The 72,089-nt window shown below is 37.1% G+C and overlaps 4 protein-coding genes, 1 long non-coding RNA gene and 1 other non-coding gene across 7 annotated transcripts; 4 read left to right on the forward strand and 2 right to left on the reverse strand.

Annotated features, from left to right (window-relative positions):
- The first annotated feature begins 18,071 nt into the window (after window positions 1-18,071).
- Window positions 18,072-23,456, forward strand: LOC113314242 (protein DETOXIFICATION 44, chloroplastic-like). Of its 2 annotated transcripts, none has more exons than XM_026563024.1 (14): window positions 18,072-18,488; window positions 18,584-18,705; window positions 19,137-19,295; window positions 19,434-19,603; window positions 20,146-20,281; window positions 20,695-20,791; window positions 20,894-20,994; window positions 21,122-21,285; window positions 21,414-21,485; window positions 21,601-21,717; window positions 22,281-22,376; window positions 22,471-22,592; window positions 22,755-22,819; window positions 22,917-23,456. In XM_026563024.1, the coding sequence occupies exons 1-13, from the start codon at window positions 18,202-18,204 to the stop codon at window positions 22,816-22,818; spliced, it is 1,707 nt and encodes a 568-aa protein (XP_026418809.1). In that variant the 5' UTR covers window positions 18,072-18,201; the 3' UTR covers window position 22,819; window positions 22,917-23,456. The 2 variants fall into 2 exon arrangements, with proteins under 2 accessions (XP_026418809.1, XP_026418808.1); XM_026563023.1 differs by having other exon boundaries at window positions 18,073-18,488; window positions 22,914-23,456.
- Window positions 23,251-24,858, reverse strand: LOC113314245 (probable phosphopantothenoylcysteine decarboxylase). The gene is made up of 2 exons (XM_026563026.1): window positions 23,760-24,858; window positions 23,251-23,393 (listed from the first exon to the last, which is right to left on the reverse strand). The coding sequence occupies exons 1-2, from the start codon at window positions 24,382-24,384 to the stop codon at window positions 23,350-23,352; spliced, it is 669 nt and encodes a 222-aa protein (XP_026418811.1). The 5' UTR covers window positions 24,385-24,858; the 3' UTR covers window positions 23,251-23,349.
- An 88-nt stretch (window positions 24,859-24,946) lies between these two features.
- LOC113314243 (putative uncharacterized protein DDB_G0271982) lies at window positions 24,947-29,862 on the forward strand. The gene is made up of 2 exons (XM_026563025.1): window positions 24,947-25,825; window positions 29,517-29,862. The coding sequence occupies exon 1, from the start codon at window positions 25,055-25,057 to the stop codon at window positions 25,817-25,819; it is 765 nt and encodes a 254-aa protein (XP_026418810.1). The 5' UTR covers window positions 24,947-25,054; the 3' UTR covers window positions 25,820-25,825; window positions 29,517-29,862.
- LOC113314623 lies at window positions 28,482-28,574 on the forward strand. The gene has a single exon (XR_003342502.1). It is a non-coding gene; the product is annotated as a small nucleolar RNA U54 (small nucleolar RNA).
- Window positions 29,863-30,886: 1,024 nt separating the features above from the next.
- On the reverse strand, window positions 30,887-32,911 carry LOC113314196 (dehydration-responsive element-binding protein 2E-like). The gene is made up of 2 exons (XM_026562969.1): window positions 32,665-32,911; window positions 30,887-32,467 (listed from the first exon to the last, which is right to left on the reverse strand). The coding sequence occupies exons 1-2, from the start codon at window positions 32,682-32,684 to the stop codon at window positions 31,198-31,200; spliced, it is 1,290 nt and encodes a 429-aa protein (XP_026418754.1). The 5' UTR covers window positions 32,685-32,911; the 3' UTR covers window positions 30,887-31,197.
- A 468-nt stretch (window positions 32,912-33,379) lies between these two features.
- Window positions 33,380-34,360, forward strand: LOC113309153. The gene is made up of 2 exons (XR_003340370.1): window positions 33,380-33,924; window positions 34,049-34,360. It is a non-coding gene; the product is annotated as an uncharacterized LOC113309153 (long non-coding RNA).
- Window positions 34,361-72,089: the final 37,729 nt, after the last annotated feature.

Raw genomic sequence — 72,089 nt, forward strand, 5'->3', positions numbered from 1 at the left:
TAGGGTTTTGAAAGTGAGTTACGAGAGGTTGAGCACGAAGAGTCTTCGCGTAAACCACGCACAAATTCTGTTCAAATGCTACTTCAATCACAAGAGAGATTAGGGCCGATTTTAGGGAGGGAAACATAGATGAAGTGAGAGATCGGAGAATAAGTAATTGCTCTCAGAGTTAATGAGAAAGTTGTATGTTAGCTTGGAAAAATAGAGGGACTATTTATAGCTAAATTATTTAATCTCAGGTTGGTGATGATAGGGATTACTTGCTGTACGGAGCACTTTTCTCGTCTCTCCGGAAATAGATAGAGATAAACTAAGTTGAGTTTATCCATTCATTCCACCGCCTTTACTCTATTATGCAATAAGAATTATGTCGGGTATTTCTCGTACACGTGTTGTAGACTACAAAACCCTAATTGATATCCCCCATTTGTGTGTAGGTGAGTCATCCTTTGATGTGTTGAGAAAGAGAAATATTTTATATAAACGATGTTGGCTATGATAGAGAGGTATTCTATGACTTGTGATATTGACTAGGACAAGTCACGTGAAAGGGAATGCCTCAGAAATAATGTGTAGAGTGTGAGAGGAGCTGAGATTGGGCTTTATATCTATGTTGTCGGTCACATGTGTCATGTGAAGGCCGAATTATTGCATGTGGAACCCTTTATTGAGCATGAGGATCTCAAGGGAGTTTATTTTACGTATCTTGATAAGCACGTGCAGTTCATGCTCAATTTACTAATCGTAAATGTATTTGTGACCCTGAGAAAGAATCTTGTACCCTAGGAGAGGCATGTGCCTGAGTCTTATGTTTGTATAAGACTCTTTAAATGAGCTGGTTTAGCTGGGACTATCATGAGGTCGGTTGAGGCTTGGCTCATACAATTGAGTCTCCCCGTAATCAGTAAGCTGGGACATGTTTGAGACAAAAGAGAGGTTTGCATGCCTAATAATGTATGTGCGAGATCTTGACTCACTTGTCTTTGACCAGCGCATCCTGCGAAGATGTCCTATGAGTCAGTTGTATCCATATAATGGGTCCGAAAGAATGTTCTAGGAGTCTGCCGAAAGGGAATGGAAGCAAAATAATCAGTGTATCTCGCGGGGATGGCCTAGGAATTATCCGGAAACCTCAGTAAGTCGAGTCAGGGCCTAGAGTAGACGTGATAATTATATCTCGCAATGATGTACAGAGAATTAGTCCTTGATATAAAATAGGGGTGAGTCGTGCTTACCAGATACATGAATGTCTTTGTTGTGAGTCATAAGTCCGTCGGGGATGTTTTTACCCATCTACAGAGCATATATGACCAGCATTATCCCGTCGAGGATGTATACTGTGAATCATGGTATCACAACTGATGGGATATTTTAATTGTACCGCAAGAGCACGGTTTTCTATTGGACAGTATGCAAGTACGGTTCGTTCCACAGGGACTAAAACTGTTACCTTCAATTTCTAATTAAATATAATGATAAGAAGAATAATTAAAGATAATAAAAACAGAAAATAAATAAAGATACTAGGGCTTCCGACTCTACCACAATTGTGCACACCAGATAATTTAACCAATTTTGTAAAATTCTTTTAATTACTTCAAGATGACTTAGGACATGTTTGACTCCTCGGAAGATATAACGTTTAAACCAACTATTTCATTTTCAAAATACTAACAATTTTCTTCATTTTAAGATGATGGTCTCTACACAAGAATATTAAAATCATTTATCAAAGCACAAGGACATATGAAGAAAAGTTGTTATCATGACAAAACGAAAATATGGGACCAAAATAATTATTATAGAAAATCAAATTAAATTCTCTTGTATACATCATCGGGTTTCATCGTGAAACCTAGTAGAGAGATTATTCAGCCATTACAAAAGAAGAAGAACGTCTAAGAAAAAGAAAGAAAAATACACTAATGCTCGCGGAACCGGCCTCCCTCTCCTTGATTGAATATCACGGTATATATAGGTCCAGAAGAATCTTACCTTCCATTTTAATTCTCATTATTACATCATCAACCCAGTAGAATTTTTCCATGTGGAAAGTAGCAACAAAATCACCAATAAGAATATGCCACGTCATCTATGCCAGACATAATATATTTGATTTTACTCCACAAAATATTCTCACTTATTTTGTTTATATGGCTCATAATGTCACATGCATTGATCTCCAAAGGAAAGAAATGATATTTCCGCGGGACCCACGAAAATTATGTTTTATTCTCTTTATGTTTAATTAATCTTCTTTCCATAATTCTCTGACGCATGTGCATGTGTCCCACTCGAGCATCTTTGTGAATGAAGTTCGCATTTAACATTCTTCCACTTTCATTTTTAATAAGAAATATTACGAGCAAATGATGTCGACATTCAAGGTTGGGTCCATTTTCTTCAAGGTATCCAACAACTCATATTCTCTGCATGTAAGCCCAGTTTTAGCTGTTTTTCTCGTCAGATCCCATTTTATTCATTTACCACACTCCCATATCCACACAATTGGACTTAATAAAATGATTATCCATGTAATTCCTTTCGGGCTTAACCCATTTAATCATAAAATCACTTCATTTCCTCCATTTTTCCCGCAGATTTCCGTATTTTAGTCCATCGAGCTTTATTTTCTTCAAAATACTTAAAAAAAGTTTATTAGCGATAAAATGAGTCCTACCTAATGTAATTATGGGTGAAAAGCGTCGCACTTACGTGCTTATCAAATTCCCCCACACTTACATTTTGCTAGTCCACGAGCAAAAGAAAAACAAAGAAAATAAATATCCGTTAAACAGCTGGATAAAGGACTGTATGCTAAACAACGATGTGAATCCATTAAACAGTGTATAGAGATGTCTGCTAAACATCTAGACAGATCCTCTAAACAGCAAGACCAAGATATGTCTGCTAAACAGCGAGACAGATCTGCTAAACAGCTAGATCGATAGATGTCTGCTAAACAGCTAGACAGAAAGACCCGCTAAACAGCTGGTCACCATATTTTTTTTTTGAGACAAGAAAATACAATAGACCCGCTCAACAGTTGGTCATAATATGCAAGGAAATACCAAAAAGTTAACCGCTCCCCCACACTTAAATCTTACATTGTCCTCAATGTTTCTAATAAAAGCACAATACCAAAAGTAAAGTAACACGAGGCATCAATAAAGAGATTGGAAAGATACCTGGATGAAGCGTCCTTCCATTGGGAACAAGAAATAAAATTCAACTAATGTACAACAAGAGTATGGGTTACTTCCCATTAAGTGCTAAATTTAGTGTCTTCAGCCAGACGTTGGTAGAATTAGTCACCAAATAAAATCATATAGCAATAGTCGAAACCTATGTGGGTCATCAAAACCGAATAAATCTACCACAAATAAAAGGAATGCCAAGAAAATAAACAAATAAAGCACACCCTTATCTAGTTTTCTGTTTAATACAACTACATCTAGTTGTGATTCGGGCTCAGGCTCTATGAAAGGGTCAAGATAAAATATTTTCGTTGGGTTATTTTCCTCATAATCTGGATCCGGAGGATCAAGTTGTAGAGTCTGGAAAAACTCAAATAAAAACATAGAAGCACATAATAACCTGAACAATTATGGATCCTCAAAGTCAACTAGATTTGACTTACAAATTTGACCATAATGGTGGTCATTCTTAAGAAGATGTGTCGACAATTTTAATTTCCTTAAATAATTAGGTTTAGTTCTAAAAACTATATAATGACACATTTCGAAATGAGATACTCCCACATTTGGTAAATAAAATCTTGGCGGGACAACAAAATCAATTATGGTATATTGGACCGGATTAACCACATCAACCAGAGGATGGGTTTCTATCAACTGAATTTCTTTTTGGACATAACTAGGTTCCGGGAAACGTGCATGAAGATAGTCTCTTAAGATGGTCGAGGCACATATGTCAAGTCCCAAATTAGGGACCTTTGTAAGAGTCAAAGGTAAACCACGGGGAGAATGATATTTACCCCCAAACCTAGAGTTGTCAATATCCTTGGATAAACTAGTCACAATTTCCTTAATTTCTAAATTATCAGATTTAGGAAAATGGTCTTTTATTTCTTCTAGGTTGTAATCATGTGGTTCTGCAGTGCTATAATCCTCAGGAGAGACTATTGTTTGCGAATTGTTAGACTCTAAAACCCTAGTCTCAGGATAAACTCTTTCCTCTAAGCCATCCTCGGCTTCATAATCACAATAATATACTACACCATCTAAAACTATGGTGTCTCTAGTCATATCCCCATCCTTTTGAATAGGTGAATAATTATCAACATTATTAGTATTTGAACTAGAAACAACATTATAATCATAAGGATCAATTGGTGCAACAATTTCCTCATCATTATGACTACACATTTCAAATTCTTCATCGACACTGTCCTCATCATCATAACAATACGAGGATGGTTGAACCTTATCAAAACATATAGTGTATTCAGATCTAACCTCTTCCTTTAAATTAGGTGAATAATTATAAGTATTATCAGGGGTAAGATTGGAAACACTATTTTGGAATTCAAGTTCATTATGAGCAATAGTCTTAGGTGCATTTTGGTCCTCCTGCTTATTAAGATTATCACACAGTTTATCCATGATTACTTCATATTCACATATAGATTTATTGAATTTCTTACGTGATTCCTGTAAAGAAAGACTTGTCAATTGAAACAGTTTGAGTGCATCTTCTATGGAATGAGTTTTATATTCATCAGGAACTTGTGGCAATTGTTTGATTAAATCCTCTAAAGATGGAGAGTTCTCATTTTTTTCATTATAATATTGTTCATTCGCCCGTTCGTATGATTGGTGAACGTGCGAATAGTAATTGGGATCACCATGGTATGAACCATAACCTTCAGAAGGTCGGTAGTGGTCCCAAGTACTATCCACACTACGGGCATAGTACGGATATTGTCCAATTTGAAATTCAGGTCGATATTCATTGTATTGATCTTCATAATACCAGTTCGACATTATTTTTTATTTTTTATTTTTGCACGTGCAAATGCAAGGTCGACTAAAATTGGTAGGCTCAGGTTACCTTAAGCAAAATATACCTACAGTCAAAGACTGGTCAACGGTACTGGCTAAGGTTTGTGGAATTTCGGCTGGTAACTCCCATAAGGCCCAAGGCACGGGTTCAGCGTACTTTTCCACGAGTTTTCCTAAAATCAGTAGTCTGACGATACAATTGGCGTGTGCAGGTGTATATTTTTTTAAAATAAAGCAAATAAAAGGAAAGAATAAAAATATTTACAAAATTAAAAAGAATCCTAAACTAATTATGTGCAAATAGAATAAAATCTAAAGAATCGAAATACTTCCTAAAATAATTATTTACAAAAACAAAATAAAATAAAAATCTGGATACTTACCTGTTTAGTGCGCAAACTTTATTTTCACTTTAAATCTCCAATTATCCTGCACACCATAATTAAAACATACCCAAGTAAAATCTAGAAATAAACAGAATAATAACAAATAAAAGGGAAAAAAATCTAAATTATCCTAATATTTATAAATTTACAAAAATTAAAAATAACAACTTTTAGTCCCCGGCAGCGGCACCAAAAACTTGATGGGATATTTTAATTGTACCCCAAGAGCACGGTTGTCTATTGGACAGTATGCAAGTACGGTTCGTTCCACAGGGACTAAAACTGTTACCTTCAATTTCTAATTAAATATAATGATAAGAAGAATAATTAAAGATAATAAAAACAGAAAATAAATAAAGATACTAGGGCTTCCGACTCTACCACAATTTTGCACACCAGATAATTTAACCAATCTCTATAAAATTCTTTTAATTACTTCAAGACGACTTAGGACATATTTGACGCATCGGAAGATATAACGTTTAAACCAACTATTGCATTTTCAAAATACTAAAAATTCTCTTCATTTTAAGATGCTGGTCTCTACACAAGAATATTAAAATCATTTATCAAAGCACAAGGACATATGAATAAAAGTTGCTATCATGACAAAACGAAAATATGGGACCAAAAGAATTATTATAGAAAATCAAATTAAATTCTCTTGTATACATCATCGGGTTTCATCGTGAACCCTAGTAGAGAGATTATTCAGCCATTACAAAAGAAGAAGAAAGTCTAAGAAAAAGAAAGAAAAATACACTAATGCTCGCGGAACCAGCCTCCCTCTCCTTGATTGAATATCACGGTATATATAGGTCCAGAAGAATCCTACCTTCCATTTTAATTCTCATTATTACATCAACAACCCAATAGAATTTTTCCATGTGGCAAGTAGCAACAAAATCACCAATAAGAATATGTCACGTCATCTATGCCGCACATAATATATTTGATTTTACTCCACAAAATATTCTCACTTATTTTTTTTATATGTCTCATAATGTCACATGCATTGATCTCCAAAGGAAAGAAATGATATTTCCGCGGGACCCACGAAAATTCTGTTTTATTCTCTTTATGTTTAATTAATCTTCTTTCCATAATTCTCTGACGCATGTGCATGTGTCCCACTCGAGCATCTTTGTGAATGAAGTTCGCATTTAACATTCTTCCACTTTCATTTTTAGTAAGAAATATTACGAGCAAATGATGTCGACATTCAAGTTTGGGTCTATTTTCTTCAAGGTATCCAACAACTCATATTCTCTGCATGTAAGCCCAGTTTTAGCTGTTTTTCTCGCCAGATCCCACTTTATTCATTTACCACACTCCCATATCCACACAATTGGACTTAATAAAATGATTCTCCATGTAATTCCTTTCGGGCTTAGCCCATTTAATCATAAATCACTTCATTTCCTCCATTTTTCCCGCAGATTTCCGTATTTTAGTCCATCGAGCTTTATTTCCTTCAAAATACTTAAAGCAAGTTTATTAGCGATAAAATGAGTCCTAGCTAATGTAATTATGGGTGAAAAGCGTCGCACCTACGTGCTTATCAACAACCGGCTACGTCTCGCGAACACATACTGAAATTAGGAAGCAGTCCTTGATCTCAAATTGGGGTGAGTCGTGCTTACGGGATACATGAATGTCTTTGTACTGAGTCATAAGTCCGTCGGAAAATTACGCCCTTGGCGCGTTGCCCCGCAGGCCGTAACTCCCCGGATGCGCCATAATGATGTTACGACCCGGACCTTCAAGTTAGGAAAATGCACGTCCATTCGCCCTTGCAAGCATGTTCGTGGAGCATGATGCATCCAACTTAGCTTCCACACCGTTCCAACTCACCCTTGATCCGCAAAGGATTTATTAAAAAAACAAAAACTTTCCCAAAGCGGCAAAAACGGCCTTTTGAGGCCCTAAACGATGGAATTTGGCTAAATTCTGGTGACCATGTGGACCTATAGATCAACATGTCTTGATATTTGAGCCGTTTCCCATCAAAATGGACTCCTCATGAGCTAAATTACGACACTCGGATTTTTAGCCTATGTCGAACGCCTTGATAGGAAGTATGAGCATCCACTGGCTGGCATGCAACTTGCCTCATCAAGTCTGACCGTAATCATCTCTTGCATCGATCTACCGAGCTTATATGATATGATGGGCCAAAGTGCCTCAATCATCTCTAAATTAGATGATATGAGCGACAACGTGCTGGACCGGCAATGCTGCAACTGATTGCGGCTGCCTACGTACCCTTCCCTACTCTAAAGGGATCAAGCACAGACCTAGTTCATCCTCGAAGGGACAGAAACTTAAACCAACTTGATTGCAAGGCCGTGGCCTAACATAATGGTAATGGCCTGGTCCGTATAGGCCATTCCGTCAAAATGCACAATGATTATGCATCATCGGGTCCGGGATATGGCATAGTGATGTCTAAGCATCAAATGCCCTATTCGAAAGGCTACGCAACTATAAATGAGCCTTAGGAATCATTTATACTCTTTCGGCTAAGCTATGAAGCTTACTTGGTACATAGTCCGCATATGCACCTTCAACCAACTACCCCTCCCTATATATGTCTTAATGGAATTTCTACAAGTATGGAAAGGGGACCAAAATGACATGCATGTTTCACTGTTCATCGCAATGATTGCGTTGCGCATAATGATTGTGTGCAATGATTGGCATAATGATTGCGCATATTCGTTCGGTCAGCCTTCTCTGGTCTGATGCACAATAATTACGCACCACTCATTATGCCATATTGCACAATGATTATGCAATATTCTCTAGGCCAGCCCGCTCTAGCCTGATGCACAATGATTATGCACCACTCGTTCTGTCGTATTGCATAATGATTATGAAATATTCTCTAGGCCAGCCCGCTCTAGCCTGATGCACAATGATTGTGTGATATTGGTTCTAAGCCAATAATCTTCATAATACGCAATGATTACGTTGCGATCTCGAGGCCACCTACCCAACTGGCCTAATACATCATGATGATGCAATATTGGACTTTTGCTAATATGCCTACGCAATGTGCCTTCCTTGGTACCAAATATGGCTCCGGGCCAAATGCATCTCACTATGCAAAGGAAGCTTTGGATGAAGCTTCATCACAAGCAAATGGCGCATCTTTTAGTATGTGCCATGCTAAAAACACGGGGTGTTACAGTTATGGACATGTTTATGCTCTACATAACCTATGTGACCAGCAATATCTCGTCGAGGACGTGCGTTAGGAGTCACGACATCAGGACCAGCAGTGTATCGTAGGGAAATCTACTAGAAATAATGGTTGTGGGTGCCTTGTGGACCAAGAGCTTAGTCTCTCCCGTGAGAATTGAGTTTTGTCCTATAGGGATGAGCTTGTCTTTTGTCCATGATGATTGAACTTGTCTTCATAGATCACTTTTTTTCGTCCGACTCTCTCTCATTTTAGCTTTGATGAACTCCGAAAATAATTGTTGGCTCAGAATGATGACTCAACCCCTAGTCACGGAATTGCGATTTTACCTCTGGTTTTGGAATGAAATTTTTTCCCTTTGTCTAAATCTAATCATCTACAGTAACCCAATACTACAAGTCAATAGAGTGCACGATTGAAGTGGATGAATATATAATTATTCTAAATTACTAAACTATTGGTATTTCAAGGAGGTGAATAACACTCCAAGAAATTGAGAACTATGCTAATAATTAGCAACATTACAAAACAATATTTAAAATGAATAATTGAGCATAGATTAATTAGCTCGATTACAGAGCAAAACAACTCGATAGCAGAGAAAAATAACAAAGTTAGAAGTAACTAAATCTCTAAGGCGGTATAAAACCCCTAAAGGTATTAGGTTAGCTTAACTTGGGAATTAAGTGAAAGGGTGACGTTGTCATTTGATAGGAGTTATGACACCCCTTGAAACCAAAGGATATATGGTCTTATAAATTAAGGGTCTCCTCAGAAAAGGTCTGGGGAAAAAATAAAATTGTTCCTCATGGTATTCATGTTGGCTTTACTAAAGCCCAAATTCTTAGATATGATATTTATAGGGGTGAGTATTTGGTCCGAAATTCGTGGTTTCCATCCTTGTAATTACCGCATATTTACGGGTTGGATGACCGGACCTTTCACTAATGTATTGGATGCGGATGCAACTTTTGGCATCCGACGGATTTTGGAATGGATGCAGATGCATTCTTAAAAACCATTGGACATCTGTATCCATTAGATCTAAAATACTTATAATATTTTTATAATATATGATGTTAAATTATGTATTTTAAATAGTCCGCCATATAGTCGATTTATCTTTTCATCATTTTATGCTATCACTTTTAAGACTTGAGATTGAGACGCAAAATTAAGTCATATTCTTCTTTTTTTATTCCTTGATTGGTCATTATTTAAATCATTTTTGTTAGTTTTATTTTTTTAGTTCATCCAATCCGTCAATTCGTGCATACATTAGATACAAATTTGTTGGATGTTGGATTGGATGCAGATGCCAAATTTGGAAGTGAAAACTATTGTAAACTCCTTATTATATGGGTTATATACACACAACCCCCACAAAATGGATCCTTCTCTCCCAACTACGTACTTTCCAGTTTTTGTTATCCCTAGGCCTAAAACTTTCATTTTCAGGGCTTTGTAGTAAATGATTTTTTCTCTTAATGACAAGTCTATCCTTTTGTATATATACAAGAGAAAAATCAGAAGAGATTTCATTTCTACATTCTCTTTCTCTCTCGGTTGTGACGAAAATGATTCTTAAGTTTAATTTTTTTGTAGTTTACAATCTGATTCTTCAACAAACAACGACAACAACACACATTCATTCAACATTTTTCATCTTCTCAGTTTAGATCCGTTAAAACGAAGAATTTCTTGGGTTTTTGTTAGCATCATTCATTCTTCTGTACTTTGAGTTTATCATTCTCTTTAGATCTGGAAAAACAAAGAAGAAGTTACGTGAAACTACAAGAAGGTTCAACGAGTTTTCAATCGTCGAATCGTGATGTCATTATAACTGTTCTTGATGATTAAATCTGAATTAGAGGGGAAAGTTGATGAAAATAATTATCGACCAATTATTTTGAAGATTCATCGATGAAACTTAATGAAAAAGTGAATTTAATTTCCTCTTCTCTGTTAATGTGTTGATTTCGAATTTAATTTCTGAAAATTTTACGGTTCTAAAAACCTAACAACTTTGATTTAAGTTTTAATATCTTTTCTGATTCGCAAAATAGTGTTGAGATTTGTATTTATCTTATATTTATCGTTGTCTTCAAGTTATAATTCTGAAAAAATAAATCACCACAAGTTTTTAAGTTACGATTCCGAAAAAATAAATCAGATTCAATCTGATGATACAGATTTGTGTTGTAGGTTCTCTCAAACGATATCGATCTGATGAATCCACCGGCTGAGTTGGAAAAGAGGAGTCACAAGATCGTGCGTTTGGTTCAATCCCCAAACTCCTTCTTCATGGTAACTACTCCTACTATTAATCATCATCTTCAACATCATGATTCTCAAACTCTCTCTATGGTTTATTTTCATTAACACCTATGTTTTGAATCTGATAGTGAAGTTGTTTTTTTGTTTGTTCAATTTGTTATGTGATGGTAACATGTGTAACTTTCGTCTACATACCCAATTTGCATGCGTAACTTGTTTCTACACATCCAATTAGCAAGTGTAACTTTAAGTTACACATAAATGTAACTTCTTTCAGTTATGAGTCTGTTTTTGTTTCAATTGACATGTGTAACTTTCTTCAACATATCCAGTAAGCATGTGTAACTTGCTTCTACACATCCATATAGCAATATGTAACTTGCTAATGTTAAGTCTGTGTTTTTTCTTTTTAATTAGGATGTGTAACTTGCTAATGTTAAATTCAAAATGTGATGTCCTTAGCTGAGATGTAATTTTTTTATAAAAATGTTAACAATAAACATGCTACACTTATGTTAACAGAACATGATTGCATGCTTATTTGTGAAATTATTATCTTTCTTCTACTTTCTTCCTAAAATGTGGTTCTTACTAGCTAACATTGGTTGGCAGGTGCTTCGACACTAACTAGTTTATCATTGTATCCAAAAGATATAAGTGGAGGTGCCGTCTTCAGTGGAAATAGATACCTTTTGGTTCGTCAGTCATTGAACGCTTCTCACCAAGTGTGAAGAAGGTACTTATATTTTAACTCCTAATTACACGTTACGTGCAAGTTAATGATAAATGGATATGCCAGAGTTGCACAAGTCAGATGCATGTGTAACTTTGTAATTTTGCATGTGTAACTTTGAATTACACTAGTTAGATGCATGTGTAATTTCTAGTTGCAATACACAGATGCACGTTTAACTTCTAATTACGCTTTTTTTAGATGCATGCGAAACTAAAGATGCATGTGTAATTCTAAGTTACATTAGTCAGATGCATGTGTAATTTCTAGTTACACTACCCAGATGCATGTGTAACTTCTAATTACGCTATTTTTAGATGCAGGTGAAACTGATTTATGCATTGATGTGTGTGTTGTTCTTTTTAATCTCATCAAAGTTGATTTATGCAGTGATGTTTGTATTGTTCATTTAGTTACGGTAATCTCATGGATGTTGTTTGTAAATATGCAAGCATTTTGGAATCAATAATGACAAAAAATGAAGGGAATATTTCAAGGATTTTGTTTTACATATTTCGTGTTTTAACTCGTTTATTGTGTTCAATAACAATTCATAAACAGAAAAATTATTGTAAATGAAATTATTACTAGTTATAAAAACCCAAGGTGACCAAACTTGTGGTACAAAAACCCCATTCAAATGTTGGGATCCATTAAAACTCCATCTTAAATAAAATTGATACAAAAACCCCAAATTTTTAAAAATTGATACAAAAACCCAAATTTCAAAATTGGTTTCATCAAATTCTATGGCGTTTCATCAAATTTTATGATGAAACCAGAATTGGTTTCATCAAACTCTTTGGGGGTTTTGTGTTACTTTTATTTTTTGGGGGGTTTTTGTGTTACTTTTGTTTTGATGGGTTTTTTGTGGATGGATAGTGACACGTTTGGGGTTATAACTCGCGTACCGTTTACAATTACAACTGATTATATGTTTCTTTTTTGACGTGTAATTGTTGAGATACACATACATGTGCATGTGTAACTTCTGGATACATATTCATTATGGATGTGTAACTTCTAAGTACACATGACATATGCCCATATGTAACAGTTTCATACTGTTAGACTGAGTCATACATCCGTACAATGTTCGGACTAGTTATTCACAGCCATAGATTACTTACAGCTGTTATCACATTGATTATAGTCTGTCAAATGTCGGTCACTCCTGTATTGTCATTTTGTATCTGTTGATTGAGTCAGTGAGTATATATAAAGACTATATCTTGTACCTGTAAAACTCAATAATGAAATTACCCAGTTCACACTTCTTACATGGTATCAGATACCAAAAGGAATTTTAACTTCCTCTGATCCTGTAATTTTCTTTCATCTTCAACTTCTCACCATTAAACCTGTAACTAACCCAAATGGTGAGAACTACTCAAACCACTGTTGCTTCTTCTTCCGCTGTTAACACCACCACCTACAATCCTTCTTCTAACGCAACTATGTTTCCACCATTGTTTTGTTCTCAACAACCACAACAACAACAGTTACCTTCTTCTCAACACATATCAACACCACTGTCTACACAACGAACTTCACCGCCTTCTACATCAATTACACCGCCTTCTACATCAATTCCACCACCATCACTACAACACACACTTATACAAACTCCTGTACCTACATCTTTTCAATCTTTTCAACCTACAAATTTTACACATCTTCAACAGCAACAACAACATTGTTCACAACCACAACAACATTCAACCTTTTATAATCCTTTTGTGTTTCATAGCAGATTTCAAATTCAGTTTCAGAATATATCTAATTTTGTATCTGGCAAATTAGATGGATCTAATTACTTGGTTTGGAAGGATCAAATCTCATTTATTCTTATATGTACAAACCTTTATGGTTTTGTTGATGGATCTGTTCATCCGGAATCACCTACAGTTATGATTAACAACATTCAATTACCAAATCCAAACTATCTTGAGTGGTTGCAGATCGATAAGTTTGTTAGATCTTGTATTAACTCTACTGTTGATCGCTCCTTCTCTTCTGAGTTACTCGGTAAACAAACGGCTGGAGAAAAATGGATGCATCTTGCTAAACTTTTCAGCGATCAATTTCTCGCCAGAAAATCAATGTTACGATCTCAACTTCACTCTATCAAGAAAGGATCTTCAACAATCTATGAGTTTCTCCATCAGATTAAAACAATTGCCGATTCTCTTGCAGAAATTGGTGAACCAGTGCAAGATTCTGATTTGGTAATGTACACTCTTAATGGCCTTGGCAAGGAATTCATTCACTTTGTGGTTAATGTTAAAAATAGAGAACCTTCATTGTCTTTCTATGAGCTTCGATCTCGCCTCATCAGTCATGAGCAGTTCTTGAAAGAACAAGACTCAGATTCTTATTCTTCCCTCATCACAGATCCCACAAATTCTGCATTTTTTGTTCGCCGCCAATCTTCATCATACAATACTAATTCTACTTTTCGAAAACCTATGCCATTTCCATCTTCTATGGCATCTCAACCACCTATGACTGCATCATCATCTTCACCTATACCTCAGAATAATTCATCATCATATCCACCTGGTTTTCGAAAAACTGAATTCAACCCTGTGCAGAAAATAATTCTCACTTCTGGAGAGGAGCCATGTCAGATATGTCATAGAGATGGTCACAAGGCAAACAGGTGCAAATTTAGATACTCTGCATCTCGCAACAGCACTGCACCACCACAACGAGCTTTTCTTGGTCTAGATATCAATGCAGGAAGTACTTCTCATTCTCCTTGGGACGCACAAGAATTTGATTTTAATGTTCAATTTCCTTCTGATACTGCTTATGAGAGTGGTGGTGGTTGGAGTCATACAAATTCAGGGCCAATTTGGATTCCTGACTCAGGTGCCTCTAGTCATATGGCCAATGATGCATCATTACTTCAGCAACATACTCCTCATTCTGGACCAGAACAAGTTATTGTTGGTGATGGTAAGTTAATTCCAATCTCTCTAACAGGTTCTTCTACATTGTCTACTTCTTCTAATCAATTTAATCTGCACAAAGTTCTATATGTACCTCACTTGCAACACAATTTATTATTTGTGGCTCAATTTACAAAGGAAAATAATTGTGTGTTTCTGTTCTATCCTTGGGGGTATGAAATCAAGTCATTGAAGAGCAACCTTATACTAGCTAGAGGGAGAATGAAGAATGGACTCTATCCCATACTATCTGGTCAATCCAAGACATCCAGTGATGCTTCAACAGCTACTACTTCTCTTCACAGTACTGCCTTTTCAGCTTTAGTCGCTTCTTCCTCTATATTGCATTTCAGGCTAGGCCATCCTGCACAGAAGATCATTCAAAAACTTGATATGGCTACTAACATCAAGTTATCAACCAAATGTACTTCTTCTGTCTGTGAGTCTTGTCAATTAGCCAAAAATAAATGTCTTCCATTTCATGCTACTATTAATGTTTCTAAAGCACCTTTTCTACTTATTCATTGTGACATTTGGGGGACTGCCCCTGTACAATCACATTTGGGAAACAAATACTACATTTTGTTTGTTGATGATTGTTCCAAATTTTCTTGGATTTATCCTATGAAGCAAAGGTCAGACAGTGTTCATTGCTTTAAGTTGTTTAAATCTCTTGTTGAGAATCTCTTTGAAGTCAAGATTAAGCATTTTCAATGTGATGGTGCACTGGAACTCATTAAAGGTCCTTTTAGAGAATTTCTTGATTTAAGTGGTATTGCTTTGAGAATCTCTTGTCCTCATCTTCATCAACAAAATGGTTCATCTGAAAGGAAACACAGGCATGTCACAAAAATGGGAAATACTTTAGCTTTTCATGCTTCTCTATCTAAGAAGTTCTGGTTTGATTCATTCTTAACAGCTGTCTTTCTCATTAATAGACTACCTAGCAAGGTTCTTGACTATAAGTCTCCATATAAAGTTTTATATCATTTTAAACCAGATTATTCTATTTTAAGATTATATGGATGTTTGTGTTATCCAAACCTAGTGGCTTATAGGAAAGATAAACTAAGTCCAAAGTCAGCTCCTTGTGTTTTCCTGGGTTATAGCATTCATCACAAAGGGTACAGATGTACGGATATCAAATATCAAAGGATTTATGTTACTATTCATGTAGTATTTGATGAAGCTAAATTTCTTTTTGCTACTTCTACTCCAGTGTTACCTACTTCTATTGAGGTACCAACTACTTCTACTTCATAGATACCTATTACTTGCCCAGGGTCTACATCAACCACTGAAGTTTGTCCTTCATCAGATCTGGTATCTTGTTCTACTACTCAACCTGCTTCTGGAGTTCATACAAGATCAAAATCAGGTATCCATGTTCCTAAGCCTCTCTCTAAAGATCTTGTAGCAATTCATACTTGTAAACATCCAGTTCCCATTGCTTTTGCTACTCTACTTCAACCACCAGCTGACCCTAAGACATTTAGAGAAGCTAGTAAACTTCCAGTTTGGGTCAAAGCTATGAAAAATGAGTATACTGCACTTCATGAAAATCATACTTTTATTCATGTTCCATACCATCCTTCTATGAATGTACTTGGTTGCAAATGGGTCTATAAGACTAAACTACATTCTGATGGCTCTATTGATAAACATAAAGCTAGACTAGTGGTAAAGGGTTATCATCAAGTGGATGGAATTGATTTTGATGATACTTTTAGTCCTGTAGTTAAAGCCACTACAATCAGATGTGTATTAAGTTTGGCTATTTCTAACAAATGGAGCATGAGACAACTGGATGTTAGTAATGCTTTTCTGCATGGACATCTTAAGGAGAAAGTGTATATGGAACAACCTCCTGGATTTGTTGATCCAGATCATCCTACATATGTTTGTGAACTTAAGAAATCCTTATATGGTCTTAAGCAGGCTCCTAGAGCCTGGTATGAGAGGTTTAGTGGCTATCTTCTTCAATATGGATTCCAGAATTCTAAGTGTGATAGTTCAATGTTCATTTATCATAAGAATTCTGAGAGGATGATTCTCATAGTCTATGTTGATGATATTATTCTTGTGGGCACTTCTGATTCTCTTCTTACTTCCTTTATTACATCTTTGAAATCAGAATTTGCCATGAAAGACCTTGGTGATCTTCACTATTTCTTGGGCATTGAAGCAATTTTTGATTCCTCTGCAAACAAGATGCTTCTCACCCAAAACAAGTACTCACTGGATCTGCTAAGAAAATATGATATGCTTACTTGCAAACCATGTAGAACTCCACTTGGCTCAGGACCCAGAGTGTCAGCTTATAATGGCTCTCCTTTGTCAGATGTAAATGCAGCTTCTTATAGAAGTTTGGTGGGAGGTCTTCAATACCTCACTCTCACATGGACTGACATCAGTTTTGTGGTTAACTATGTGTGTCAATTCATGCACAAACCAACTGATGTGCATTTCCAACTTGCTAAACGCATCTTGCGATATATTAAAGGTTCCTTGGGTCAGGGTATTACTCTTCAAGCTGGTGATTGCTCTGTCTTAAATGCTTACTGTGATAGTGACTGGGCAGGGTGCCCTGATACACGCAAATCCATATCAGGATATTGTGTCTTTGTAGGGGGTAACTTGGTATCTTGGTCCTCAAAGAAACAACACATTATCTCTTGATCCTCCACTGAAGCTGAGTATAGAGGTCTTGCAAATGCAGCTGCTGAAATTTTATGGCTATCATACTTATTTGAGGAGCTATCTGTCTACTTGTCACTTCCATGTCGTTTATACTGTGATAACCTTGGTGCAGGGAGTCTCACTGCAAATCCAATTTTTCATGCTCGTACTAAGCACATAGAAGTTGATTATCACATGATTCGTGATTTGGTTAGTTGTGGATTCCTGAAAGTCTCCTATATTCATACTCTCAGTCAGATTGCTGATTTGTTCACCAAGGGTCTTTCCAAGTCTCAGTTTGGGATGTTAAAGAACAAACTCATGCTTGCAGTACATGCATGAGTTTGAGGGGGGATGTTAGACTGAGTCATACATCCGTACAATGTACGGACTAGTTATTCACAACCATAGATTACTTACAGCTGTTATCACATTGATTACAGTCTGTCAAATGTATCTGTTGATTGAGTCAGTGAGTCTATATAAAGACTATGTCTTGTACCTGTAAAACTCAATAATGAAATTACCCAGTTCACACTTCTTACACATACCATACAGATGTGTAACTTCTCATTACATATGTCATAAAGATGTGTAACTTCTCGTTACACGTGCCACATGGATGTGTTGGGAGGTGGTGGTGATGAGAGGCAGTGGTGGTGGTGGTCGGCGGCGACGGCTGGTGGTCGGAAGTGGTGGTGCGCGATGGCAGTTGTGGTGGGGATATCATTTTACTCTATTTTAATAATCTTGGCTTAAATTTAAATTTTATTTGACTAGATGCGGATGAAACTAAAACCGGCCCATGCTCATCCCCTTCGTTCATATGCGTTGAGTCATATCCGTCGAAAAAAATTGTATGGTCACAGAAAGAGTAGACTGAAGATTCTCTGAAACTTTCATGTCTCTCAGCTCTAGAATCTAGAGACTGAAAAGTTCAGAAATGGTGACTGCTCTTTCACAACCATTTTTTAGTTCTTCAATCCTGCAACAACATCAAAATCGATGTTATTTATGCAACTTAACGGCTCCAACCGTTAAAAAAATAATCTCCAGAAGAAACTTGGATTCGTCCATTTGTATTCAATCCGTCTCAAGATGTTTACCTCCAAAGAACTCTAATAGCTCATTAGAAACTCCAACTGAAGAAACAAAACCTCAAAATTTACGGGAACAAGTGAAATACTCAAATCCTGCTAGTTCAGTTCGTAGCCTTATACATCGATTGAGGTATTCCTGCCTGGTGTAAAGTGTTTCTATCCTTCTTATCCGTGTTCTTCGATAAAATGAATTATGAAATTTTGATGTTTGTTGGATTACATCAGGAATGAATTCAGTGCCGGCGAACTTGGATGGGAGGTGTTGTCTATAGCCCTTCCTGCTGCATTGGCTCTAGCTGCTGACCCAATTACCTCACTCGTGGATACTGCATTTGTTGGTCGTCTAGGTTTGTGAATGCTGGTGCATTAATAAGAAATCTTTTGAGTCTGTGATGTTTGGACTCGTTAATCTAGAAATTATGATTTATTTTGCCTCAGTCCTGCTGGGCTATAGAGGTAGATTCCTAATTTTAATTTCAAGTTTAGAGATAAAATGTTGGAGATATAATGTGGCTAAATGTTTGGAGGGGTCATATTGTTGGACCTCTTTAGCATGTCACTTGAAGTGGCAGCTGATATGCTGCCAGAGCATCAGTTCGCCACTGTGTTGCAAAAGATATGGCACACCAAGTAGCAGTCAAGTATATATATAATCAAACGACAAGATGTGACAATGCAACAAGTTAACAACCCACCCTCTAGTTTTTGTTGTTTCTGTTTTGACTTCTCTTGATAAATATGAATTACATCATACACTTTTTTTTTTTTTTAAATTTAGGCTCAGTTGAATTGGCTGCTGTTGGGGTGTCGATTTCAGTATTCAATTTGGTGTCAAAATTACTGAATGTTCCACTTCTTAACATTACAACATCTTTTGTTGCTGAAGAACAAGCACTCGCTTCTGAAAGCAATATTAACAGCTTAAAAGATGGTACAGGTATGATTTCTTCTCAAATTTTGCCGTTCTAATCAGAACTGTAGTGTATGGTAAATTGTACCTTTGAGCTCCTTTATCAAAGTTTTTATGGAATTAGTAACTAAAAATTTATTTATAAGTCTTGTTTTGGTGATAAAGGTACCAATTCTGCATCCGTGCTTCAAGAGTCTATTGGCGAGAAGCAAAACAAGAAACTCCTTCCTGCAGTTTCAACCTCTCTGGCTTTGGCGGCTGGCATTGGCATTGCAGAAGCTATTGCTTTATCCTTCGGTTCCGAGTTCCTTATGAATATCATGGGTATACCTGTTGTACGTAATACAATGATTAACTTCAATTTTCAGAACAAAACTAGGTCCTTTTTGAAATAGTCCTTGATGTAGAGACAGACCTTTTTTTGTGTAGTCTGGGTTTTAGATGCAAGATTTATCAGAAACTGCTGTTCGGCAATTTAGCACCTGAATTTTGATGATTTCTCCTTTGAGTTAAAACCTTCAATTTGACAGTCGGAGTCATGATACTGGCAGGAGAGATGGCAAGCCTATGGAAATATTATGAAAGAGATGGATCCTTTATTTGTACTAGTGGTCATAGAGTTTATAAAATAACTTCTTAATTGCTCCACATGCCTACAATAAATATGATAGGTTTTGAAGTCCTCCAGGGGTAAGTAGGACCTAGCAGATCAGTCATCTTTGCAATCACAGAATTATAGTAGTAGTAATTTTGTTTCTTTATGATGTTTTATATGAGAAAGTCATTTTCGAGCTCGTTGAGTTTCGGTTACAGATGCATTTCCTCCTGTTATAATCTTAATTAGATTAAACATTTACACATATGTATTGCCTTACAGGATTCACCAATGCACGCACCAGCTGAGCAATTCCTCACTCTGAGGGCTATTGGTGCTCCACCAATAGTAATTGCTCTTGCCGCACAAGGAGCTTTTCGTGGACTTATAGATACAAAGACACCTCTCTATGCCGTAAGTAAGTATTCTCTTTTCCAACTCCGTTATCTGGTAATGATCTGCAAGAATAATTTCATCACTCATACACTCTGCTAAGTCCAGTTAATTTATTGCCTCTCTGTAAAAATAGCCATCGAGCACGCACTTATTATATTGATGAAACTTACTTGTGGCATGCACTTATTATGTTGATGAAACTTAATGTTCGATAAGTTCCTCAAACAAGTGAAGTTTTTGTTATGTAATCAAAACTATGAGACTTGCTCCCTGAAGTGTACCAATGAGAAAGTGTGGTATTGACAGAAAACGAACATTCTCCTTTTGTGATTTAGCAAATCCTTTGGATCTGATTTAGTAATGCATCTGCTTTCTTCTGCTTTCCTTCAAAAGCTTGTGAGTTTCATGTACTAAATCGTCAAGTTAGAAAATCAGGTGCTGGGAACTTGCTGAATGCAATACTGGACCCGATTTTGATATTTTCTTGTGGACTGGGCATCAGTGGAGCTGCCATTTCTACGGTGCTTTCTGAGTATGTGACAATACAGTGTTTGGCATAATATTGTACTGGATCTTTATTTTTCCTGTAAATCAGTTGCTTAGCTTTACATTTCTCTTTTCCATTTTGTTTCAGATATTTGATTGCATTTGTTCTTCTCTGGAATTTAAGTTCAAGAGTAATACTTGTCCCTCCAAATATTGTTGTCGTGGGAGTTACTCGATATCTTAAATCTGGTAGGCTTTCAGTAACTCAAAAGTTCTTAAGTAGGGCTCCAATATCTTTCTTCTTTTGTCCAACTTTTCTTGAGAAATTTCAGATATTCATTTGCTTTCTTAACCAGTAACAATCCATTTCTTACAGGCGGTCTTTTAATTGGCAGAACCATAGCAGTACTTGTTACTTTGACTCTAGCAACATCAGCTGCTGCACGTGAGGGTCCTATAGTTATGGCTGGTTATCAAATTTCTTTGGAAGTTTGGATGGCACTTTCTCTGCTTAATGATGCTTTGGCACTAGCTGGTCAGGTAAATTAATTGTATTTCTAACGTTTTAGAATGCGCGATTTACCTTTTGCTGTTACATAATCAAGAACTGTCCTTAGCGACTAAAATATTCTTTTTGGCTACCATTTAAATCTCTGTTTCTTCTGCAGGCTCTTCTCGCTAGTTCTTATTCTCAAGGGAATTACGAACGGGCACGTGATGTAATTTACCGAAGCTTACAGGTTAATAGCATTCTTTCTGAAACAAATAAAACTATCATTTTTCATGCTTGTTGTTATCTCTTTCTTTTGCTCGAAAGAAGTACATTTTTGCTGAGACAGTTAATTTTATAATCAGATTGGCTTAGGAACTGGAGTCGTTTTGGCTATTGTCTTGTTCGCTGGTTTTGACTCATTTTCTAGCTTATTTAGTACGGATCCTGCTGTCTTGGAGATTGCCTCATCAAGTCTCTGGGTAAGTAACTGCACCCATTTCCACGGATTAGCAAGAGGGGGGAGGGAAGGACTATAGGGAGTATTATGGTTTGGAAGACTCCATTCTGAAGTTGGTGCCATATATTCTTTTGGTACGGAGTTAGTAAGATCAACTCATGGTAAAATCTCCATAAGAGTTCAAAAGGAGTTCTAAGAGCCATTGGATATTGTAGTTAGCAGTGACTTCCTGCTCTGCCATTGTATGATGCAGCGGGAAGTGACTCCCTGCTTTCCTTTGGATACCAAAATGTGTTGCGAGGGAACTTTGGAACGCACTTTGGATATGAGTGGCTTGGAGGGTACTTTGGAGCCATAAGATCTGCTCCTCCCAAAGTTTGTCATGATAGACTTTGGATCGGAACACCATAAGCAAAGATATGGAAATTTGAAAACCTATTTCGTATTTTGTTGTGTCTCTTTCCTAGAGCATACTGGTAACGTTAACTGAGAAAATCATCGCTAAGAAGAGCTAAATTTTGAACTTTCTTATGATCTTGAAATTTTTGATAAGTTAAGTAATTGGTGCCAAAAAAAATTGTGCAGTTCGTTGCTGGAACTCAGCCACTGAATGCTGTTGCATTTGTTCTTGATGGACTTTATTATGGGGTTTCAGATTTTGCATATGCAGCATACTCCATGGTACGCATTTTTATGTGTTTTGTCTACTTCTCTAACTCACTATTTGTATAGATCAAGAAAATATAATGTTTAACAAGGTGACGATCTTGTACAGGCTTTGATTGGACTGGTTTCATCATTGTTCATACTGGTGTCTGTTCCGGTGTATGGTTTAGCTGGAGTTTGGATGGGATTATTTCTTTTCATGATCTTACGAGTATTTGCTGGGATTTGGAGGTATGCTTTATCTCGAAGCTCAAACTGTAATTAGTCATTTGCACATGTTCTTTTTTTTTGCAGTGGTCCATCCAAGGAATTAAGAAAATGTACTAGTTTTTTGTTTGGGTGGAAGGTAACCACAGAATGGTAATTGACCCATTTCATAATGTGTGTTTTCAGACTGGGAAGCAAGAGTGGACCGTGGAAAACTGTTTGGTCTCAGATAGAGCAGAAAAGTAACTGAGGTACTTTTGAACATTCCGTAGTAGACCAGAAAGAAAAGTTCTGCTCTAATTCGTGAACCTGTGTAACTTATTTGTTTTACTGCTCATCTCTCAGTAGAAGCAAAGGACCCAACTAGCTTCAAGGGAAAATGAACAAGAAACTAAGACCCCTTTTGTTAGGATGTGTTCTTTAAGTGCACTCTCCAAGTCAGTGGTTTCAAACATTTCAAAAGGGTTAAAACAAGAAACGAACATCCTCTTCGCAATGGAAAAGTGACGCAGGTCACTTAGTTATAGCAGTTAAGTCTTAAGGTCCAGTGTACAGTGAAAACATAGCTCCCGTCTTAGGGTCAAGGGAAGCTTCAAGTGTAACAATACTGACAACCAGTTCAACACCTAACATTCTGTTGCAATCAAGACGAATGGGGATCTACTAGTTATAAAAGATACAGGTGAAATTTAACGAGAAATCCTCTGGAGACAGCACCTTAGCCAATTCCAGTAACGTCAGCAGTGATGTACGTGCCTTGAAACATTATGCACATGTTCATTCAGTGGATTGAAAAATGTTCAATTCTCCTTCCATGGAACTTTCCTGTAATAATGTAAACCCATATTTGATCTTTTTTTTGCTCAACAATGGAAGTTGGATTTTGATGTCATATCTTTTATCAAAAATTCAATCCTAATTTTATATATTTTTGTATCAAATTCAGAAATTTCTAAAATCCAACACAAGTAGTTCTTTGATAAACTAGAACATAAAAATGAAAACACAACATGGAAACCTTAAGAGTAAGAATAACAAGTTACTGAAACCAGAAACCGACATGTTTGATCACACTACAGTATCCCTACTAAACTAGATTGGAGAGGCCACATGAACAAACCTAGTAAGAATTTATACATCAGCACAAACTGTAATTTACTCTGGAAAGACACTATTGTGTAACAACGTTACCATTTGCTTGTGCTTGGGAATCAACAGCGAGCATCACCGTAGAGTAGATGACAGAAGGTTCTGCCATTGCACCATTTCCATAATCTCCACAAGCCAATCTCTTTGTGATGGGATGAACCACAGATATACCCAATTCACTGATTGTATCAAGATGTCGTTGCGTAAAAGGGTTGTTCCACATGAAGGTATTCATTGCAGGTGCAACAAACAATGGCTTGCTAAAATCCCAAGCTCGAACAACACAAGTCAGCAGGTTATCACATAATCCCCCAGCAATCTTTCCAAGTGTATTTGCTGACAATGGAGCAATAACCATTACATCTGCCCATTTCCGAAGCTCAATGTGAAGTACATTGTCCCCAATTTTCTTCCAACTTGACCATTCTTCCTCATCAGTATAGATAACAACACCCTTCGGAATTGATGCCTTGTCAATGAAATGCAAAGATGATTTGGTAACAACTGCTTTGATTTCAGCCCAGTCTGAGAAGCTATGCAAGAGATGGCCAAATTTTATAGCAGCTACACTTCCACTAGCAGCAATGAGAACTCGAGGTTTCCTTGGCCCTGAATTGTCATTTACCACTTCCTGTTCTGAAACCATAGGCTCCTCCTCAAAATCCATTACTTGATCAATCTCCAAAACCAACCTACTTGTACAAATTCGAGAACTAACAAAAACCAGAATCACAGAGGAAAAGTTGATTTATAGGGTTCTCTATTTGGACTGATAAACCCCAAATTTACTAGAAAATGATGATCAGAAAATTCTTAAGTCTTCTCAAACCCTAGAATTAAGATATTTTTTCAGGGTTTTGGAGGGTTAAGAAGAAAGACCAATTCGTTGATGTTTGCTGGAAGGATCTTTGTTCCGATCTAGTTGATTGTTAAGATATGCAGCTCCTGTACTAGTGGTTGCTGTTGCAGCAGCAGCGGCGGCGGCGGCGGCAGCGACGGCGAGTGAATGTTTACGAGCTTCTACGAGTTCTTCTTTGTCTTCGATCTGGACTTGGATTTTGCTACGTTTTCTTCTCAGCATTATTATTGAGATCGAAGAAGGTTTTACGGGGAACTCGGGAAAATAACTAGAGATTTTGAACTTAACTGCCCATATAACAAAAACAAAAGATAAGGCCTACCGTCCTCTTTAGCTAATCTTATTAATTAATGCATTGAATTAAAAAAAAATCCAAGTCCGCATTACGCGTGCCCGCAGTTCCACCACCACAGCCCAAGTTTAAAAGTCTAAAACCCTAGTTTCCTCTCCTCCATTTCATTTTCTCTACTCAATTCCAATGAATCCTCTGTCAAGATTAAAACCACTATTTTCATCATCATCATCCTCATCACTGAAAACCCTAAACTATCAATTCCTTCAACGATGTTCAGTAAGTGGAACAGCAAAAGGAAAAGCAAAACTCAAAACAGCAGCACCTTTGAAGAGATCAACAATCCCTAAGAAGAAAGGTGCAGGAACAGAAAAAGCTGGACCTGGTAGTGGAGGTACAAGGGGTGAAGCATCTAAACGTCTTAACGATATGGTTGATAGATGTTTAAATGCGCCAACTCCGATTCGTAAATTATCAGCAAAAGAAAGAGAAAGAGAAGCTGAAAGAGAGAAATTAGGGTTAATGAGTAAAGATCGACAACGTGAACTCGAGGAAATCAAAGCAAGAGCTAAGAAGGATAATAAAGAACAAATGAGAGAGATTATGGGTACACCTGGGTTGGATCTTATTTCATTAGGTTTAGTTGATGCTGAGAAAATACCAAAGTATGAATTGACTGTTGAAGATGGTAGGAGATTAGCTAAAGAGTATAGTAGAGTGTTAATGAGAAAGCATCGTGCCAGACAAGCTGCAGAATCTACGATTTTGAAATTGAAGAAGGCAGCAATTGAAGCATTGCCGGATCATTTGAAGGAAGCTGCAATGGTTCCGGATTTAACTCCGTTTCCTGCGAATCGGTTTATGGCTACTTTGACACCACCAATTGAAGGTTACATTGAAAATGTTAATGAGGCGGCTAAAAGGAATATGGGAGTCAAGAAGCTTAGATGATTTGAGGTTAGAATTTTATCTCTATTATATGATTTTGTTAGTAAGATATTGAAATTTGATTTGTTGTGTGAGGAACAAATTACAAATTTAATTGATCATTCAAGTGTTTTTTAATCTGTATATTGGAGAATATTAGGTCTATTTATGTCACTTAAGCTTATAGAGATGCCTAATTGATTGTACCATATTTCTGACCTTGCTTAGTATTATGTGTGTTGAGTATGTAGTAAGTAGAAACATTTGCATTAATGTGCTGTTTAGGGTTCTTTTGGTGGTATTATCTCAGTGATTACATGCCTTTTACAGGCAATATACGCTATTCCCATTGGTATGTTTCCAACAGGATGATAACATAAAATGTATATGAGAGCTTTTCCACTATAATAGGAGTAGTATTGTTAGCTGGATTAGATCAAATGGTAAAGACTATTAGGATTTTTTGTGACCTTGCTTAATAATAGCAAACCGATACTGTTACGCAGTTTCAGAAGTTGCTTTACAGAAGAAATTGAGTCAGATTGCACTTGTTTAGTTTATGGCTGACGGGTTGATTTCCTGAGAGCTTATCCAGAGAGCTATCTGAGACAAATACATCAATTAAGTATAGAAGATATTTCAGCTAATAAATCATGCTAGACAACAAATTCACAGTCATATATAGGTGGATTAGAAATGCTTTTATTTTCTTGGGGGAAAAAAGTGCTTTTTGAGTTTGAAACTTACAATGTGGGATTCGTGGGAACACATATAAGGTGGCAAAATATCCACAGTTTTATAAGTTCCTGCAACTTCACGCTTTTTTATTCTTCCTTTGAAGAAGCAAATTTCAAAAGAAATCACAATGTTTGAGTCTACATATGCAGATATATCTGTATTGACATCATGAAAATATTCATACACCAAGAGCAGCAACAACATTATCAGATAATTTAACAACTGGATAAACTACATCATGCTTGAGGAAAGAAATGGATTGATATTGTTTATATCTTAGCTTCATATGTCTGTCAATGGTAAACAATGAAGATAATGAATTGGTATAAAAGAGGCCTATAAATTTTAGACTGACCAATGCAGTTAAGTTTCCAAATTGATAAAGGGTATGGATTTCCTAGCCAGTCATATGTATAGCCTTTACTGTTTTCTGCAATATATGGAATTGAGAATTAGTTTTCTGTATGACGAAGCAAGTTTCATTTAGTACTCATGGGCTCATCCACATTAGACTTAATCATGGTAATCAACAAACTCTAACATGCTTCAGGAAATGAACAATAGCATCCACCTAATATTCTTTGGCATAGCTCTAGGTTGATTCATGGCTTCCTTCAAAAGAACCGAGTGTCCTGATCAGTGTTTTAAAAAACGTTTCGCTTCGCGCTTTTTAGCGCTTTGCCTCCAGAACGCCTTGATACTCACGCTTTGCTAATAGGTTTTCTCGTCAGATTTTTTTAAGGCTCTAAAGCCCAAAAACCTTCCCTAGATGTCTGTTGGCTCTGTTTAGCTTTTTTATAACCTAAAATAGTATGTAAAACACCTATAACTATTGCATTCTCTCTTACAGACACTTATTTTTAGATGTTTCTTCTTCCTACTTCTTTTTCTCCGCGATCTACGCCTATGTCTACCCAAGCTAAAAAAAAGTGTACCGAAAAGGTATAACTTTTTGAGAACTTCTTAGTTTTTCATATAGATTTGTAAGTATTTATTAATCTAGATATTTAGCGAAGCAGCGCTTCAATAACGCTTTCTAGCAGCGCTTTGCGCCTTGCTAAGAGAGCGTATCGCTTTACGCTTTCGCTTTTTAAAACACTGGTCCTGATCACAGATTCATACAACTTTATAGTCTCATGTAGACGGTTTCCTCTAGGAGTCCAAACTCATGAATGTAGGGTCGGAAGATAATGATTAGCAAGCACAACAGGTGGAATAACAAAAAAGTTGCATAATTAATCATAATACCTCGTTGTGCTCGTGAAGCAAGATTGGAGTATTTGTCTCTGGGGAGACCCCAGAAGTAGGAATCCCAGCTTTCTGATGCAACGTGCATCAGTTGTAGAAGCCAAAGTTTCAGGTTTAGAGAGTGTTCCGCCAGCAGAAACTATGGCTATCTCAAAAACACCCCACCATGGATTGGTTGTAGCATCAGTTGCTGTCATTGTAGGACACCCCCTGTGGTCTGTAATGGGCCCATGCTTAATTAACTGCAATAGCTTTGTACAAATTATGGAATAAGTTTTAGCTTGCCTGTGTTGTTAACAGAGTCAGTCCCACCCCAGAGTATGAGGGATCTCGCACATCGCCTCTGAGGTATTTCAGTCCATCAAATGTATACTCAATTGACCACCATATCAGTTTATCACTATACCCAGTTCACTTCCGACCAGTGACCGGAATTCTAATGTGCTCTTTGAGGCTCTTTTGGTGGTATAAGCTCAATGATTACATACCTTTCACGGGCAATATACGCTATTCCCATTGGTATGTTTCCAGCTGGATGATAACATATAATGTATACGAGAGCTTTTCCACTATAATAGTAGTATTGTTAGCTAGATCAGATCATTTATGACCTTGCTCTTTGAGGTCATAAATGTGTTGAGTTTGTAGTAAGTAGAAACAATTGCATTAATGTGCTCTTTGAGGCTCTTTTGGTGGTATAAGCTCAATGATTACACGTCTTTCACAGGCAATATACGCTATTCTCATTGGTATATTACCAACAGGATGATACCATATAATGTATATGAGAGCTTTGCCACTACAGTATGTAGTTTTGTTAACTACATTTGATTTGACTGGTTTTCTGCTGGTGAAGCCTCAGATGCCAAGATTCAAAGAAATTTTTCCTCAGTTAAATTGTTGTCAATTTAATCATGTAACTAGAAAGTCTCTTCTAGTTTGGTTGCTGACTTGTCCAATTGAGAAGGCAGGTCACACTAGCAACTATAATTCACAGGCTCAATTTTCTAAATGTAAAGGAGACACTGTAGAAATGTCTCTTTCATCGGAACTCTTTGTAGCTTCTTGAATTTATTGTCCTGGGCTGAAGGTTCTTAGACGGGTGATCTCTTAGATCTTTTAGACATCTATACATATTGACAACATTAATAGCATCTCAGCATCGTCACTTTTATGTTCTCCATTCTGATCAATAATGTGCATAACGCTATAGCCTATTATTTTTCATCTTATCCCTAGCAATCTTCTGAATATCGTTTAGCTGTGTGGAAACTAGATCCTTGTACACGATCGTGGATTTTTATTGTTATCGTGCTTTGATCTTAATATTCTACTTTGAAACAATAATTCTTCACGAACAATGGAAAAAAACATCACCAAAACTGACTCTTACATGGGATAGTGGGTCCCAAAAATGGTTCACCATTTTCCTATTAGGGGAATCGGTTTTGTGGTATTTTCTTCATTGTCCATGTAGACCTGCTGATTTTGAAACTGTATCCTTTGCATTACTTTCTCTATGAAATAGTATTATCATCTGCTGTTCTGTTGCATTTTCTGTGTAGATTTCTTTTGTCATTAAATGTTTGTTCTATTTTATATTGAAAATGTTGATCTTCAAGAATCGTCCGGATGTGGTTTAGTTCTTGATTCATCTGTTATCTGGATATGTTTGTGGAGTTTGGGATTTCTGATGGTAACAGACCGCTAATGCTCTTATGTTTTGTGTCTGCAGGCTACTTTTGATATTCTCCAAAAGACATACGGGTTCTTGACTCCAGATTTCTGGAAGGAAACTCAGCTTTACCAGATCCTCTTTTCAAGAGTGCACTGACCTGTTGGCAAAGCCCACAAAAGCAATCACTTTTGAATAAGTCCAGGCTTAAATGGTTCCAAAGATGAGAGAATCAAGGAGTGTCAGTCTTTAGCGTATGTTTTTGGATTACATGTCATCTGGTTTTGTTTTACGCCCTTAAATGGTGTTGCTGGACATAAAGATTTTGGAGACTAAAGCCATTTAAACTTGAGAACTTCCTTGGATATAGTTTTGAAATATGATATCTGTTTGATTCTCTTTACCATTTCGTCCTTACCTGTTTGTTGAATTATTTTATTTATTTTTTTTCCCAGTCCACAGTTCCCTTACCCTGCATGTTTTTGGCTACCAAGCCATAAATATACCCAATGTAAAACAGGGATGTAGGATCATAAGCCATAAAAATGCCTATCAAGCCCTGGGTTTCTTTATAAAATCAAGGCTGCATAGTTTTGGTCCTGAACCTCCAGCCAGAGAGGGAGGGATTAGCAAGTTGATGAAACTTCTACACGTATTCGTCATGCTTATTTTGTGTCAATATATGAACGCTTTATACAGTTGGATAAGTTCAATATGCATTGGTCTCCTCCTATGGCGGCGAGAGCAACGACCATGATGGCAATAAGTGGTGAATAAGCTGAAAGTTTGGCCCTTCTGGAAACTCACTTAGCTTCACCAGCTGAAGGATCAGATGTTATAGAAAGGAGATTGCAAGATTGTGGCTACTACAACTCAAACTGCAGCTCTTTTCCTAGAGAACTTTAAGCTTCTCTCGGGCCGTCTGATAATTTCATCATTTCCTTTGTGTATTGTTGTCTGTTTGCTTATAGAGTGTCAAAATGTAGCATGTAGCTTAAGAGGCAGAAGGTAAACAGCTGTCTCAAAACAGAAGGCCAGACTGTTCAAATTCATCATGTGGATCCTATTCTAGGAAAAGACTAAATCCTCAACTTTCTCCTCCATGAGACTCATTGCTCCAGACTAAGTAGGCCAAAGACAGACAGGGCAACAATGATGCCCGTTCGAATCAACAAAATATAACAGCCCCTTGACTGCCAACTAAGACATAATTCAGTTGTATCCTAGGCTGGCTTCTCAGTTCAGCAAACAGAGAAATCTGTGAAAGTGAATTCAAATTGACAAAGGCCAACAACCCTCTGCGGACAACAAAGTCAAAGGCCAATAACAAGAACTTGAGAAAGGACCCTAAAAGTGACAGTGAGCAAAAGCAGCAAGACTAATGGCAGTAACATCACATTTAAAAAATTTTTAACATGAAACTGTAAGAGTCAAACAACATACATTCATATTTATATACAATTCAACAATTAAGTTGACCTATTAAAAAGATTCAAGTATATTTTTCACAGTTTCTTTTTTATTGAGCAACTGAAAAGTGGCTTCTACAATCAAAATTCAGAACCAGTACCAAGCTGAGCCAAACCCTTCTAACAAAAACTAAAAATCCTATAGAAAGATTCAGCTCAGATGAAAAAGAATCTAATTAGATAATTAAATTCATCCCTATGTCAAAATTAACACTAGTCTAAAATGTATAATGATGCTATCTAAAAAAACGTCATCACCTTAATATCCTCTATCAAAACAAATCAGGAAATCCTCCTCCATAGTCTGAAGTGTACTTTGAAGCTTCGTATTCATTCATTATTGACGAAAAATTGTATCCGAAATCAGTTGCAAATGGCTCCTGGTTCATGCTCATATTTACTTGTGGTTTTGAATCTTGCATTTGGTATGAAACATCTGCTGGTCGAATTCCGCACTGCATCTCTTGCAACCGTTCTCCACCTTGATTGTTATTGTTTGGTTCCTGGATTTTCTCAACTTCTGTAGGTGCTGATGTATCGATTTCAGACAGAAGATCGTCCACATTGAAATATTCATCATTGGGGTAATTCTGTACATCATCTGCAAAGAGCCCCAGCCAACCGAATTCATCTGTATTCATATAAAATCCATCCAGCTCATCTTCCTCCTTGGGCACTGAGAAAGGTGGCATGACCTCAACATTGGCAGATGAAAAACAATTATTTGCTCCGACACCACCATTGGCCTCTGAGGCAGGTGGGATACCTGTTTTACTTGAATAAGAACAATGATCCATTCCAGCATCATTACTTGTCATCGACCTTTCCACTGCGATGCCTGAAGAAGGACAACTATCGAATCCAACCTCAGGAAACACGGGTGCTTCTGCTGGGGGATAACTCCAGATACCAGGCTTGCAATCGATGGGCATTTCCGCTACATTGTTAGAAGGATTCCAATCCCTGACTCCAGACTCAACAATTGTAGGTAATGGTAATTCTGCTTTAACAATAGGAGTACTGATACAGGAGTCAATTGTTGGCTCTTCAAGTTTAACTTTCAATTTTCGAGGCCTCTTATTCTCCGATTCACCATCGCATTCAACTGGTTCTCTTTTAGGCACCTCAATTTTTGATTCCTCAACACACACTTCAGATACATCAGAAGAACCACTAGAATAACTAGAATAGGAAATCGAATCGGAGAATGGTAATCCATCAGGGAAGTTAAGAGTAGCATATTTCCCATACATTCTTCTGGAAGCATCATCGTAAGCTAAAGCAGCTTCAATTGCAGTATCAAAAGTACCTAACCAAAGCCTGCGCCCTCTATTAGGTTGCCTAATTTCAGTAACCCACTTTCCCCATGTCCTCTGTCTAACACCTCTATACTTGCATTTGGAATTCTCAGGTCCTCCTTTACCTTTCATACATCCTTTCTTCGATCCTTTAGCTGGTTTCCTGTATGCTTCTTTAAGTTCTTGTTCATACTTCGCTATGGTTTCTGCAACAGGTTCTGATCCATTGCGTCTACGCTTTTTGCTAAATCATCACAAAAACAACAACAAATTAAGTCAAAATTTTAATCACAAAAACAATTTCATCATCAAGAACAACCATAAACCCCCAAATCCCTAGAACCCCCAAATCAACAAACTCAAAACCATCCAACAAAAAGCTAATTAACAGCACTAAAACCATAAAAAGGACGAAAAGAAGAGAAATTTCAAAGAACATACCTGTCACCACCTTGATTCATTCACGTAATTTGATCTTCAATCCAAGTACTGGTTTTCTTAATTGATTTCGGTTTTTTTTTTTTTTTTTTTTTGTGAATTTGAGTTTCCTAATTCACTATCTCACTATCAGTTTCTAAAAATTCTGATATGATTTAGGGTTTTATTATACAAAAGTTCCTCAAAAGATATTTTTGGGAAAACTTAGAGGTGAAGGGTTTATACAACAGAGAAGAAGAAATCAAGAAGAAGAAGTTGGAACTTGGAACCAGAAAGCAGTGTCCTGTGACCTGTATTTATAGAGATTTAATTGTGTGCTAGATATTTACGCCCCAAGTAAAATATCTAATACGTGGCTTAATATTGGCCGAGTATTATTACACGCGGGACTAGATAAAAATGGTAATTATTAAATGTCGATTGGGTTTTCTTGGTCGCGAAGACTTTAATAAAAAGGAAATTAAGTGTGCTGTAACTATTGTGTAAACACGTTTGTGGGGTGGCCCACCATTCTCCGGAACAATCCAGTAAACACTGGAATTACTTCACGGTTAAGGATTAACCGTCTCAACACTAGATAAGTATTATCAGTTTGATAGTTAAGAAAATCCCAAATTGTAAACATGTGTTTGCTTCCATCAGTTACCGACTCTAGTATTGGCTATAAATAGCCACCGGCTTTCTTCATTTTGATGTACTTGTGTAAGAAACAAAAACTGAGAAGTAATAAACTCCCCCACTTTCATTTCTCTCTTCTTAATTCTAAGTTAGTGGTCCATCTATATGGTACTACGCGTGTATATAGTACTTCAAACTAAACTAATTAACTAGCTTGGTATACTTGAGCACTTGATACGAATTCTCATGTTCGGTCATGAACCGACAAAATACAACACGTTATCAGCACGAATCACTCTTTTAGAAATGTCGACTCCATGTTTACGTTGCTGGTTGTTATGGGAAATTCGGTGGAGTGCGACTTCAGCATAATCATTATCCGGCTATACATATTTGTGTGGAAGCAGATCACTTGCATCAAGGGATATGTGAAGCTGATGACAACATGAAGATCACGAATAAAAATTTCTTCTTCATATTTCACACTCATTTACGAAAAGTAATTTTATATATGTATATGCATCCTAGTACTAATTGCGTGGTTCATGTTTGTTGTTTTGATCAGGATGGCAACCAAGCAAAACGGGTCCAATAGCAAACCTGCTATCATGTATACATGCATCAAAAGCGCATTTGAACTTCCTGGTAAGTATGCGTAGTCATAAATTAAGGTAAGAACGGAATTTTTCCAAGCTTAATATTTTTTTGATTATAGTACCAGTGAACTGAGAAATTGTTGCATCCTTAAAAGAATGTTTGGTTTTCTCAGTTTCAATAATCTCCACAAAATTTAAAAATAATTCCACCAGAAGATGGATATCGTGCGACATAGTATGGATGTAAAAGCGCGCTCCGCTAGCCCGTTGGTCTCAGAAGTGACCCGTTACAAAGTGCTAGCCGGTTTCTATAGGCGGTCCCTGAAGTGACCAACTAGGCAACTTTGCCATAAATAGTTTATCCATTTGCGCACTTGTAAATTAACATTTCGTTGACCCTGAAGGTGACGAGGTTGGAGATTTGTTGATATTGTATTAGTACCATATTTGTTTTGATGTTTATCCTTTGTTTTAAGTTTTGTTTATTTTCTTTGCTTATTTTTGTAAGTAATGGATTCCAGAAGCAATCCATGAGACGTTGTCGACTGCAGAAGCAGTCCAACATATATTTTGTGTCTTCCTGTAATAATCCAAAATTTATGGGTTCCAGCAGTAATCCATAAAATAGACTCCAGCAGTGGTCTATCGAAATAGTTGGATTCCAGGAATAAACCATAAAATTTTGGGTTCCCGAAGTAGCCCATAGTTACCAAATGTTTTTGTTGATGGCTCTGCTATCTTTCTCTCGTCTACCTGTACTAACGGATATGGATTCCTGAAGTAATTTATCCATATATAATAGACGATGGAGATATTTGTCTCAAAGACAAGGGAACAACAAACACAAATTTTCGAACCATTTTTGTAACTTTGTAGAGGTTTTGGGAAATGTGAAATGCCATTTCGGGTTCGAATATTATGATAGACCGCTCCGGAAGAGCGTATATCATTCTGGTGGTATAAAAGTTACTACTATAGACGCCTTATATTATTCCGGATTTCTGAAGAACCTGTTGAATTTTGAGAATTTTCGGCGTAACTACCACCTTCAAATAAAGAATGAGCATTTTATGGAGTATTTTATTACTTCATATGTTCTGTGCCAAAAGCACGTTATAGAGAAGCTTAATGCTCTCCTTTGTAGGGTGTGTCATATGAGGATTCGAACATTTGAATATCACGGTCATTAACCAGAAGTTTAATGAACTTGAATTTTCATGCTTCAGCACGATAGATTTGGACACCCAAATTCTACCAAGATGAGTAGACAATACAAAATGCTCATAGACATCTTTTACAGAACCTGAAGCTTCTGTCGGATAAAGATATAAATTATGTTGGTCATTCTTTGAGACACTTGGCTCTTTAACTAGCATTAACAATTACATTATTGTAACTTATTGGATCACTGACATTCCTGCAGAGGGTTTATGGTGGCATTTGTAGGGCTTATTTACCCTACACTATGGACATTTTTCAATACTTCACTGTATTGCTAGAACGCATCTAATAGATGGTCTCTTATTTATATTAACACGTAATTTTGCATTCTCCAAACAATTTGTGCAAATATTGAGGTTGCCTATCCATCTTAGACTTTCCAATTAAGTCCATTTATTTTGGTTGTAAATTGATAGGCTTTTGATGCTTTGCCTTCGGTTGGTATTATATCGAGCATATAGTTAGCACATGTGCGCACTCGACATGGTCTAGTTGAGTTCTTTGTTTAAGCATCTTTAGTTTATTGCTCGACCAACTATTTACCATCAATTATGTCTTGCGAAGCAACCTTACAATTTACGTGTTTGGTCCATAACGTCACCTAGCTATGTATGTTGCTTTCGATTCATAAGACATTTAAAACCATGTGTTGGTAATGTCTTACGGAAGATGAAACTATATTCCCTCCGTCAGGGGGAGGAAGTAAGCCGTCAAAAAGGAACGACATGAAATTTCCCATCTCTTGTCGAGCCTGCAGCTTTTTTTGAGTACTTTTTGTGTAGTTAAATTAAAACCCAAAAACCATCATGAGCAGAATTGCCTTTGAAAATGAGCCAATTATGGAACCAGAAGTTTCCAGAAATGAGATAGTAATATTTCCGCCATGATCAGGAAAACTAAGATGCCACCAGAAGTTGGCATGAAAACCTGCCACCAGAAGTTGGCGTGAGCAAGGTTGATAACCTTTAAGGTTCTCCCATTTTAATCAGGGGGAGAAATGTCACCACAAGAAGTTGGTGAGAATTATGTTGATAACCTAAAAAAAAAGTTTTTCCCGCCTAAACCAGGGGGAGAAAGACTGTCATCTGAAGATGGCACGTATTATGTCGACAAATTTTAAGAATTTTCTCTTGAAGTCATGTAGATGACTAACACCATTTAATGGTTGCAGTAAGAAATGTCGGTAATTAATAGGTTATATGATTATTTTTTTTCCTGATCAAAGAAAGTATGATTGTCACTAGAATTGGCGTGAAACATCTCATTTGTTTTCTCACACCAAGATATTGGATGTAATTGAGGTGTTGAAGATTTCTCATGATTAAAACACATAACTGCAATAGCTTTGGGAAAATATTGTTTGTCACTTGCTTGAGGATATAGATACGAAAAATTGTCTCAGCAGGTTAGATTATACACCTCGCAGTGACTAAGTTGTGAATTAAGACTCGATTAAGGCGTGAACGACCGCCTTATTTATGCCTCGTAAAGAAAATCCAATCACTTTTATAATATGTAGTGCTCTTGAAGAGAGACTACAGATAGTGCTCGTGGAGACTATCAGAATATGATCTGCATTCTCTAAGTTTGAAACTCCTTATTGAAGATGAGGATATGATAATGCCCCTGAAGTGGCGCTGGTACCAGTCTATGAAATTTTCATGAACGTGCATGTACTAGAGAATGTGTTAGATTGTATATGATTGTCGATTAATGTTTACAATAGTGGTTGTGTACCCTTCTGCAGAGGAACATCGACATTGTGATTGGTAGGCATATGACATGTTTCCCCTCAAACTAGATAGAGGATGAAATCTCTCGAAAAGCGCAAAAAGATCGGATGCGACTCACACTGTAAAATCATGAGGCCTGAATATTACAGGTTGGTGTTTGAGATGAAACGCAAAGAAAGTAAAATAATCGCGTAAAGTGCGACTTAGAGGGTTTTCCTGCTGAACCCCCAGGATTGGTTATGTGAAACGAAAAGTATTCTCCTAATATAGATGCACTTTAGCGTGGTAGTTCCTGAAGGACTCATATTGCATCTTGTTATGAGTAGTGGTTGTAATGAATCCCTGAAGGATTCGAGTTTCTGACTCAGACAGCCACCTGACTTTGTGAACTATGTCAGGCTTGAAATAAATCATTATCACCACATGGGAGAAATTAGTGAGCAATCCTTGTATGTGTTTTATGTTCTTGGTATAAGGTTAAAATCCGAATAGATTGATGATATCATTTTTGGCTTCTTAAAGAGCCCTTAGTAGCGCTAAAATCCACGCTTGAACAAAACTATGAGATCTCGTTGAAATTGAAATATCTCTCGGCCAGAAGTTCGAGAATATGCTAGCACAGACTGGAGTATCTAATTTTTGATACTGGTAATACTTATTGTGCTACTAAAGTTAACACTATTACTATGTGATTCCCAAAAGTGGGAACTATGTGATTCCCAAAAGTGGGAAGTGATCGATCTATCTGATACGTTACATTTTTATAGGCTGAAATTGATTTTATGGTATTTATGAGTTTACAAAAGGACTTTCATTGTTATGCCTGAAGTTAAAGCGAAAAATTGAATTTGGTGCACTCGGCGCAAGACCTGTAGTCAATCCTCCATAAACTACAAATGGTAAAACAGTTTTATGAAGGCTATATAATATTTGAACCACCAATCGCTTTAAGAAGTCATGCTTCAGCGGGAGTAAACTCGTAGAATCATATTATGGACTTAAACGCGTTGTACTCTTTTTTCCTTCACTAAGATTTTTTCCCAATGGGTTTTCCTTCTCAAGGTTTTAACGAGGCAGCAAATGCGTGTCCGGTGCCAGTATTAGGCGACGTCTGTTGTACTCTTTTCCTTTGGTCTGGTTTTGTCCCATGTGGTTTTCCAGACGAGGTTTTTAATGAGGCAACATTTGCATCGACGTCGACATTATTTTTAATTTTAGGCGCTCAGGTTTTGTTCCAAGTGGTTTTTCTGACGCAGAAGTGTAGGTTTTTTCCCAAGTGGTTTTCCTAACGCAATTTGTCAGAGGAAGTATTTCCTGGCACTCAGGTTTTTGTCCCAAGTGATTTTTTCCTGATGGAATTTTGACGGAAATCATGGCGATGACCAATCTCACTCCAAGTTCAAGTTTTTCCTAAATGGTTTTTCTGACACAGTTTCGGCGACGGGAGAAAATGTGTGACTACCATCATCACTTTGAAGCAACCGATGTGGTACTCTTTTTCCTTCGACCAGTTTTTGTCCCAGTTATATTTTTCTGGCAAGGTTTTGACGAGACAACAAATTTTTGCTCGGGTTTTGGCCTATCAATCTTTACCAGCATACCTTGACAAGAAAACATTTTATCAGAGATGGTGGTCCAAGGGGGAGTATTGTGTAAACACGTTTGTGGGGTGGCCCACAATTCTCCAGAACAATCCAGTAAACACTGGAATTACTTCTCGGTTAAGGATTAACCTTCTCAACACTAGATAAGTATTATCAGTTTGATAGTTAAGAAAATCCCAAATTGTAAACACGTGTTTGCTTCCATCAGTTACCGACTCTAGTACTGGCTATAAATAGCCACTGGCTTTCTTCATTTTGATGTACTTGTGTAAGAAACAAAAACTGAGAAGTAATAAACTCCCCCACTTTCATTTCTCTCTTCTTAATTCTAAGTTAGTGGTACATCTATATAGTACTACGCGTGTATATAGTACTTCAAACTAAACTAATTAACTAGCTTGGTATACTTGAGCACTTGATACGAATTCTCATGTTCGGTCATGGACCGACAAAATACAACAATAACTGTTGTTTTGAGTTTTTTTGGAAGGTTGACTGGGTTTGACTAGTAGTTGGTTTGTCATTGCGTATGTCATATTCATGCCATCTGCTACGGGTTTCCACGAATAAAAAATGTTTAGTTGTTTTGAGTTAATCCACGTGCGTGGATTTCTTCGGGACGAAGTATACAGTAATGGGCTTCTAGAAGTTCTGGTCTCTTTTTCAAGAACGATTTTTTGGGGATCGTGGTCTTTTTGGGGACCATGGTTTTATTTTGGGTAAAGGCATTAGAAGTAATTCTAGGTCACCCCATATCTAGTTATTTATTTAATACATAATCTACCCTCTTAATTAATTTTAGGTATGATTAGTGAATGATTTAGTTAAAAACAATTAGTGAGATTAAATTAAAAGATGGGTTTATTATTAGTTGAGTAGAATTATTGAGAGAGTAGAGTTAGGGAAGATGAAGGAGAAAAACATGGAAAATAATTATTTTTTTTCAATTCAATAAGTTTGAGTATTCAAATGATGAAAACTCATCTGATTCTTCATCTCCATCCTCTCCTAAAATATTTGTTAATCTTCAAAATGATCCGGATTTGAATTGGATTTTGAACAGTTCGGTTACTTTATCTATTAATTATGCTTTCTTCGCGAGTTTTCTTGTAAATTATGTATCTTATGATTGATTTTGAGTTTTATAGGTGTTTTGGAGTCATATGACGAAAAAAAGGAAACATATGAGCAAAAAGCTTTACTTAGAGGCACGGGACGTGAACGGAGGAGAATCTAGCAAGCACACGGCTTTATAGAGCATTGGAAAGAATAAATCGCTCAAGTTGGCGCAAGAAGGGGCAAATTGTCATTCCCTGCGCAAGTGCTATCTGGAGCCAATCACAGGTTAAGGGGCTACTACTAAGTGACCTGTATCGACTCTTGGGGTGCAAACAGCAACCCCACTTCACAAGGCCTTATCTAGATCGAAATTGAGGAATTAGGGTCATTTTCCCCCTTTTCCCTTTCTCTATTCTTCTCTGCTGCTGTAAGTAACATCTAGGGTTCAATTGAGTTTGAGAGATGGTTTGAGAGATAAGATGGATTCAAGGGTTTGGTGGTGTTGATTAATGGAACCGAGAGAAGGAATCGAAGATGGGTTTGTCTTAGATTCGTCTGAGATGAGAAAGGATGATTGAAATTGGACAAGGGGATCTGCTGTTAATTCAATGGCAGAAGAAGATTGAAGTTGAATCTGAAAATGGGTCTCTGCTGAAATAAATTGTGTTGAGATGATGAAGAGTGAAGTAAGGTTTCGATTTGTTCTGAAATTGAAGATGGGTTAATCATTCTCTCGATTGATATGAGCAGATGGGTTTGCTGGAATCGGTGAGAAATTGAGTACAAGAAGCATCAGAGATGGGTATTTGTTAGAATTCAAATTCATGAGTTCTTGACAGAGATTCAAGCCAAGAACTAAGGTTATCTGGTGGTGTTGCTGCCGGAGAAGATTGAGGAGCTGAATTGAGATGGATTCTTGGGGTATGAATGGATCTGGGTTTGGTGTTTGCCGTTTATATGAAGCTGTTGATGATTGGATGGTGATGCTGAGTTCGAAATGACTGTGGCTACTGCCGTTAGTTGAAGGTTATGGATGTGAGGTATACAGGAACGGATGAAGTGATTTGAAGCGTATTACTGTAATGGGGAGAACGATTGAAGCTCAAGGAGACTGCAGGTGCAATACAAGAAGCTGGTGGAAGTGTTTGTCTGGTGGGGTTGTAGCTGGAGTAACAAAGTGTTGGTGGTGATGCTGCTGAAGGAGATGGATGCAGCTGAGATGTTCCTGCAACAACTGATTGTGAGCTGAAATTGCTGGGAAGAGTATGAGGCAGAGCTGAAGTACAGGGAGAAATTGGAGTTGAGTGATGAGGTTAAGCTGCAATGAATTAGCTGAGGAGTTGTTGATGATGTGAATGAAATGCTGCAAATGAAGCTACAATAGATGTATGTTAGGATTCTTAACAGGAGAAGACCAAAAATGGGCATGAAAAATGGCCGGAAATCATCCAGAAACAGAGGAAACTCTGTCTGATTCTCCAGTATGGTGAGTCGACTCGGTGACTCCAGAACCAACTCAGCCGAGTAAGATGCTGACTCGGTGGCTAACTCACTTTCTCCCCTTGACCCAGTTGACTAACAGTAGACCGTTAGGTAAGCGGTTAACTGTAACGGAATCTGACGGAATATTCAGTCGACGGAGAAGAACTTCCAACTGGCCGGCGCCGTAAGTGTTTTTTCGGCCAGATTCCGGTGATGACGTCATCAACTCCGGCGATCAGTTTTGGACCAAAAATTCCAGAGACATATTTCTCATACATGGGCCTAGTGGACCACTTGGAGATGGGTTTTGAGAAGACCTAATTTTGGAAAGAGTATCCTTTTGGAATGGGAGAAGCATATAAATAGAAAACTCTATCTCTAAACCTGGAGATCTCCATATTATTATCTTCTTCTAATACTTTTAGCCTAGGGTTTAGAAAGATGGAAACTATTATTTTTCTTCTTGTGATGAACTCCTATGCCATGAGTACCTAGATTTTATTATTGGTTAAGGATTAAGTTGGATTTCCAAATATGGGTTTTCATTCAATAAATTAGTTTTGTCTCCATGTTTTGTCGATTATGATTCGCTAGAAATATCGCCATGTATGATTGATTGTTAGTTTTGTCAAGTTGCAAATTGGTAGAACTCGTAATCATATCTATTGCTAGTTTAGGATTTATTATACGTAAACGTGATACACCTTGAATACACGTAGTATAATTGTGATTATTGCTTGTAGTGATACATCCTAGTAGTCACATGTGGATCACAACCTTTGTTAAAACGGATTAGTGTTTTTACACGTTCGTTTGCATTGATTTGTCTTATTTCATAGAACTTAGTGCTCTTAGGGAGTTAAACTTAATTGTGCTTTTACACTTTAGGTTGCTTTCTAGGAAGAATTCACTTTCGCATCTTTTAATGTGTTTGTTGATGACAAGAGGAAATTAGCGGGATATTCTTGCGATCAAGGTATCCTAGGACTTTTGATAAAAGTTGAGATTAAATATCAATTCTAGTTATTGTTACAAATTCATGTTTGTGAATGAAAACTAATCCTTGACCAATATCTTCATCTTATTGTTTTGCTTGTTTATTTCATTAGTTGCTTTTAGTTTATTTTCCTTTACATAAAAATCAGAAATCCCCCCTTGTTTGTATAGGAAACCGAAACAATTTGACAACCTAGATCCTCTCTGTGGAAACGATTCTTTCTTGCCCTTGCTATATTATTTATTTTGAGTTGTGAGAAAGTGTAATTTATTTTTGACGCATACGACAGCGATCAAATTTTTCCCCGGCAGCGGTTGTCACTTGTTTTTGGTTTCTTATTTTCTTGTTTTTTTTTTTTTTAGTTTTGTTTTATTTTCTGGTTTTTAACCTTGTTTTGAGAATTGTGTTTCAGGTACTTATTTCTCATGGTTGGAGCATATTGGAACAATGGATACGGTTTCCAACAATCTCAACAACATGACAACTTCCAACAATTCCAAGGGTATAATCAAAACCAATTCATTGGCTATGACCAATATTCCATGGATCCTTATGGTTTTCCTCAACAACCTTATGGCGGGTATGTGTGTGAACAACCACAAGGATTGGAGGATTCTTATGCTCGTGAACAACAAGTCTCTAACTTGTTAGACAACTTTTCCAACTTTTTACGACAAGAGTTTCAAAAAGATAAAGAGGCTACAAACGAGCAACTCCAAGAACTTCGTGAAGGTATGGCTATCTTACGAAGAAGCATTGATGAATACAAGGAAGAAAGGTATGAAGAAGAATTTTGTTTTCAAAGCAATAATTATTCTAATGTGCCTGTGGTGTGTGATGAATATTTGATTGATGCTAATGTTGAAAAGGGCCAACCTTTGGGGACTTTCGTTGATAATTGTGTAGCTAACTCAACTCTTGATCTTAATAATGATCATTCGCCTATTCAAAAGGATGAGTTTGAGGTTAGCAACACTAAATTCAGCGACATCCAATCTTATGTTAACTATGAAAGTGATGATGATTATGAAGATACGTCGCTTGAACCAACCCATGGTGACATTTCCCAAAGGTGTACAACGGAATCTTTTTGGGATCAAAATGAAGACGAAGAGGAATATGTTGACACTTGTGTAGATTACTCAAGCATTGATCTTAATAATGATCAAGAGCCTATTCAAAGGGTGGAGGTTGAGGATGGTGCATTTTTGAGTCTTCTAAAAAAGTTCCTTATAGCGAAATTTGCAGCCGCAAAAGAGTTTGAGCCTAATGATGACGAGTATGTTGAGAATGTGACCGTTATGACCAATATTGTGGAAGACCCAATTGATCTTGCAAAGGATTATAATGATGATGTTAATGCCGAGACTTTAGTTAAGGTATAAACGGATGAAGAATGGTTGCAAGGTTTGATAGAGGACCATGATATAAAAGAGGTGAGTAATTCACTTGAGGTTTTCAAGGATGAAGAGGATTATGTGATACAAGAGATTGTGCAATTTCTAACCCTTTGCATGTTGTTTCTTCTCCTTTACCTCTTATTGGTTTGAATGTATGTGCTTCGAGAATATTGTTGGATGACTTTATTTCTCGATTTCCGCCATTAGAAACATTTGATTCTCATATTATGAATGTTTGCATAGAAGAAACCATAGAAGTTCCTGAATTTTATGTTCTTTATACACTTCCAAGTGTGGACAAGAATAAGTGTGGGGGAAACTTCTATTGGTCTATAGTTTCACTTTTGCTTTATTATACTAATGTTTGTGTGAAGTTACTATTTGCAAAACAGGTTACATGGAAGGATCCCCAACTTTTCAGATTGTTGGTGTATGGGGAATTCGTCTTGCAAGTCGGGCTGACGACTTTAAATCAAGCGCTAAATGGGAGGCAACCCATAGATGAGTATTTCTTGTCTTGTATTTATTTCTTGTCTAGTTTTTAGCTTTTTCTTGTCTTGTATTTATTTTTTTGATTTCTTTTCGCATATCATTATATGATTTCCCACCTTGACTTTCTTTGGACGATTCAATTTACATTGAGGACAATGTAAAGTTTAAGTGTGGGGGAGTGGTTAAGCATTTGCATTGTAAATTTTTCATTTTTTTCAACTTTTATGTCAATTAGTGAATAAAAGAACTCCAACTTGTAGTTAGTTTAGAGTCACATAGTATACATGTCGCTAAGATTACATCGAGATTCTCATAAGAGTGATTGAACTTAGAGATGACAGAGAACGTGATCGGGTTTCTTACTTGTATGAGAGTTAAAGTTGGATTTAACCATGCCAGTGGCAAATGAGGTGCATACTGAATTCGATATTAGATTTGTGATCCTATATAGTGGAGACTATCCATGTTACGTCATGAGAGGCACCGACCTTCACTTCTTTGTACCTGTCTAAATATGTGCTTTTAGAGTGTGTGTCACTGTACGTAAACTCCGGGTAGAATGGTGAGCTACCCAACCTCCCACCAATAGAAGCACTATTTTGATCTCTTGAGTGTTATTTTATCAATCATGAATGGTGACATCGAATTGCTAACTTACATACCACTTGTATTCTTGTTCGCAGTTAGCACCATCCACTTTATCTCTCTACACCAACAGGTCCATAGAAACACCATCATCATCAACAAGAGGAGCATCACAAATTCGAAGGAAAGTTGAAGACGTTCAAGGTTTACAAGCAACAGTACAGAAATGAGCAGATTTCAAATTCAAGTAAAGCAACAAGACAAGGAGAAAATTTTTTACAAGTTGAAGACTTTATGTACAAGAGCGAAGATTATCAAGATGAGAGTTCAAGGAGTTTATGATATCGAGACATACAAGTTGTGAAAAATTAAACGGTAAAGTACTTACACCATGGTCTTTGTACTTGCATTTTTTTTTATTTTATCATATTTGTATACTATTTTCTCTTGTTCCGAAAAAATTTAAAAAAAAAAAAAACTTGGGACATGGTCATTTTATGCTAAGTCCCTTGTCAAAAAAAATGAAAAAAAAAAGAAAAAAAAAAGAGATAAGAGAAAATTTTGTTAGGTTTATTATTCGTACAAAAAAACAAAAGAAGAAAAAAAAGAAAAAAAAGAAAAGAAGAAAAAAAGAGACAAGAAAAATCCTTTGTATCATATTTTGGGTTTGTATAGTTCGTTTTTAGTTTTGTATTCTTTCAATAAAGCCAATGGAAAGAAGGAATATCCACAATGAAGTTTCAAGCAACAAGGAATTAGAGGAAAGAATCACATTGTCAAGATTCTACGAAGTTCAAGAGTTATCATCAAGAGTTGAAGACCGAAGACGAAGATGAAGACAAGGATTGAAGACCGAAGACGTTTCTATGGATGTTGTGAGAGTGGTGCTAACTGCACGCCGAACGGATAACGAGGTAAGTAAGAATATTCCCACCTTCGTGAAGTGGTTGATTTCCTTTCTTAGAGATCGTCAGAAAAAGGGTTTTCAAAATGAATAAAAGATGTGGGTTTTCAAAACAATTCGGAGGGTTTTTGCCTTCCTACCATTCAACGTGTCGCAGGATTCTCTTTTCATTCCTACCTCGACACATGTGTGACCCATAAAAAGCTATTTATTATTGAGAGCAACTTCATAAAACCTTTTCTTGTGAGGAGAGTCGAGACTTTCGATCACTCCGAAACCGAATTTCTTTCGATAAGGGATGGTTATTTCTCTCTCAACTTTTAAGGATGAGATTGTGTTCATTTATGTGTCTAACTTCTTATTACTAGTGTGCAGAATTTCTATGTCTTCTTAGCGCGTTGGATGCTATCATTACGGAAAACTAGTAAGTTGGAAAAATAGGTTTTGTGGGTATATCTCTAGTAAACCCTCACGAGACTAAAACTCGTCCACTAGGGACACATAGGGGTTTAAAGGCCTGTTATTCATGCTAAGAGTAACCGTATCCTCGGCGAGACGGAGTTGTATGTATGATTTAGAATTGTTTTGTTTGATTTGCTCGAGGACTAGCAAAGTCTAAGTGTGGGGGAATTTGATAGGTGTCTTAAACACCTTAATATTTATCTATTGTTTATGCTTTCTTCGCGAGTTTTCTTATAAATTATGTATCTTATGATTTATTTTGAGTTTTATAGGTGTTTTGAAGTCATATGGCGAAAAAAAGGAGAAATATGAGCAAAAAGCTTTACTTAGAGGCACGGGGCGTGAACGGAGGAGAATCTAGCAAGCACACGGCTTTATAAAGCGAAGGGGCAAATTGTCATTCCCTGCACAAGTGCTATCTGGAGCCAATCACAGGTTAAGGGGCTACTACTAAGTGACATGTATCGACTCTTGTGGTGCAAACATCAACCCCACTTCACAAGGCCTTATCTAGATCGAAATTGAGGAATTAGGGTCATTTCCCCCCTTTTCCCTTTCTCTATTCTTCTCTGCTGCTGTAAGTAACATCTAGTGTTCAATTGAGTTTGAGAGATGGTTTGAGAGATATGATGGATTCAAGGGTTTGGTGTTGTTGATTAATGGAACCGAGAGAAGGAATCGAATATGGGTTTGTCTTAGATTCGTCTGAGATGAGAAAGGATGATTGAAATTGGACAAGGGGATCTGCTGTTAATTCGATGGCAGAAAAAGATTGAAGTTGAATCTGAAAATGGGTCTCTGCTGAAATAAATTGTGTTGAGATGATGAAGAGTGAAGTAAGGTTTCGATTTGTTCTGAAATTGAAGATGGGTTAATCATTGTCTCGATTGATATGAGCAGATGGGTTTGTTGGAATCGGTGAGAAATTGAGTACAAGAAGCATCAGAGATGGGTATTTGTTAGAATTAAAATTCATGAGTTCTTGACAGAGATTCAAGCCAAGAACTAAGGTTATCTGGTGGTGGTTATCTGGGGGTATGAATGGATCTGGGTTTGGTGTTTGCCGTTTATATGAAGTTGTTGATGATTGGATGGTCATGCTGAGTTCGAAATGACTGTGGCTACTGTCGTTAGTTTAAGGTTATGGATGTGAGGTATACAGGAACGGATGAAGTGATTTGAAGTGTATTACTGTAATGGGGAGAACGATTGAAGCTCAAGGAGACTGCAGGTGCAATACAAGAAGCTGGTGGAAGTGTTTGTCTGGTGGGGTTGTAGCTGGAGTAACAAAGTGTTGGTGGTGATGCTGCTGAAGGAGATGGATGCAGCTGAGATGTTCCTGCAACAACTGATTGTGAGCTGAAATTGCTGGGAAGAGTATGAGGTAGAGCTGAAGTACAGGGAGAAATTGGAGTTGAGTGATGAGGTTAAGCTGCAATGAATTAGCTGAGGAGTTGTTGATGATGTGAATGAAATGCTGCAAATGAAGCTACAATAGATGTATGTTAGGATTCTTAACAGGAGAAGACCAAAAATGGGCATGAAAAATGGCCGGAAATCAGCCAGAAACCGAGGAAACTCTGTCTGATTCTCCAGTATGGTGAGTCGACTCGGTGACTCCAGATCCAACTCAGCCGAGTAAGATGCTGACTCGGTGGCTAACTCACTTTCTCCCCTTGACCCAGTTGACTAACAGAAGATCGTAAGGTCAACTGTAACGGAATCTGACGGAATATCCCGTCGACGGAGAAGAACTTTCAGGTAGCCGGCGGCAGTGCTATTCAGGTAGCCGACTGTGTCTTCCGGCCAGATTCCGGCAATGACGTCATCAACTCCGGCGATCAGTTTTGGACCCAAAATTCCAGAGACATATTTCTCATACATGGGCCTAGTGGACCACTTGGATATGGGTTTTGAGAAGACCTAATTTTGGAAAGAGTATCCTTTTGGAATGGGAGAAGCATATAAATAGAAAACTCTATCTCTAAACCTGGAGATCTCCATATTATTATCTTCTTCTAATACTTTTAGCCTAGGGTTTAGAAAGATGGAAACTATTATTTTTCTTCTTGTGATGAACTCCTATGCCATGAGTACCTAGATTTTATTATTGGTTAAGGACTAAGTTGGATTTCCAAATATGGGTTTTCATTCAATAAATTAGTTTTGTCTCCATGTTTTGTCGATTATGATTCGCTAGAAATATCGCCATGTATGATTGATTGTTAGTTTTGTCAAGTTGCAAATTGGTAGAACTCGTAATCATATCTATTACTAGTTTAGGGTTTATTATACGTAAACGTGATACACCTTGAATACACGTAGTATAATTGTGATTATTGCTTGTAGTGATACATCCTAGTAGTCACATGTGGATCATAACCTTTGTTAAAACGGATTAGTGTTTTTACACGTTCGTTTGCATTGATTTGTCTTATTTCATAGAACTTACTGCTCTTAGGGAGTTAAACTTAATTGTGCTTTTACACTTTAGGTTGCTTTCTAGGAAGAATTCACTTTCGCATCTTTTAATGTGTTTGTTGATGACAAGAGAAAATTAGCGGGATATTCTTGCGATCAAGGTATCCTAGGACTTTTGATAAAAGTTGAGATTAAATATCAATTCTAGTTATTGTTACAAATTCATATTTGTGAATGAAAACTAATCCTTAACCAATATCTTCAGCTTATTGATTTTCTTGTTTATTTCATTAGTTTCTTTTAGTTTATTTTCCTTTACATAAAAATCAGAAATCCCCCTTGTTTGTATAGGAAACCGAAACAATTTGACAACCTAGATCCTCTCTGTGGGAACGATCCTTTCTTACCCTTGCTATATTATTTATTTTGAGTTGTGAGAAAGTGTAATTTATTTTTGACGCATACGACAGCGATCAGTTGCTTTATATGAAGAACAAGTAACCGAACTCATCTGAAGCTATAATTCGGTTTCCTTGTGAGATGAACAAGTAAACGAACTCATCTGAAAGTGTAGTTCGGTTACTTGTTCCAAACACGCAGGTTACCGAACTCTCTAATAATTTCTAGGAGTTACAGCGTTATGTTCGGTTGGTTCGCAAACTGCATGCACTTTTGATCTAACCGAACTTTATGTAATATAAGAGTATATAAGTTTGTAAAGTTCGGTTCTTTCGCAAACTTGAACCTAACAACTAACCAACCGAACTCTGAGTTCAATTTATGCGATAAAATTGTGAAGTTACCGAACTTAACAAACAAAAAAAATGTGAAGTTCCAGCATCTATTGGCTAAGTTCGGTTACTTTGTAGTTTTAAATTTTTTTGCGAACAAACCGAACTCTATTGGCTAAGTTCGGTTATTTTGGAACTCAACATAGTGGCCACAACAACACAGTTCAGTTAGACTGGATTTGTTTTTTTTTTCGGTTCTAAGGGTGGAGTTCGGTTACTTTGTAATTTTAAATCTTTTTGCGAAACAACCGAACAGAGAGTTCAGTGACTTACTTTTAAATCCAATAAAACCGAACTGTTCTTCGTGTTCTTCATTTTCAAGAAGTTCGGTTAGTAAACTAGGGTTTTTTGGAAAATCGACCTAACCGAACATGGCTCTGTAACTCCTGTTGGAAAATACCTTTGGAGTGGTCCCATGACAGAATCAGGTTGCGGCTGGCGTCTTTTATACTCGATAAAATTATTATGTAACCGAACTTAATTGTGATTGCATTGATCTTGTTACATTTCTTAAATAGGCGGTGGTGGTGGTGGTGGGAGGAGGTGGTGGTGGTAATCGGTGGTTGGTGTTGGTGATAATCGGAGGTGGTGGTGGTGGTAATCGACGGTGGTGGGCGGCGGTGGTGGTGGTGGTAATCGGTGGTTGGTGGTGGTGATAATCGGAGGTGGTGGTGGTGGTAATTGGCGGTGGTGGGCGGTGGTGGTGGGAGGAGGGGGTGGTTATATATATAGGTGGTTATTAGGTTGGTTCTAAATTAAATTAGGTTAAGGGTAGGTTAGTCATTTCAACGTTTTAGGACACCCCTTATCACTATAGGGAAGGTGGCCTAATAAAACCATGGTCCCCTCAAAAAAACCATGGTCCCTAAAAAATCATTCTTTTTCAATTAGCTGGAGTCCATCGTTTTCTGGGCCACGCCCTTAAACCATGTTTGTTTTCTGCTGACTCGGGGTTTGGATATGACTCGGTCCGAATCAGATGTCAGATTATTTGTTTTTTATTTTGAGTCAGATCTGACTCGCGATCTGAGTCAGACCTAATTCCTGAATCGGACCTGTTTGAATCAGGTAATAAAATACCCCTGATTCATGGGAACAAACCACTGACTCATATTTTGAGTCAGATCTGACTCAAAAAACTAACATATTGAGTCAGATCCAGATGAGTCAGGTGATTTCAGTCAGATCCAAATGAATCAGATCCAAACGAATCAGGTGAATCAAGAGAAAACAAACATGTTCCTAGTTTCAATTCTAATATGGGGTGATATTTATGTAAAGGTAATGTTAAGATAATATTCTCCACGTTTTAGGAAAGTGGTATTTACATTTTTTTTCAATTTAATCGATTTTAAGCAAAAGAAAGAAAAAAAATATTTAAGCGAAAATAATAAAAAAAACACAGCTTTTTATGAAATGGAAAAGAGAGCGTGTTTATGATATTATTATTATAAGTATAGTGTTTCGTTAATTGTTTGTGAGAATTATTTGGGAAACAAGAAGGAAGCTAACATATTCCAACAATAATAAGCAACCACGCGAGATAAAGGATTTTCTTAGGTAAGAAGTTTTTGCCGATTTTCAAACTTCGTTAATTAGGAAAGACAAACTGCTTCCAAAAACAATTCTTTTAGCCATTATATTACGGATCCGCCACAAAGTGGGGACACAAGATTTGCAAAGATCTCAACAAATTCTAACGCAAATTTTATAGAAAAAATATATCAATCCCAATAATGAATTTTAAAAAACATAATCAAAAGACCTCGTCTATCACAAAAGCCTTTCGGAGAGGAATGTTGATGTATACCAAAATATTCATATGATAATTTCAGGGAGTATTCTTAATCGTTTGAAATATTTATTTGGTCATTAGAAAACCTCATTTATATATCAACTTTATGATTAGATTGATTTATGTAAGCGCATATATTTCTTTAGATTATAGTGTAGTCATCTCTATGGATTTTGTTCTCGACTCTTAACTTAGGAGCCAGAGGCATGGAAAATTCCAAAAAGAGCATAAGAGTGTTAATACCCACATCAATTCATTACATTTTGGCTCACCATCAGCGATGTGGTAGCACATTGAGTCATATTTTCCTATATTTTATAGGTGCATAGAAGACGACAATGACAACCACTTTGGAAATTTTAGTTGTAAGACCATCAAAATGAGATCACATAATTTCATGGATGTGGATAAACCACTTTGGAGCAATTTTGGCTCAATAATTAGAGATAAATATTATTGTCTTCACAAGAAATATTTGCGTGAATTGTACAATGAACACAAAACTTTTATAGAATCATCAATCTAATACTAGTATCTCATCAAATCACTTAATATTACACAATACCACTAAAAGTGATAAACCAAGAGATCTCTTAGTATAACGATTAAGAATACAGGGATATGTAAAGACTATTTCAATAGGGTAATATCCATATTCATTATTCATTCCTCACTTTGTTAATCTCAAGAATAAGGATGTTAACTCCAACACAATCAAGTTGGGTCCGGTGAACACTTTTTTGCTTACCATATATAGGTTGTGAAATCACTAACCTTAGAATTTTGCTTGTTTACTGACTTTAGAATTTTTCTTGTTTTTCCCTTTGTTAATTTACGTTTAATAGATCTAGAAAGATTGTCATATAATTATCTGTCATCAAAAAGAGATAATGTTAGAAGACTTGCTCGAGTTTACCCACCTTCAAACATGTTTGATATCTTGTCTCAATTTCTTGATGAGGACCTTATACCCATAAATTATATTTTTGCACGTCTTCAATTGTTTCCCTAGAAGTGAGCTTTAGATAATCCTTTGTAAAGGCAAAAGTGTTCAAACAAAACAACATCTAAGATAATTTAATAACAGACTGATCAATCTTTATGTTTTTTCCTTAATAATGAAAAAAAAATAAAAAAATCTTGTTGTGAGGAACAACATTTTCTTGACTGAGAACAACATGTCTAAAAGTGTAAAGTTTAATCTAGACATCCTTTTTATGTGAACTACAAGATTTAATTTTAATATTTGTTATACTTTTAAGAATATGATTAATAAAATTTGTTGACTTAGTTATTCTTTTGTTCTCTAATCGAAATGTGCAATATATGTTCACCATGTGATTTCTGTATGGAATTCTCAGTTCCCTTTTTCATAGGTCGTTTAGGCCTAATTCTTTTTTGAGAGGTCAAATTTTTTTTTTAGAAATTAACTTTTCTCAAGTTGGTAGATTCAAGTTTTGAAACTCAATTCCTAGCAAGAAGAAGAGAGAGAAATTACAGAAGGTTAGAATCACTTCTCTCAAGTTTTTATATTCAAGTTAATTTCAAGTTCTTAAACCCACTTCTCTGAACTTCTCGCAATTTGCACTGCAAACTCAATTTAAAGTTCACAATGCCAAGCTTCCTTCAAGCTCTTCAGTACCTGCAAGGTGACCTTCTTCTAATACTCTTTTTTCTCTTTGTGTGTTTGTCTTTTTATTTTTTATTTTTTTAGTACAAAAAAGAAACAAGATGGTGAACGCCTAGTTGATACAAGACTCCAAATCAAAGGTTTTTTTTTTTTTTTTTTTTTTGCTCAGGCCTTCAATTTAATCTTCTTGTTTCGTTTTTATACAGTTAATTGAGTTCTCAGCTAAACTTGAGCTTCTTTGTAGCTATCTGTTTTCTGCAGTCTTGCCACTCTTTGTGGTAATTCTGTTTTTCTTAATATATTTCCCTTTTTATGTTTTTCTTAACATTTCACTACCAGCAAGGTGATGTTTTGTGATGCATTTTATCCATGAGTTTCTTTTCTTTCTTATTTTCATTCTTCTAGTACTCTTTTTTCTCTTTTTGTGTTTGTCTTTCTTTTTCTTTTTTTTTTTTTTTATATTAAAAAATAAACCTAGGTGATACAAGACTCCAAATCAAAGATTTTTTTTTTTTTTTTTTGTTTTTGCCAGGCCATAAGTTTAATCTTCTTGTTTCAATTTTATACATTTAATTGAGTATATCATGAATGGAATACATATCATTTGCATATGCAGGTATGTCATTGTGGTGATTACCGGGCTTTCTTATGGTCCTGCTTCAGGTTGGGATCTCAGGAATGCATTTTTTCAACTCAGTTGCGTTGGCCAAAGGCATGGACACGATGGTTTTCATTTTGTACCGAGAGTTAGCTTCATTGGTGGTTTTAGTTCCAATTTCCCTGCTTTATGAAAGAGACCGATATCAAATTGTTTTCACGGTGCATGCATGGAATACTCAATTAACTGGTACTTCAAGAAACAATTGTTAAGGGACGAAACTATGCCTTGGCTTAAAGAAAGGCAAGTGTTATCGGAGGATACAGTAAAACCTCTCCGGAAGAATACTTCATATAGGAATAAACTCCATATATAAGAATAAAAATTTACGGTCCCGATTTGGGCCAGTTATATTTAAGAATAAACTTCATATTGGAATAAGTCATAATTTTTTTTGGTCTCATCTTAAGGAACCTACCTCCATATAAGTGTCACGGGACCGGGCACACTGGTCGGACGACCATGCCTTGGCCATGGACGATCCCATGCCTCCCTAATTCCTTATTTTATTATTATTATTTCTTCTGTCATTTCATGAAATTCTCTCGTTTGAGCAAAAAATCTAATTTTTTCCATATTTCTCCAATATTGCTTAAACGTCCAAAAAGACAAAAAGTCAAATGGTCACATGACCGTCCGCGATTCTCATGGTAAATATTAAAATATCATTATTTTAATATTCTTAAAATAGTGGTTGCACGAGAAAAGTTCTACTTGCTCATTCAAGTAAAATCGAGAGTTTCAATCAAGATCAAACTCTTCTGAAAATCCAAAATGTTGCTCGAACGCACGCTAGAAAATATTAAAATTCTAAGAATTGAGCCACGAGCAGTATGGTGACACGGGCATGCCACCTTGGTCGGCTAGGGTCGTTCCTTTGTCTTGCAGAAGCCGATCCCACTCCTTTTATGATTTTGACCTAATTAATCTTCTATAGTTCATATTGGGTTCAAACTCTTTTCAAATAACTTGGAATTTGATCAATCGACCACCAATAGGTGACACGACCACCAAGGGACGGTTTCATACCCCTTGGTCGGTCTCTCTCTCTATCTCTCTCTCTCTTCATAATTAGGTTTTACCACCTAATGCTCAGACGAGCATTTAATCATCCTTTCACCAACTGGTCTGCAAAGTTTTAGAGCATTGCTCGGTCGATCTCGCAAGTGTTGCTATCTCAAGCTTGTTTGTCAAGTTTAGTTGATCAAAACTATAGTCTTGATTTCTAGTCTACCTATAGGAGTTCCGGACTAGGATAGATTGTCTAGTTGAGCTTTAGAATTCACGGAGCTTACAACTGAAGACGAAGATCTACTGAAGAACTCGGAGGAACTTCATCAACAAAAGGTACGTAGAGACTAAAAATTATCTATCCTCAGAAGTCTATTGTATTCTTACTTTTCTCCTATTGAGACAAAAAGTCGTATACGATATAGTCTTTCGTATCATACACATTTGATATTTCGAGCTGAGTATAACTCGCTTATCTATTTCTCGAAATACATGTTGGTAGATTTCTGTCTTAGCTACGTTCATCATTATTCTTGACTTTATGTCAAAAGATGATCATGTGGAAATTGCCTTGAAACTTCTTACATTATTTGTGTGAGACAGTCATTGGATGTCGACTTGGAATGTTTCGTATTGATCATTCGATCTCTTGAAAATTGCTTATTAGCTAATGGTGTGTGTGAGACATCCATTATCGTCTTCTAAGAATGTTTCAATGATTGAAATGGGAGTTAAGAGATAAAACGCATGTCTGGATACATTATCGTTTGTGTACTAAGTGTGCGAACTGTTTTGATATAATCCAGGACCGGAAACTAAGTTTGCATACCCATTCGCAAACTATTTCAACTGTTAAGTCAGGGTACTTAAGTTTGCATACCCATTCGCAAACTGATTTAACTGCTGAAGTCCGGGAACTAAGTTTGCAAACCCGTTTGCGAACTTATTCACCTGAGTTTGATCCGTAACTAAAGTTTGCGTACCCGTTTGCAAACTATTGGTTCATGACCAATAACCGGAACTTAAGTTTGCGTACCTGTTTGCAAACTTAAGTGGTTCAAGTTCTAAAATTGGTAAAGTATGACTTCATACTCATGAACAAATACATTTATATAATAAGGAATGCAATCTTTGCAAACCGTGGCTTAAATATTAATGAATTGATTCTTTTGAATCATTCCGATTTTGCTTCAATTGGATCATATATGCTTCTATGTGATTTTTAACAATTAAAAAACTCTATGAAGAACACAATTAGATTCTTGGTTATTATTCATGATTGATTGATCATCATAGTTGATCTAGATGTGTTAGATGAATGTGGATTAGACAAAAGTGTTCATATGGCTAATTCTGGTTAACTACTATTGAGCCAACCTTATGTACATGTTTAGGTACGGTTACCCATATCTAGATGAAGTATATTTCATTTGTGTGTGACAAGCTAATTCCATCTAATGGTGGAGATATATTGCTTTGGTTTCAAGCAAAACTTAGTTTGCATCTTAAATCAGGATTTCATCTAACGGTGAATGATGAATGCTTTGTTTCTAAGGTAACTAAGCAAACCCTAATTTGAAAACTATATAAAGGAGAACTCTAGCAACTGGAAAACCGAATCCCCACACCTTTTGTGTGATACTAGTTGCGTACTAGAGTCGATTCTCCATTAACCTAGGTTTTTCCAAAACCGTGTAAGTTAACGACTTGAAGACTTCATTGGGATTCTTAAGCTAGATCCAACTATTTTCTCTGTAGTTACGTATTCTGATCTTACTTGTTATATTGTATTGTGTACTATCTTCTCTAAGACTTACTCGAGATTTATCTCCCATAGGTAAGATATGAAAATTAGTCACAAAGCTCTTTGTCTCATTCTTTGTGATTCCACAATAACTTATTCTACTACCATATAGTTAAGTTATTGTAAGGTGATTGATATTTTTAGGCTGTTCTTCGGGAATATAAGACCGGATTATCAATTGGTTCCTGTGCACTTTGATTTATCATAAGACGGAACAAAACTTCATAGGTATTTTTGTGGGAGACAGATTTATCTATCTGAATAGACATTTCTGTGGAAGATAAATTTGTTTATAAATCTTCGACTTTGGGTCGTAGCAAATTAGTTTGCATCTTAAATCAGGATTTCATTGATAAGTGCATATTTCACATATATTTGGTGTTAATTCCATGCTAGTATTTGTTGGTTTTCTTGCAAATTATTGTATATTATGCTTGTTTTCTCTTATTTGTGTTTTTTTAGGCGAATCATCCAAAAGAAGTGAATTGGCACTTAATTGTGCAATAAAAGAAGCTATCTACAAGTGGAGAAGGGCCAAAGACCCAGTGGAACTTGTTCAAATGGAGGATTTCTAGTCATCATTTTGTAGACAACGAGTAGATGAAGACAACGACGAAAAAACGGAGTCATTATGAGTTCGTATGAAGAAGTTATGAGTGAAACGAGAAGTCGAGTTGTCGGTTCTCCAAAACTGACAGTTAAATGGGAAGTACTAAAGGAGGATGCTGGAACTACTAGGGGCAGACACTATCGCTAAGGGAACCCACTGTATCACTAAGGGGGTGTCCATTCTGTTAGGGGGTAGCCGCATTTTGAATACTGATAAAGGCGCCAGATACTTTGATCGGGGCACCGATCATCTTCTGCTTTAATCCAGACGATGAACAACGCCTGTTCTTGATGCTGATGATCATGGGTTTATTGATGTTTTGATTTAAGATTATTTCGACCTCTAGAAGGACCAGTAGATTGTAAATGGTGTTAGAAGAGATGGGTCGTGCTTGAAATGGAGTTTAACAACTCGGTGCTAGCCTTTGAACGATGATGCTGCTGTGTTCGATTGATGGAGTTGTTGGCAGTAAAGATAAGAAGGGATCGAGCAAGTTCAGGGAGTTGTTATCAGATGTGAAGAGGTTATGATGGTGATTGGTGACTGCAATTGAAGCTCGAGAAGAAGTTAAGGAGTCTACAGCGAGAATGAAGCTAGTTGCTGTTGCCATTGATTCTCGGTGATGAAGAAGAGGTACCGAGCTCGAGTGGGTGGCTTGAGTCTGTAGGATTTGATGTTGTGGACGTTGGATGTTCTCGACAGAGATACATGGACAATGAGTTTACTTCCATCGACCGGCAGTGGCGATAAAAGATGGAGCTCGAGTATGTGGTCATCAGTGATAGCAGGGACACAGAACCGAAGTGAAGAAGGAGAGTCCGTGCAGCGCTGAGAAGAAAAGAGACTGTCTCGTTTGGGGGATTTGGCCGAGAAACCAACTGAGTTATTTACGGGAGTTAAGATAAAGAGGGAACTCGAGTTTGATAAGGAAAGAACTTGGATATGGGACCGAGTTTGAGAGAAGTCAGGAGGCGGTGATGAAGGTTGGTTGCTGTGAAAGACTAGTTGAGGATAGATACAGAGAAGATTTCCGAGCAGTGGAAAGATTCGACGCGGAATGGAAAAGTTGGAGTTTGGTGAAGCATCGAAGCATCGAAGCTGCATGTACTGATGAGGTTAGAGCAGGCCATTGGCTCACACAAGTCCCCACTGAAGTTCAAACCAATCAAAATCCGTGTCTAGTCTACTACGAAGCTCCTTGTTATGCCAAGTTAGAGCACCTGTTTCCCAAAGATTCAAAACTCTCCACAACCGACTTTCATTGTTTATCGAATGCGAATTTTGTGGATCGCACATACCTAACGGTTGCCTGTATAAAGCAGCCAAGCCCAGAAGAGTTTCATACAACTTTAGAGAGGGGAATAAAGTTGAAGTTTTAATCATCATCGTTTGTTTTCATTATATCTAGGGTTCATGATTGATTCTTAGATTGGTTTGGAGTGCACGCTAGATTAGTCTGTTAATCATTCTATTGTTAGTAGCGAGTTGAGTGATCCGTAATTGTCGTGCATCTCCTACACAAGTGGAAAACATGAGACCTTATAGAGGGATTCCGTAAAGCAATTGTGTGTGGAAACAACACCAGTAAGTGAATCGAGCGTACTGAGTTTAACTGTTGGAATCAAACCTAAATTCACAAACCCTAAAGCATTCGGTTGAGTTACACCTTGTAAGCGTACCTCAAGGCGGCTCAGTTGGATAGAATCTGGTGACTAAGCGTACCTGTTATCGGTGATACAAGGAGTTTTGGGGCTAGAAAAGCGTACCTGCTATTCTACAGTTGGTGATGAATGGTTCTAACGGAAGATAGATAAGTATTCTAATCCAGTAATCACTTGGTAACGGCGAAGGATTCCTTAATCATCTCTTTTATTTATTATTTTCTTTATATTTATCTTACAACCAAACCCCCCTTTTGCTATTTACTTTATCTTGATATTTCAAATAACCTATCAATTACACAGCTCTCTGTGGGAACGATCTCTTACTACCGCTATATTATTTATTTAATTAGTGGGAAATATCTCGATTAATTTGTTGTGGTTACGACACGCATCATTCATCTAACGGTGAATGATGAATGCTTTGTTTCTAAGGTAACTAAGCAAACCCTAATTTGAAAACTATATAAAGGAGAACTATAGCAACTGGAAAACCGAATCCCCACACCTTTTGTGTGATACTAGTTGCGTACTAGAGTCGATTCTCCATTAACCTAGGTTTTTCCAAAACCGTGTAGGTTAACGACTTGAAGACTTCATTGGGATTCTTAAGTTAGATCCAACTATTTTCTCTGTAGTTACGTATTCTGATCTTACTTGTTATATTGTATTGAGTATTATCTTCTTTAAGACTTACTCGAGATTTATCTCCCATAGGTAAGATATGAAAATTAGTCACAAAGCTCTTTGTCTCATTCTTTGTGATTCCATAATAACTTATTCTACTACCATATAGTTAAGTTATTATAAGGTGATTGATATTTTTAGGCTGTTCTTCGGGAATATAAGACCAGATTATCAATTGGTTCCTGTGCACTTTGATTTATCATAAGACGAAACAAAACTTCATAGGTATTTCTGTGGGAGACAGATTTATCTATCTGAATAGACATTTATGTGGAAGACAAATTTGTTTATAAGTCTTCGACTTTGGGTCGTATCAAACTCTTGGTTGTGGGTGAGATCATCTAAGGGAATCAAGTACGTAGAGTCCTGCTGGGATTCAGAGGCGTAAGGAATGCGACTGTACCTTGATCAGTGTGAGATTGGTTAGAGATCAACTACACTACAGTCCGAAGTTAATCTTGTAGTAGGCTAGTGTCTGTAGCAGCTTAATACAGTGTGGTGTTTAATTTGGACTAGGTTCCGGGGGTTTTTTGCACTTGCGGTTTCCTCGTTAACAAAATTTTTGGCGTCTGTGTTATTTCTTTTTCGCATTATATTTGTTTATATAATTGAAATATCACAGGTTGTGCGTAGTTCAATCAATTGGTAAATCCGACCTTGATTGTTGGATAGGAATTGATTGACACTTGGATATTGGTCTTTGGTACCATCCAAGTTATTTATCATATCGATCCGGCTCGCAGATCTCTATCTGTTCGATTGTAGACTGATTTGAGAAATTGAGATATAACTCTTGGATAATTTTCCGCGATTGAGTCTGACTGTCTAGTTGATTCTCTTGGAATTGTATTGGAGTGTTCCATACAGATTGCCTAAACGAAATATTGGGTGTGGTTGTTCGACCCCTGCTTTTTCACAAAGGACTTTGGTGCATGTTCATTCGAGCACCTAAGTACTACATGATCGTCCCGTCATCTCATGTAGCCGATCCCTATCTCACTCATGGTTGATTTTCAGTAAATCATCCATTGATCAACAATCGATCAAAATTAGGGTTTCAAACCAAATGCTCTGCAAAGCATAATTCTGAGCAAGTTTAAACACTAATAATTTTATGTTGATCCAGCAATCAACTAGCTAATTAATTGTACAACATTCGGTCCAGATACCAGTATTTTTAATTAATATTTTATTCGGTCCCGCTACCAATAATTTATGAATCGAGCAATGTTTGCTCAAACGAGCAATACTTTTTAAAACTAGCAATATTTTCTTTGCTCATCTATCAACACTATATTGCTTAAATTAGCAAGATACCTGATCAACTGGGTTCAGAACTCACTTCTAACAAAGTTCATTTATTATCAATATTTAATTGCTCAACCGCGCAATATTCCTCATGTTGGTTCAACTATTAACATTCGAGAATTCCACCGATCCACTATTAACATTTCATTTGGTTTATCAACCAATATTTGGCTCGTCAGTCGACCATTATAATCTTTCTTCGTCATTCGACAACTCATGACGGAGACAAGTGCTCAACAACATTTCCTGTTAGCAATCCCATGATCGAGAAATCTTGTTGAACGCTCGTTGATTCAAATTATCAAAATGTCATTATTACCTCAACTAGTGAAATGACGTATCATAACCCATCAAGAGTCAACGTATGTGCATTATTCTACCTCGGTTGGTAAAATGATATATCACAATCCATGAAGACTCAACGTCTTTCTATCATTGTGTCCCGGCTACACCTTATGCTCAATCCACGAGTCTCAGACCATACCACATTCGTTCATTATGCTCGGCTTATAAAGGCTAAGACTCATCGTCTAGTCAAGTTAATGACTAACTAATTAAATGCACGCCTACCTTGCAGACTCCACATTCATGAGACATCAATCATGTCACATGGGGGATCACTAGGGTTTTGGTCTGTAGGCCTACGACACGTGTGTACACCCACAATGAGAAATGTGAGTAAGTCGTGCAAGCAGTTGAGGAAGTTAGCAAAGTAGTGGATGGAAAATCAACCAATTCTTCGCACGACGTGGAATTGGTTTAACCACGATTTCCCACTTTCCCACTCTTTCACTACAGCAACCGTCACACTTACTGGGATCAATGTGTCTACTATTCTTGCAATATGAATAATTTTTCGAATCCATGATTGAACAACAATAATTTTTCGACCAATAAGAAATTATCACTCAATCGATCAAAACTTATCCCATCTGAACTCAACAATTCACCAACTTGCAAAAATCATCAACACATTCACAATCCTTGATCATCATTGATGTCTCACACACTTCTCAGCTTCCCTCTTATAGATCGACCCTCATCCCTCTTTGTGACCGAATTGGCTCTGGAATGACCATTGGCTTGGTTTAGGACGGAGTCATACATATTGATTTCTCGAACTCAAAGTACTCTCGTGCATTGCATCTATTTGAAAAAAATGTAGGCAATTTGCTCGGTCGAGGAGTCTCCGTCCGTACACTCGAATCTCCGTTTTTCTAAAAAACGAAAAAAAATGTTTTCACACATCAACAAATTGACGACCACAGTGGGATATTAATCTCTCGGTTGCAATATCAATTTTCACAAAGACGGTCGGTCTAAGGTCTGATCTAACTACTCTGAACTCCGATCTGAATATTTTGAATGGAAATACTCTTCATGCTCCTTTGAACAATTCCGGTAATGGTCATCACTCTTATTTTACCACTGACTTCCTATCTATTGATGGATTTGATAGAGAAATTCCAACATTGGACGAACTATCATGGAGGCAAGATATTATGGCAAGAAATGTGAATCGACTGAAGGGAGCAATTGATAATTTATTTCAACTGCATGGTGGATTTGACAATAATTTTAGGAGCTCAAGTGGTGGAACGTTCATCTCTTAACATCACTGATACCCATCCTCAATCCAACAGTTTCACTACTTATGAGAAGTCCGTGGATTAGGAAGTTACACATCTAATCGAAAATTTATGTGAACTCCTGCACTTCTTCAGAGATCAGCATACGAACACGTTTGTTGCACTCAACCAAATATCATCTGACGTACAAATAACTCTGTCATCTCTAGCAGTCGAAGAAGTATCCATGGTGTACGAACATTCGATAAACAATATTACCTTCACTGAAGAAGACCGAATGGCATAAGAAGGACATAACGAGCCTTGTACATGATTGCTTTTATCAAAGACTCTGAATTCAGGAGAGCTCTCTTCGATACAGGCACTTCTACTAATCTTATTTCTATGAAGACTTTCAGGGCGGCCAAAGTCCCAGCGGCCAAAGTCACACAAAGCAAAATCATTCATCATCTCATATTGATGATATGTTTTGAAGGAAGCTAGAGCCATACATATAGGTACGCCTATGTGGATCTGAAAGTGTGACACATTCAATCAATGGTCAAATTTCACGTGATTGAGAAAGATCCTGACTATCATATGATACTCGGATGACTGTGGCTCCATGATAACAAGGTTTTTACCTCGACATATCTTTAATGTATGAAGGCTTTGCTCAGCAACAAGATCGTTCGCATTGCAACTTCTTAATCTCCTTATGCTCCGGTTTATGATGAAGAGTTACTCGAACCTCAAAAAAACATCCCTGAACCTCCAAGCAAGATCTACAGCACTCCGATCCCAAGCGTCGAGAAATATGCCAAAAAACCATCATCTTCAGTGGAAGATGTTAGACCCTCCAAGCCACCTGGCACACCGTTCAAGCGTCATCAGGATCAGGTATCGACTCACGATCATACTAAGAATGGATCTAACTTTATAACCAGCTATGATGCAGAAGGAAGGATCATTTACCTCCAACGCAGAGATTAACAATTAACAGAGGAGGTCGATGAAAAGTCTCCCGCCCCGAAGAGTCATGTCAAAACTAACAATCGACCGACGAAGAAATTTAAGATGCTCCATGACAACTGCAAGATCGCACTGACTCCACTACTGATGATCTTGAGACAATCAACATCAGAACATAGGAAGATCCAAGGCCCATCTTAATCAGTTTTGCATTGTCATAAGAGGAACGAGAATGATTGATAAGCCTCTTAAAGGAGTATCAAGATATTTTTGCTTGGACTTACGAGGAAATGCCTGGTCTACACAAAAAGTTAGTTACGCATCACTTGCACATAACTCCTGGCTCCAAATTTGTCAAACAACCTCCCATGGAGTTTAGCCATGAGGTCGGGGAACATTTTAAAGTTGAAGTTCGGAAACTACTAGCGGTGGGATTCATCAAACCCATTCAACATCCAACGTGGCTGGCAAATATTATTGTCCCGGTCAAGAAGAAAAATGGTCAGATCCGATGCTGTGTAGATTTCAGAATCTGAACAAATGTTGCCCGAAGGACGACTTTTCCTTACCCAACATTGACATGCTCGTAGATGCAACCAGTGGTCATGGCATGTTCTCATTTATGGATGGATACAGTGGCTACAACCATATCAAGATGTATAAGCATGATGCTAGCAAAACTGCTTTACAAACGCCCATCGAGAATTTTCACTATATTATGATGCCTTTCGGATTGAAGAATGCAGGTGCCACTTATCAACGAGCAATGACTGCTACCTTTTATGAAATGATGCATAAAAGGTAAATATTATATCGATGATGTGGTCGTCAAATCAAGAACTCGAGCATCTCATATAGATGTCATAAGACGGGTCTTCGAGAGGTGCAAAGAATACAAGCTAAGAAAGAATCCTCTGAAATGCGCATTTGAGGTCTCCTATGGAAAGTTTCTAGGGTTTCAAGTAACCGAAGAAGGAATCAAAGTTGATCCAGATAAGACGAAAGTTATTACCACCATGCCTCCTCCACGCACTGTGAAAGAGCTTCATAGCTTTATGGGCAAGCTAAATCACATTCGACATTTCATTCTTGGGTTAGCTCAACTTATTGCTTCATTTACTCCTCTGCTGAAGAAGGGAGCAAACTTTGTTGGAAGACCGTCCAACAAGATGCTTTTCAAAAGATCCAACAAATATTATTATCACCCGCTGTCATGAAATCCCCGATGCAAGAACGACCGTTAATACTCTATACGGCTTCTAGTGATGTTATTGTTGGGGCTCTCCTTGCTCAAGAGGAAGAAGAAGGCGTCGAACGTATGATCTACTACTTTAGCCGTACAATGAGAGATGTTGAACTCTGGTTCCCTAAATATCAAAGAGCATGCTTAGCATTGGTTCATGCGATCCAGAAATTCAGACATTATTTGTTGTCAAACAGAGTCGTGCTCGTTGGTAAGCCTGATCCTGTAAAATTCCTACTATCAAAACCAGCCTTGATAGGGAGACTGCAAAGTGGTTACTTCAGATTTCAGAGTTTGACATAGCATGTGTCCCACCCAACCCAATCAAGGGCCAAGAAGTTGCGGACTTACTCGCTGCCTTTCCAGGGGAAGATATCACAATACTGCATGAAGATATGTCGGGTGAGTTTCCAGAAATTTTAGTAATTAAAGAAGAAACATGGTTATTATACTTTGATGGATCCTCCACTCCTAGAAATGATATTGGCGGAGCGGGCGTGGTGTTAGTATCCCAGTCCGGCGAAGTCTTCTCACATTCGTTCAAGCTGGATTTTCACTGCACCAATAATTCAGCAAAATACGAGGCTTTCTTATTAGAATTGTCCTTGGCCAAGAAAGTAGAGAAATGCACTTAGATATAAGAGGAGACTCAAAGCTATTAGTCACTCAGATGAATGGTGTATATTCTCTCAAAGTAGTAACAATTTCTCCATTCAGAGCTGAAGCACAATGACTATTAACCCATTTTGCCGATGCAACAGTCGTCCATACTTGTCGTACCAATAACAGTCGTGCTGACTGTTTGGAAACTCTTGCTTCCAAATTGCAATTTGAAGGATCATAGAAATCCATCATTGTACAAAGACGTTATGTGTCATCCATCTGGCTCACCCAAGTCGAAGACGCTCAAGTAAGCGACCGGAGGGCACCTATCATTCATGAATTGAGCAGTTCACTTACGGAAGGGAAAATTAGCCTCAAATAATTGAAGAACTCTTTTTTGCTACATGGAGCATTATATTATCGCAACCATGATGGATCTGGAGACGAGGAGGCGAGCGAGCAACTCAAACGCATACATGAGGAAATATGCGGATAAACGTTGATGGCGACACTTTACATGAGGCTCCAAAGGCTCGGGTACTATTGACCCTCCATGAAGGCTCAGTCGAGAATGCTACAAAGATCTTGTCCTAATTTTCAAACACCGCCTCATCATTAGAAGCTCTGACGATCCACCACACTGGGGACTGGATAAAACCTTACATCAAATACCTTCGCGAAAATGATTTGCCATCGAAGAAGAAAGAGGAAATCAAACTCACTTAGAGAGCTAAGATGTTTTTCTATCTTGAAGGGATATTATATCGCAAAGGCTTCGGTGGGAACTTGCTGAGATGCTTAGCCGAGCATGAAATCCTAACAATATTGAAATAAATGCACGAAGGAGAGCATTAAGGAAAGATGAAACTATTTATCTGGATTCATGAGAAATATTATTGTCCAACCATGGAAGATGATGCAAATGCCTATGTCCAGAAATGTCATCAATGCCAAGTCCATGTGTTAGAGCACTGCTCGGTCAAACTCGCATGCGTTGCTATCTCAAGCATGTGTTGTCAATGTTAGTGATCAAAACTATAAGTCTTGATTTCTAGACTATTTATAGATGTCTCGGACTAGGACATAGATTGTATAGTTGAGCATTAGACTTCACGACATTCATCATTTGAAGACGAAGAACTACTAAGGGGAGTTTGTGGAACTTCATCAACAAAAGGTATGTGGAGACTGAAACTCATCTATCACTTGGAAAGTCTATTTCTACTCTATCTCCTATATTGAGACATGAGTCGTATTACGATACAGTTTTCTATTATACACATTTGAGATTTCGATCTGAGTTTATCTCGCTTACACATTTCTCGAAATATGTGTTGGCAAGATTTCGCTTCGACCAAGTTCATCTTATACTCTTGACAAATGTCAGAATATGATCATGTGAAAATTTCCGAGTAACATCTTACATGGTTTGTGTGATACAATCATTTGGTGTAGAGTTGGAATGTTTCATTATGATTATTTCAATATCTTGAAAATTGCTTTGATGCTAATAGTGAGTGACAACGGTTATTGTCATCCTCTAAGAAAGTTTTAATGATTGAAATAAAGAGTCTAGAATTAATTAACCATGTTTGGATATAAACATAGTGTGTTCTAACATTTGTGTATAAGTTCAAAACCGGGAACCTGAAGTATGCGTACCCGTACGCGTACTGGCGGTTGTTGGATATCTGGGCAAGTATGCGTACCTGTACGCATACTGGCGGAAGTCTCACATCCGTGAATTTCTGCTAGAATTTGGAAGTGTGAATTGGTATGTGCACCCGTACGAGTACTGGCGTACCAAACTCGGTCCGGCTACTTAAGTATGCGTATCCGTTTGTATACTTGATTTGGTTACTTTCTAAAAATCGGTTGTACATGAACTTAAACATTTATAAAATAAAGAATGCAATCTTTGAAAACCGTGGCTATAATGTTCATGAACTGATTCGAGTGAATCAAACCGATTTTGCTTCAATTGTGTTCTTGTATACTTCTATGAGAATATAACAATTGAACAGGTCTTTAACTAGTTTCATTTGAGTCATTTGAACTAGTTATGGTTAAGATGAATAAGGTTGATATGAGAGTAATCATATGGCTAACTTTGGTTAACTATTATTGAGCCAACATGGTGTACATGTTTGGGTACGGCTACATAAACCTAAATGAGGGTACATTTCATTTATGTGTAACAAGCTAAGTTCGATCTAACGGTTGAAATATATTAGCTTGGTTAAATCAGGTTTTTCATCTAACGCTGAATATTGAATGCTTTGTTACCAAGGTAACTTGGATTGCAAATCCTGATTTGAAAACTATATAAAGGAGAACTCTAGCAACTGGGAAACCTAATCCCCATACCTCTTGTGTGTTACTAGTTGCATCAACTAGAGTCGATTCTCCTTTAACCTTAGCTTTCTATCGAGACCCTATAGGTTAACGACTTCAAAGACTTCATTGGAATTATGAAGCCATACCCAACTATTTTATTTGTAGTTACGTGTTCTGATCTTGCCCGATTATATCGATTGAGTACTATCTTCTCTAAGATTTGCTCGAGATTTAATCTCTGATAGGCAAGATAAAAAGTAATCACAAAAACCTTTGTCTCATCGTTTGTGATTCCACAATATCTAGTTTCGCCATCATACGATTTAGATTATTATGAGGTGATTGATAATACTAGGCTGTTTGTCGGGAATATAAGACCGGTTTACCAATTGGTTCATGTTCATCTTGATTTATAAAAAGACGGAACAAAAACTATTGGGTATTTCTGTGGGAGACAGATTTATTCATTCTATAGACTTTTCTGTGTGAGACAGATTTGTTTATCAAGTCTTCGACTTTGGGTCGCAACAACTCTTGGTTGTGGGTGATATCAGCTAAGGGAAACAAGTGCGTAGTATCTTGCTGGGATCAGAGACGTAAGGAACGCAACTGTACCTTGAATCAGTGTGAGATTGATTAGGGTTCAAATACAGTCCAATCTGAAGTTCATTGGTAGTAGGCTAGTGTCTGTAGCGGCTTAATACAGTATGGTGTTCAAACTGGACTAGGTCCCGGGGTTTTTATGCATTTGCGGTTTTCCTCGTTAACAAAATTCTGGTGTCTGTGTTTTTTTTTTCCGCATTATATTTTGTTATATAATTGAAATATCACAGGTTGTGCGTTAAGATCAATCAATTAGATAATCCAACCATTGGTTGTTGATTTAAATTGATTGTCACTTGAACATTGGTCTTTGGTACCGTTCAAGTTACTCCTACTATATTCAATCGAGCTCGCAGATTTCTATTTGTTGATTGCATATTGAATTAAGAGTTAGAGATATAAACTCTTTGATATACTTTTCTCTAGATTGAGTCTAGCTGTCTAGATGATTCTCTAGAAAGTATATTGGAGTAAGTCCTCTCAGATTGCCAAACGAATTGTTGGGTGTGGTTGTTAGACCCCCGCATTTTCACCATGGTAACCTCATTTACACTCCTTATCTTCCGTCACATTATGTTAGCAGTCCATGATCATGACTGAACATGGTCAAGGGTTAGTACCCTAATTCGGGATTGACCGTCCGTGCATATCCCACATTTTTCTCATCTCATACAATGTTCGTGCATATCACACTCAAGGAATCATGATCGACTTTTATGCATATGGACATTGGTCCACTTTATTCAATCAAAGACGTAAGATAAGTAAGCAGAATATATAATAAAAGGATTGTCATTCAAAAATCGTAATCCAATATCTATGAAGCAAATTTGCTCAAATGATCAAGATGACATCTACAAAAAATAAAAAATTTCAATTATCCATGAAGATTGCAAGCAAGACTAATCATCAGATTCGTCGTCTTCACGGTCATCATCTTCCATGGAACCTTCTTCAAGTTCCTCTTCAGAGTCATCTTCAGAATTCTTGTCAGGAACTTCTTCCAAATGGTTTTCAGGATCACCATAAGCTACTTCCAAATAATCATTTTCTTCACATTCGGCTTGGAAATCATCTTTGGCCAATCGTTCATCCCTCATGCCAGGTGATATGGTTTAACCTTACGCTCAATAGATTTCCAGGCAGACTCAACCTCGTATGCATCTGAATCGGAAGCTACACCATCAGCACGAGGTCGAACATCATCCGCTGCTAGTCTTTGCTGAACTCGACGCCGTTAATGCTGATAAGCTGTGAGCTTTTCATCTTCTGCCATTTTCCTCTGAGATATTTCATCACACCTCTGTTTTGCTTTTGCATCCACTAAGTTCAAGAAATCACAGATTTTAGCACGAACCACTCCTAGATGATCAAGAGGCATGCCGCGTATCAACTTTCTCGCCTCGTTGAAAGGTTGATCCACCTTTGCATGAACATCTGCAAAATATCTCATCTTCGGTCTGGTGTTTTTGGAGCGTTTGTTAGAGGAGTCGGAGACATGGTTATCACCAGGAGCTGCCATCATGTGTCACTAAAAGTGCAGAGTCAAAACAAGTTGGCAATATACGTTAAAATGGTAACAATTCGATCCTTACCACCAGCAATTGGTGATTTCAACACTTGCTCGTTTCTTCAAACCTGCAAAGACGAAAAAAGTTCATTATTCAAAAATCAAAACTTGAATTTTATGTAAAATCGTGAACGATTCACGTATTTCTCTACTGTGTGAGCATCCACTAACTTCTTAAAATTCTGGACAAATGTCCATTATCAAGTTGTGAAAGTTTCGGCATACTTTCAACAGTTGTTCAAAAATCAAAATTTGATTTTACAAAAATAAAACGTGAATTACTCACGTAAATTAAAAAAAACACGTGAGCAAGTCGCGTAAAAAAAATTGACTTGAATAATTCACGCAGATATATAAAAAAAATAAAAATAAAAATCCTTCGGACGAGCATCCCCCATGGAACGAGAGTCTTTTCTATTTTTGTGAAAGTCCGCATATTCAAAATAAAAATTTGTTTTCGTGAAGGCTCATAGAAAAAATTTTCTTCACTACAATTAGATCATGTCTATTCAAAAAAAAATATATTTCTCTTATATTAGGGATTGTTGTTCGTTTCCTAAACTAACGGACGGACGTTCGTTTCCTAAAGCAAACTTTGTATGAAAATTCATGCATACATGTATACATACATAGATTCTTTTTTTTTATGAAAACAAATCACGAACATCAAAAAAAAAAGTTCTGGTTTACCTGGTCGGCGGCGATCGAAGCTCTGGCAAGGTCCTCCTTTTTCTGTGCTCAAGCAAGAGGGGATGAAGAAGAGAGACGCTTGGTCGGTCAGGGAAAACTAAATAAAAAAAAGAAGGATTTATTCCCTCTTATAACAATTTTATTTCCAAAAACCTAATTAAACAAGGATTTCCTTTTTTGGGCCCGGGCCCGTAAACGTTAAACCGACCAAAATAGGGCATTCAACCACCCAAATCATCAGTGCCTCATATCTCCACGCTCATTGGACGATGCTCTATCATATTGCCAAAGTCCTTATTCAAGCTATTGCTCGTGCTTGACATCATTGGAGGAAATCGAAAATCCTGGTAATATCTTTTACGACTAAGTTCAATTGCTTATTTCGTTTATAATCAGGAAAATCACCATCCAGTCATGACTGTCCCTCACTAAGCAGGGGACTTAATGTTGATGGTGGATTTTCGACAAAGGCTAAAATCGTAAAATCATGATCTTGCATATTTCTGACACGACTTCAGACACGTATGTGAAACTCATATTTTAGGATTCGTGAAAGCTTATTTCACAATCTCTGACTAAGTGTACACCCTCTCAGAGCATGCATGAATATGTGATCCTTAAATCCTATCAACCGAGCTTTCAACACTTCGTATATTTCATTAATACTTCTGTATAGGAATCAATGATGATTGGAAGGCTCCTAGTGCATGCTAGTATAGAGCGTTAACGTCTTTAGGATGTCTCAATGTTCCCTAACTATACATAATTAATATTCAGAACGAGTGTGATGTCTCTACCATCTCATACCTCGATTCTCGAATAAATGCACCTAGACATATTGCATGCTAGTGTAGAGCCATTCATAGATTAATTATAAAGCAACATTCATCAATTGAATTCCTAGAAAATAATCTATTTTATCTCATTACTCTGTTTCATGGCTTATTCTCAACTGAATTCCTTGGATTAGTAATAGATATTCACTTTTCAGGCATTTAGGCCAGCACCGAGTAAGCCCCGAGAAAATGGTACGAATGTACTTAACATTAATGCACGAACGAGCACCCAAATATGCATAAGTGAGCACCTAAATGCATAAACGAGCATTCAAAAATATGTACGAACGAGGAAACCTATGCAAAATAGAAAAGAGAAAAAAATAAATAAATAAAAGAGAGGCACGCACGAGAACGGGCCCACCGGTCGGCTGGTCATGCCGCCATGGTCGATCCCATGCCCCCTTTTTATTTTTTATCTTATTTTAGTATTTTCCTCATCTCATGAAAACTCCATTGTTTGAGCAGAACTCCCTTGTTTGAGCAAAACTCCTAATTTCTCCATATTTCCTCACACGATAAAAAAATAATAATATAAAATAGGAAAGAGTGTCATGGGACCGGGCACGCTGGCCGTGGATTGTCCCACGCCTCCCTAATTCCTTATTTTATTATTAGTTATTCTCTCATTTCATGAAATTCCCTTGTTTGAGCAAAAAACCTAATTTTCTCCGTATTTCTCTGATATTGCTCAAACTTCCAAAAAGCCATATATTCAAATGGTCACATGACCGTCCGGGCTTCTCACAAAAAATATTAAAATATCATTGAATAAATATTCTTAAAATAGTGGTCGCACGAGCAAAGTCCTACATGCTCATTCAAGCAATATCGAGAGTTTCGGTTAATATCAAATTATTCTGAAAATCCAAAATATTGCTTGAATGCACTCTAGAAAATATCAAAATTCTCAGAATTGAGCCACGAGAAGTATGGTGACACGGGCATGCCACCATGGTCGGCCAGAGTCGTTCCTTTGGTTTGCAAAAGTCGGTCCAACACCGTTTATGATTTTGACCTAATTAATATTCTATAGTTCATGTTGGGTTCAAACTCTTTCCAATAACTATAATTTGATCAATCGACCATCATTTGGTCCCACGAACACCAAGGGACGGTTTCATACCCCTTGTTAGGTCCGTCTCTCTCTCTCTATTTATAATTAGGTTTTACTACCTAATGCTCAGATGAGCACTATTTTAATAATGATTAAATGAGCATTTAATCATCCTTTTACCAACTGGTCTACAAAGGACTTTGGTGCATGCTCATTCGAGTACCTAGGTACTACATGATCGTCCGATCATCTCATATATCCGGTCCCTATCTCACTCATGGTTGATTTTCAGTAAATCATCCATTGATCAACAATCGATCAAAATTAGGGTTTCAAACCAAATGCCCTGCAAAGCATAATTCTGAGCAAGTTCAAACACTAATAATTTTATGTTGATCCAGTAATCAACATTCTAATTAA

This window comes from Papaver somniferum, chromosome 9, assembly GCF_003573695.1.
Source record: "Papaver somniferum cultivar HN1 chromosome 9, ASM357369v1, whole genome shotgun sequence".
Classification (NCBI taxonomy): domain Eukaryota; kingdom Viridiplantae; phylum Streptophyta; class Magnoliopsida; order Ranunculales; family Papaveraceae; genus Papaver; species Papaver somniferum.

Excerpts from the sequence above, each read along its gene's own strand:
- LOC113314243 (XM_026563025.1), top strand. The coding sequence starts at position 25,055 with ATGAATCCTCTGTCAAGATTAAAACCACTATTTTCATCATCATCATCC.
- LOC113314242 (XM_026563024.1), top strand. The coding sequence starts at position 18,202 with ATGGTGACTGCTCTTTCACAACCATTTTTTAGTTCTTCAATCCTGCAA. Across the intron at positions 21,718-22,280 it reads TTGCCTCATCAAGTCTCTGG|TTCGTTGCTGGAACTCAGCC; the intron begins GTAAGTAACTGC and ends AAAATTGTGCAG. Across the intron at positions 22,593-22,754 it reads GTATTTGCTGGGATTTGGAG|ACTGGGAAGCAAGAGTGGAC; the intron begins GTATGCTTTATC and ends GTGTGTTTTCAG.
- LOC113314196 (XM_026562969.1), bottom strand. The coding sequence starts at position 32,684 with ATGAATCAAGGTGGTGACAG. Across the intron at positions 32,468-32,664 it reads ATGAATCAAGGTGGTGACAG|CAAAAAGCGTAGACGCAATG; the intron begins GTATGTTCTTTG and ends GTGATGATTTAG.
- LOC113314245 (XM_026563026.1), bottom strand. The coding sequence starts at position 24,384 with ATGGATTTTGAGGAGGAGCCTATGGTTTCAGAACAGGAAGTGGTAAAT. Across the intron at positions 23,394-23,759 it reads TTCCCAAGCACAAGCAAATG|GAAAGTTCCATGGAAGGAGA; the intron begins GTAACGTTGTTA and ends ACATTATTACAG.